We start from the raw sequence: 60,948 nt of genomic DNA on the forward strand, positions 1-60,948 counted from the left end.
ATTCAAAAGCAAACAGTTATTGGGCTTTCTTAGCCAATAGTACACAGAAGAATGCATCCTTTAAGTCTAAAACTGAAAACCAACCATATTCTCCAGGTATATTTGTCAATATAATATAAGGGCTAGGTACCACAGGGTGTAAGTCCTGAACCACTTCATTTATGACATGTAGGTCCTGGACAAAGCGGTACTCATTGGCGTTAGGTTTTTTCACTGGGAGAATAGGTGTATTATATGGAGACTGATGGGGCCTAATCAGTCTTGTCTCCAGGAATTTCTAAAAATGGGTCGTATGCCTCTTTGGGCTTCTTGTTTCAGCAGGTACTGTTTTAAATTAGGCTTGGCTGTCTTTTCCTTTAATGGTATTTGTATTGGCTGGGCATTCTTTGCCTTGCCTGGGGTCCCACTTACCTTAGGCCTTACCTCCTTGAAGATTTCAGGTGGTAATAGTTCTGGCTCCGATTCAGAGATTCCCATCAAGGCCATCTGTAATCTTAGAGATTGTTCCAGAGGGACTTGCATGTCTAGCCGTCCTGGAGCAAAAGTCACCTGTGTGTTTAGTTTGCAAAAAGGAGCCGGCCCAAAAGTGGGATGCGGAATTCTGGGCATGTACAGGAAACTATGTTTCAGAATCTGGTCTCCCACTTGGCATTCTAATGGCTATAAAAACGACCAATCTGGGGCCAGCGTGGCGGCGTAGTGGTTAAGTTTGTGTGCTCTGCTTAGGTGTCCTGGGGTTCGCAGCTTCAGATCCTGGGCGCAGACCTAGCACCACTCATCAAGCCACACTGTGGCAGTGTCCCATATAAAATAGTGGAAGACTGACACAGATGTTAGTTCAGCAACAATCTTCCTTAAGCAAAAAGAGGGAGACTGGCAACAGATGTTAGCTCAGAGCCAATCTTCCTCACCAAAACATACAAAACAAAACCAAAAAAATGACGGGTCTTGGACTTCGCCAGAAACCCCAGTTACTGGAGTTGACCTGGTTGATTTTTTTTATCAGTTTTCTGTTTAAAAAAGACTAGGTGGTGCCAGCACCCACTAGAAAATCAGTCTGCTTGTTCCCCACTGTCAATTGTACCTGGAGTTCCTGTGGGGAAACATGACTAGGTTGTTTTAGGTTCAAAGGAGCCCCAGGCCCCTTCAATCTTCGTCAGAACAAACACCCCTTTCCGCCATCTGGGGCTGAGTGCAGGAGGGGGCGGCAGCGGGAGCTTGTGCTCGTCCTGCTGGGGGAGGGTTGAGGGTTTGAATGATTGTCGTATCTTCCTGAGTTTCCTGTAAAACTGGTCCCTTCTCTCCTTTTGTTCTTTGTACCATAAGGAAATCTTTCCCTGCCTTTTCTTATCTTGATATAACAGCATAAAGGCCGGGACATATGGGACCTCATCATCTTTACCAGCTTGCTTACAGGACAATTCCAGCTGTAAGATGGTGTAACAGCTCAGTGAGCCATCAATTGGCCAGTTCTCTCCTGACCCTAGGGAATACTGTGTCCGGGTAGTATTGCAATAAAAAAATCATCTTTTTCTTAGTCATTGGCTCATAGCTATAACCAGACCATTTGTTCAAAATTTGCACCAAGGGGCTTTCTCGGGGAACCAATGGTGAACTTCCCATTGTTATTACACAAAATCGGACGTATCCCACACCTACACAGTAAGCACCAGGTAAACCAGACAAAAGTGAACTAGTTCCCAGATTTCAGGTAAAGTCCTACAACTGTTTCTACTTCAAATGCCTGCCCAGATGGCCCTACCATAAACAGCAAGGCCCCAGATGGAGGGGAAGGGAGTCCTGGAGCATCCCCGAGTGACTTACCTTATTCCTGATTGAGCCTCTGGACTTGCCAGACACAGCTGTTTCTCTCTTTACCACAGTCAGCATAGGAGGCAGCAGGCATCGGTATTGGAAAGCAGGAAAGCCAAATCTCTGAGACAAAAGGGCCTCGGCAGCTGCTAGAGACTTACCCATCAGACTGCCTGTTTGAGGTTGACTGGCCCACGAGCAGGACTTATAGTGCCATCTGAGCTGCCAAATTTGTTACCACCAAAAGGGGTCTTCTACTCACTGCAAAGACAAGCCAACAGTCAAGAGGCAAGGTGGTAGGAGAGAAAGGGTTTTCTATTACAGCTTGCCAGCAAGGGGGAAGATAGCGGACTAGTGTCTTAAAGAACCATCTTAAAACTACAAAATTTTGAAGCAATTATATAGGGTAAATGGGCTGAAAAAGGAGGTCTTGGAATACTGACCAGCTGGTATAGTAGACCTTGAGACACCAGATCATCTCTTTCTCCTGTCACCAGTGATGGATCTCAGCATAGGGCTCTTTCCCGGAGGTGGTTAAATTCCTGAGAAAACTTCAAGAACAAAGTTATCGCCTTGTCACAATAGGGAGGTTAATGTGTAAGCCAGGGCTATGGACATAGCAGAGCATGCATATTTCTCACAAGCAGGTGTTTACTCATCTAGGCTATGTGCAAACTAGAGCATTACTGACAAGTCAGGGAGGTGTCTGGTGGATCAGGGTCATTTACACTTCCAACATAGCCTCTTTCTACAAGATGGCTTCCCTTATGCTAACCTATGTTAACCATGGGCTGTATTTATCTCAGCTACTTAGGTGGTAGTAACGCCCACACAGTAAGAGATTTGGCATCTGGCTCACACACACTCAGAAAGAGCTCCAAAGCATTTCTTGGTGCAGGATAGATAGCTTGGTGCCGGGTTTTCCAGAAGCAGGGCTGCTCCCACACCATGGGTGGATATGAGAAAGTGATTGGCCTTCCTACTCTTTCTTCCAGTGTGAAAGGCTCGCTGGAATGCTGGCATGTCATCCACACCTCTCCAACCACTGGGGCCCTTCTCGCCAGGCACCTCAAGCAGGCAACATTGCTAGCCAGAGTCCAGCAACGTGCTTCTGTTGTTTCCACTCTGACTTTAGGAAAAGTCTTTTGCCTCTGTGAAGGGGCTTATCCAAACATCATTGTCCAGATGAGGATAGAACATCGCCCACCTCCAGGCATCAGTGTGGGGTGAAATGGGTCAATAGAAGCCAAGGGTGCTTAAGTGCTCATTAAGTTTGATTAGAGCCATCGTTATCATCACTATAGTCGTGAGGTCACCTCCTGCTTATGGGAAGTGATGTTGTTTCTCACTTTTGGTAGTGTTATACCATTTCTTGCTAGAAATAGAAAATCAAATGTATTTAAGTTTTCAAACATGATTCCATTTGCCAAAACGCATGTTGAGTAAATAGTAATCCCAGGGGTTGGCAGACATTGCAAAACGCTAAGGCAGACGTGGCAGGTGAAGGTGGGACAAAAACACATCTGGGAGACGATGGCTGAAAGACGAAGAGCGCAAGTTTCAGAGCGAGAGGGACCAGAGTTCATATCCTGTGTGACCTTGGGCAGGTCACCCTGCCCTTCTGCACCTCCCTTTCCTTATCTGGATAATGTTCGTGACAGCAGTGAACTCGCAGGCTGAAGGCTTGGTCTGGCAGGTGGTGAGACTCGGAAACGGTAGAGCCATTCCTAGACTGTACTTGAGGCAGCTCCTCCTTCACACATCATTAACCCCCAACACTGCGTTCCAAAGTCAAACAGGTGAAATATAAAAGTCAAATGAAGAGAGATTTACGTGGGGAAGGGTGGGGGAGTACATGTGTGTTGCGTATGTGTGTGGGGGGTGGTGTTGGATGTGGCGGATGAGTATGTATGGGCATGTGAGGAGTGTGTGTGTGTTGGGGGTGTGTGTGTTGGGTGGGAGGGTGTTGGGGGTATGTGTGTTGGGTGTGGGGTGTGTGAGTGTAGGTGTGTGTGTTGGGTGTGGGGAGATGGGCGTGTGTGTGTCTTGGGTGAGGGTGTGTGTTGGATGTGCATGTGGGGGAATGTGTGGGTGTGTGGGGTGTGTGTGTGTATTGTGTGTGAGGTAGGGGATATTGGGTGTTGGGGGGGCATCTAGTTCCCTTCAGGCAGCCCCTCCTTTAACACATAAATCCACTTAACCACTCTCATGAAACCATTTAAACCCTCCTGATGCTCTGGCGGCATAGTTCTGGCATTCCATACATGTTGTTTATTTTTATTCTCTGCCCTCACAACTGAGGCCATGAAGCCCTGTGTTTTTATATTTGTTTGTCTATTTCTGGCTCATTCTCTGTCTCCCAGGAGAATGGGAGCCCCAGGAGGGCAAGGGGCAATCTGTTTGCTCCTTGCTACGTCTCAATCACCCAGAACTGTGTGCACACACAGAGGCTATGTAATACAATCAGCTGACTGACCAACGGACCTGCTGGCTGACTGTGTCTGTCTGTCCCACCAGTCCTGGGTTACTAAAGACAATGAGGGAGTCAGGGAGAAATACTGGGGACAGACCCCTAAAACTGCGCAAGCCCCCACAAAGCCATCTCAGCTCAGATGTAGGCACCTCTTCACCCTGCCCTGGGCTGCTGGTGAGGACGTCCCCACCCTCCTGACCTGGAGACAGCCGAGCTTGGCTGGGCTGCGGTGGGCGCTGCCCCTGAGAGTCTGTCTCCGCAGATGGCCCTTTGCGGGGAGACAAGGCTGAACCTCTGAGCCCCCCAAACTGAGGCTCCCCATTTGGGGACTCAGCTACTCCCAAAGACCCGATTCAGGGACCCCCATCTCCTAGGGGACCTCCCCATGTTTCAGCTCACACACACACACAGCCAGACCCTGTTTCTAAGGACAGGCAGAAACTCCTAAAGGACAGTTATCATCACATCCCCTGGGTTGTAAAACCTCTTAATTCTCCTTCACCCAGTCACAGCTACACACTATCAATAATAACACCTGCGATAATCATAATAGAAATCCTAACATTAGGAGCTCCCTTACTTGGTCCCAGGCCCTGTTTTAATAAGCACTTTTCGAGCACCGTCCCAGCTCACCTCCCAGCAGCACGACTGTGTTGAGGGTGAAATGAGTTAAGGGGTGCTTAGAACAGGGCCTGGGAAAGGAGTAAGTGCTCAGATGGTTGGGTGGTTCTCTTCCAACATCCACAGCTGAGCCAAAGTCAGCCGCTGTTCAGTGACGGGGTCTGAGCCCCTTCTGGCAGGACGTTGTTTGCCCAAGGTCACACAGGAGGGGGGTCACCTCTCAAAGTGCCAACACCTATGGTCTCCATAGGGCTCCCCAGCTCCCTCCTGGGCCTCTGAGGGGGCACCCAAGAGATGGACAGAGATGGGGACACAGAGAGACACAGAGGGAAGGGGACAGGAAGAAAGAGACAAAGACATGGAGAAACCAGCTTGTGTGAGAGAGAGAGAGGCCCCCAAGAGAGCTGAGGCGAGAGTGTTGAGACAAGCAGGGTCCTGGAGGCCTAGTTTTGGGGCTCAGACTTGCTGGTCCCCTGCCCGAGGGAGGCTCCACTGCAGCCTGTGGCATTCTGGGGCATGCAAGGGGCCACGAGGACCCCAGCCCTGTAGGCGCTCAGTTCCCATCCCCTGCCCCCATCTCACCTCCAACCCTGGGTCTGACTTCTGCTGGAAATGGCCCCAGCAAACTTCACTGCCACCAGCTCTGTTCCATCACAGGCTCAGATGAGCCCCCAGACTCACTCTTTCCCACCCTCCTTCCTTTGCCCCTCCACCTGGAAAGCCCCCCTCTCCTAACCCTCCCTGTCTGCCTCTTATCATCACCCCCGAAACCCAGCGCAAATGTCTCCTCTGCCATGAGGCCTGCTCTGAACTATCCCCCTCCCCAGTCAGGTGCTGCAGGGCCTCTGGGCTGTTGGCAACTGTCACACACTAGGCGGGTGTGACCTCCATCACAGCATGGTCACACCACCTGCTCTATCATTTCACACCTTTTCCCATGTCCCACGCTCCTCCAGCATTTGTCTCACTGATCCAGCCCTGGTAAAAAATCCCTGTGCGACCTCCATCAAGCACTTCCCACGTGGGGCAGGTACGGCGCCAGCACTTGGGCTGAGTCTCCCATTCCTAGAGCACTTACTGATGCCAACTGACCGCCAGCTGACCTCCACCTGATCACGCGCTGCCCAAGTCGATGGGAATCACAGCACTTAGCCCTCTGCCTGTGTTGACCCTGATCGTGACCCAAGTCTGTTCTTTCTGTCCCTGTAGAGCCCCATACACTTCACTGAGCATATCTGGTCTTTGTCTCCTGGCAGAGCCATGAGTCTGGCTTAGCCAAGGTTGGTTGGCACTGAATCTTATCTGTTCCTGTTCCACTTGAGGGATTACGCCCATGAGCTTCCAGCACGCATTTCTTTCTCTCTTTCCCGGTGGTTCTGGGTGGTTCTGGGACTGCATGACTGGGCTTTTGTTGCGGCTGTCAGCTGTCATCACAGCGACTCCCTGGAATCCTGAGCTGGTGGGGGCTGTGGTCCAGCTCTGTGAGAGGAATGAGGCTTCCTCCACCCCCTTGTCTCCAGCCCAACCTTTATTTACTCATTCTCAAGCCATTTCATGGGGTTGTTTGCTGATCAAAAGATTGTATTCAGGGCAAAATTTTTCTATTCTGAAAATACAAAGAAAATGGCAAAAGTCATCTGTGATGACGTCACCAAGAAATAAGCATTGTTACCATTCTGCTACATTTTCTTGCAATGTTTTTTCTAGATTTAAAAAATTAATGAAAAATAGAAGAATCTGTTTGTTTCACTGCTAAGAACCTTCCATTGGCTTCTCTATGTTGTTTTGTGATGTCTACCTGGTGGCCCACAATTTATTTAATAAATCCCCTGTTACTGGACATTTGAGCTGGTCCCTCTTCAGGGCTGTTACAGATAAGGCTGCAGTGGGGATCCTAACAGTTCATTTTGCCTGCACCTCTGGGCAATCCCCTTGGACAGAATCTATGCACACCCCAGGTCAATGGGTATGAGCATCCCCAAGAGCAAATCTGTCCTCAGGAACAGGGCAGTCCTCGCTGCATATTTACCAAGCTCCCTCTGCTAGAAGCAGAGGTTATCAGACTCAGCCTGACCCACAGCATCACGGAGCCCAACATGCTTATCTTACAGCTGGGGAAACTGAGGCCCAGAGAGAAGAACTGACTTATCCAAAGGCATTGGCAAATTCCACGTGGTCTAGAGATTTCCTCCCCACTCTGTTATCTCTTTGATATTTTGCAAGGGAATCCAAATCTTCAACAAGGATGCGGGGGTGGGTGCAGCCAGAAGGCAGCATCTATACTGCTCACGACAGACATTGCTAATAGATCATCACATGCTCTTCTGCTGAGTCCAGACGCTTGAGCACTTCTCCAACAGCCATTACCAAGCAACTGGAATTGGCACAAGAGGTGAAATGTTTCTGCCATTCTGGTGGCATCTTTGATACCAACAAAGAGCCTTTTTAAATTGAAGACTTGAGCCCACCCAAGAGTGGCTTCCTTCTTGCCGTCTGAAACAGTAACAGTTGGCGAGTCCTCCTGATTTCTATCTGTCTGACCCTGCCGTGTCCTCAGAGACCCTTCCTGGTTTTCCGCAGGATCACAGACTTCCCAGGAGAGGATGTCCCTCTTCCCAGCTGGAGGCGATGGGACAGAGGGGACAGAGTGTGGGCTCCAGACTCAGACAGATCCGAGTCCACATCCTTGCTCCACATTTTACAGCTAATGGGACCTTGGACAAGTCACTTCCCTTCTTCAGGAACCATTTTCATCTGGAAAATGGGGGTGATGACACCCTATTTTCTCCTCTCTGAGCCTCATTTTAGTGATCTGTAAAATGAAGATGGTCTTTTCCACTCTGCCACTTTGCGGTGTTGGAGCGCCCAGCTTTGATTTAACATCAGACTCTCTCCCCACCCCTAACCGAGGCTTCTACAGACCAGCTTAAGAGGAACAGAGGAGAGGAGGCGCTCTCTCTCTCTCCCACACACACACACCCCTTTTCCCTCTCTCTGACTCCATCCAGGGATGGAGCACAGGCAGGAAGGAGAGGAAAGCGGCCAGCGAGGTTTCCCTTGACTGATACTATTGCAAGACGGCTCCCTACTCCCTGGGGAGCCAAAAAGTATTTAGAGCTGAGTCTTGTGGGCACCTTCATGGGGGTATTTTCAAACCTCCTGCCTGGCCTCTCAAGCTGCAACCCCAGACGCCGGCAGAGCTTCTCCAGCGGCTGAGCGCCCTGCATGCCACCCCTCGTTCTCGGGCACCCTTTCCTCATCCGCCCATCTGCCCAGGGGATGGTACTAGGAAGGACTTACACTAGCCCCAGACCGATCTCTCTCCTGCAAGGTCCACACTAGGCCCTTGGAAAACACACACACACGAGCTTCGACCCCGTCCAAAGGGAGCAGAGAGCAATGATTTTCCACGCACAGAGCCACTCTGCCCACCGTGACTTCAGCTCGTCAGCCTGCTTCTCTCAGGCAGGAGACAGAATCCAGTCCATTACGCATCCCAACTCCAGGGGACACACCTGTGAAGCCTCTAAATTGTCCCTGGAAAGCCCCCTCCGTCTGGGCCTGCACTGGGTGCGGACGCTCACTGCTCTCCTCACCGGGAGAGTGGAGAGGGGACCGCAGCTGCCTCCTGTCTTCACAGGTCTTCTTCCTTTGCCCCCTTGACCCTTTCATTGCCTGGATCTGGGTCAGGAGCCCCCACATGAGGGACCCACGAGCTCTGCAATCAGTTCTTGACCACCTGCTCGCACCGTGTCTGGCCCCTCTTCTTGGTGTACAGCATCTGTGGAATTGTGGTGCCTCGGACGACACTTGAGTATTCAGATTCGAGTAAGTGCTGGTGAGCACAGCACCAGGGGGCAGTGAGAGAAGAGCAAGAAGAGCCCTGCTTTAGACAGAGCGGCCAGGGAAGGCCTCTCCAGAGAAGGGACACGGAGCTGAGACTTGGTGAATGTGGAGCCAGCCGGGGGAAGAGCAGGGAGAAGAGCAATCCTGGGGGAAGGCTCAGCACATGCAAAGGCCCCGAGGTAGGAATGAGAAGAGAGTGGGGCACAATGGTGAGAGATGAGGGCTGAGAGGTGGACAGCAGCCAACAACGCAGGGCCTCTTAGGGCCTGGATTTTCATGCAAGAGCTGCAGAGGCCTTTGGAGGGTTTTAATAAGCAGAAGAATGACAAGATCTGAGCAACGTTTTTAAAAGTTGACTCAGGCTATTGGGTGGAAATTGGATTTTGGTAGAAGGGACTCAGCATGGAAGGGAGACTAGAATGAGTAATGAATGAATGAACAATAATTGCATGCATGCATGGATGGATGGATGGAGAAAATGGATATCTCTCAAGACAGAGGGGATCTGAGCCCCAAAAGAGTAAGTGGTTAGCACTTTGGGGGCTCCCAGGAGGGCAAGAAGATAGGAGGGCCGGGGGTCAGCGATCAGGCAGCTTTCTGCAGATGCTCCTCCGAACTGGGCCTTGAAGGTCAGGGATGCTACTATTCCAATAATAATAGTAGCATTTATCATTTACTAAATTGTCTGATGCTCCAAGCATTTCATATCATCTTATGTGATGCTCAAAACAGCCCCGTTTTACCACTGAGGACAGAGAAGCTTCCAGAGAGAAGGCGGTGTCCCACAGCCGCAGACCTGACAAGATGAGAGCAGGGACTGTGCCACGTCTGCTGGACTCCAGCCGCCTCCCCACTCCTGCTGCCCTCACAGGAAGATGGAGTTTGCAGGGGGCAGATGAGGTGCTCCAGGAGGAGGACAGAGCGAAGGCAAAGGCCTGGGAGCCGGAGCGGTGAGGCCAGGACACAGAGGCCCTGAGCAGCCTGAGGGGCCGAGCGGCATTGAGGGCAGGGCTCCTGTGAGACACGGCTCCACGGCCTGCTGGGCCACAGAGGCGCAGTCACGCTTGCTGCCCTGGCGAGTGTGCCGGGGCCGAGAGGGAGGAAGCAGGAGCTGATGCGGGTCCAGGCCCTGGCGCTGGGTGGAGGCATCGTACAGAGAGACATTGTCCACGGGTGGCAGGCGCGGCCAGCTGGAGAGCCCAGGAGGGGACGTTCGTCTCTCTGGAGAGGTGCCCAGAGGACCGGCAGGGTCCCTCCTGGAGGCCTCCCTGGCCCCCGAAGCATCGGTGTTTCGGTGTTCCGGGCCTTTGGCGCATTCACAAACGCGGCAGAGTGGCAGATGCTCTTGCCTTAGTCCCTTGACAACTCCAGGAAGGAGAGACCAGCCAGGGCCCCGCCACACACTGTGCGGCCTCGTGGCACTCACCGCCCCCACTTGTCCCCCTGCACATGGAGACAGGATTCAGCAGTGGCCCTCCCAGGTCTGAACCACAGTCCCGGCTTCTAGACTGAGTGGGGCTACAAGGACGATTCCCCAGACTGTGCCGAAAGGCCACATTTGGATCCCACCGTCAACAGTAACCCAGAGTCGCAGGGGAAGGACAGCGTGGTGGTAAAGAGCACGTGGTCAGGACTAGGCAGTTGGGCTCAAGTCCAGCTCTGGCACCTCTGGCTGCAGGACCTGGAGCGAGTCACTCACCTCTCTGAGCCTCAGGTGCCCTCAGTAAATCCAGGGCTGCAGACCAGCCTCTGGGGAGGGTGCGGATTAAGTGAGCCCAGTCCTGCACCAGGTAGTGGGTGACAGGGACCCTGTGGGGCTGTTCATTTGTCCCCTTGATCACGGTCCTGCCTCCTTATTCATCCACTCCACAAATCGTCACCGGGATTCCTGAAGATGCAGGAAAGACAAAGCAGGTGCTAGTCGCTGCCGAAAGAATGGAGAAAAGCTCGTGCTAAGTGCTGTGAGCACCTCTTCAGCCTGCGGGGGTCACTATTATCCCCATTTTACAGATGAGGACACTGACGGCCCAGAGAGGTGAAGTACCTTGGCCACAGTTACACAGCAAAGTGGCAAAAATGAGATTCAAACCTATTCTCTTCAGTGAATTAATTCCTGGAAATGTGCATTCCTAAGTCCTTGGATGTATTTAGGAATAAGGGGTGAGCAGGCAATTCCTGCCTTCCTCCAAGTTAATCATTTGGACTAACCTATGATGATAACCTCTCAACAAAGGCTTGTCCTATTATATGCAGTAACAGCAACAACTACTCACGTTTTCCAGTACTTACTTTGTGCCAAGACCCATGCTCTAAGCCATATCCACTATGTTCCTCTCAGCACCATAGGAGGTAGGTGCAACCATCATTCCCATTTCACAGATGAAAAACTGAGACTCAGAGAGGTTAGGGAACGTGCCCCAGGTCACACAACATGGACATGGTGGAGCAAGGACTTGAACCCAGTCTGTCCCCAGAAGCCCCCTGTGTCCAGCAAGCTGTGGAGTCACCCCTAGATGGGTTTTGAAGTCAGAGGTCTTGTTTGAATCCTGGCTCTGCCGCTGGCTGACTGTGTGAGGCTAGTTCCTCCCGCAAAGCTGGGATAACAGCGCTGACCCTGGTGAGAACGAGGCTCCACCGACAGGACTGATGTAAAGCCTGGGGTAGCACCTGCCACATCCTAGGCGTTAACGCATCGTCACTGCTACTGTTCTCATCGTTGACCCCTTGGGAGTGACTGTCCAGAAGGCAGGGAGCCCCTTGTACAGGCCTCACCGTGTCTGGTCCAGCTCCCCTGACACATGCCCTGCACCCCGCCCACCTCTCAAGTCAGCCAGACCCTCCTTTCTCCAACCTCAGGAAGCTGGAGCCCCAAGGCTGCCTCCGGACAGGGCTGTGGTTCACTGGAAGCCACAAATATTTACCTTGGAGACCTCGGCCCAAGTGCAGAGGGTGGCTGCCCGGTCAGTGTGTGCAGGACATAAGACGACTTCCAGACCCGCTGTCCAGGTGGGAGAGGAGCGGCCGAGGACTCCAGCGTGTCCAGGTGAAAGCGCGGGGAAGGGGCTAAGGCCTAGTCTCCAGGGAGGTTCTGGGCTGGAGACACCAACTGGGGTCCCGTCAGGAGCAGGAGGGAGGCTTGGCCCCAGGGTGAGGTCCCTGGGTCCAGTAGGACCCTCTTGAGGGTCAGAGCCGGCGGGTAGAGAGGTGCCCAGCTCCCTCGCCCACAAGACCAAAGGGTGGTAACGAAGGACTCGGACCAGTTGAGTCTTTCTCTGACCTCATCTCGATGAGAAGATCCCACTCTGCACTCGCCAACTGCCCTGCGCCAGCCCTGTGCTCAGGTGACTCTGGGGACAAGCATCAGACAGTCGTGGCCCTGGAGGAGCTCCCCATGTGGACGAATGTGGCACATGCTGTGCTCAAGGAAAGCCCAGGGTCATGGTGGTGGAGGGCAGTCAGAGGAGGCTTCCTGGAGGAAGCGACATATCTTTTGAGAAGCTGAGTAAGAGTTGGCTGGACAAAGGAAGAGAGAAAGGCATCCCATGCATAGGGAACAGCATAAGCAAAGGCCAGGAGGTGAGATCCCATGTGGTGGGTGTGTGCACGGTGCTTGGACTCGGGGAGGAGACGCCTTCCCACAGGAGGGGACGCCACCGTCCTCCTGGTTCCCTGAGCACCTCTGAGCAGAGGACAGAGTGGTGGGTGAAGATGACGGAGGGAAAACAGAGTCAAGGTGTTTGAAAGAAAAAGACTATGGAGTGGGGGCGGGGGCTCCCTGGACAAAAGAGCCAAGTGCCCGGCGTCAGCTCTGTCTCCGGCTTTGACTGCAAGGTAGTTCCTTCTGGCCCAGCATCAGCAGTAAGAGCTGCCATAATTGTAATAACAGCTGATAGTCATTGAGCGCCTGTGGCTCGCGGGGCCACAAACGGACTGTCTCACTTAATCCTCCCAAGAGCCCTGTGATTAAGTATTGTTACTACTCCTTATTTTAAAGCTGAGAAACTGAGACTCAGAGAGAGTAAGTCACTTGTCTGAGATCACACAGCAAGTGGTAGAGGACAGAGCAGCCAGGGGCCAGAACAGCCCAGCTCCCCTCCCAGCAGATGCCCAGGCCTCTCCCTCTCTCTGCCTTTCTCTCCCTGCCTCCAGACAGCCGCCTGCTCCCTCTTCAGGCCTCTTAGGATTGCAGATTAAGCAAACAGCCGTCCTACACCTGAATTCTCATATCCCTCCTGCCACCAAACTTCCTGTCCTGGGCACACCCCCGGCCCAGGGCAACATCTCTCCAAGTGCCGTCCAGGGTCTCAGGCGGAAGGAGAGGGAGAGCTTTCAGACAAGGGACATGTGGGCAGAGTCCTGAGGGCGAATAGGAGTTCAGCAGGCAGATAAGGAAGGGGAAAAGCATTACAGGAAGCAGGAAGAGCAGGCACAAAGGCACAGACACAGGAGGGAACAGGTGGGTTCTGGAAACCTCAGGCAGGTCGGAATGACGGGGACTTCAGAGAGCAAGAGGGGAATAAGCAGGAGGTGAGGTTGGCCGAGGTTGGGCCAGGGAGGGTTTACGTCCAAACGCCATGACGAAGGGCACTACTTCATTATGCCCACTTGCCAGATGAGAAAACTGAGGCACAGAGAGGTTAAGCTGATTGTCTAAGGCCACACAAAGAGCACCTGGCAGGAGAGGCAGGACACAGACCCAAAGAGTTGGGCTCCAGAGCCCATTCTCCTAACCACTTCAACAGACAGCCTCTCCTGGACTCCGTGCCCCACGTCACCAGGCGTGGTGGGCCTGCCCTTGGCCTCTGTGCTGTCCAACAGGGCCCTCTGTGCTCACCCCAGGTTCCGATGCCTGCCACCTGCTACTACTGACCCCAGGAAGATGGCCGGTCCGTGGACCTTCGCCCTCTGTGGTTTGCTGGCAGCCACCTTGGTCCGAGCCACCCTCAGCCCCGCTGCGGTTCTCAGCCTCAGCCCAGAAGTCATTGAAGGAAGTAAGTCTTGGTCACCCAGTCCTCAGCACCATAAGGCAAGAGGCAGGTGGAGCAGCCCTCCAAAGGAAGGAGGGAGTTCCCCATCGCTGGGGGTATGCAAGGCACAGCTGGGTTCCCAGGTCCACAGTGAGACTCGAGTGGAGGAGTTATAAAGGTTGGGGGTGTCTATGGTCTCAAGAGTCCACAATTCCAAGATCCCTTCTTAAATTCCATGATTCCAAACCCAGCCACTGTGAGCTTCCGTGGCCTGCAGAAGGGATGTGTGGCGCTGCGTGCGACGGTGCAGCTGTCCCTCTACTGCTGTTGTCTAAGCCCACCGCCAGCACACCCCCTCAGAGGGGGACCCAGTGTGCAAGCAGTCCCGGAGCGCAGACCCTCAGCTAGGACTCTGGTGGTCTGCAGCCCAGGCGCAGCTCTGCCGCCCTCCAGCTCTGTGGCCCTGGACAACTCCCCGAACCTCGGTTTCCTCCTCTGGAAACAAATAAGAGGGGCTGCATCACCAGTTGTTGGGATCATCCAATAGGATAGGAAGTGACAAAAGCTTTTGTGAACTCTAAGGCTGGGCTTCTCTACCCCAGCGGTTCTGACCCTGTGGGTCAAATAGCTCTGCAGTGGGCAGGGGCTGTCCTGTGCCTTCTAGGATGTTTAGCACCATCCTTTTGCCCAGTCTTGAGAACCAGAAATGTCTCCAGACGTTGTCAAATGTCTCCTAGGGCATGGAATCGCCTCAGTTGAGAACCTCTGCTCCAGAACGTTGTCCCCCGGGAGGATGACAATCAGTCGGCCCTGGAGGTCCATGTAAAGCACTCAGAGACCAGTCCTCTGCATGCAGTGGGCCAGGCCTGGGCTGGATGGGCAGGGGCAGGGCCCGGTCCTGTAGGGCCACACAGGCGCTGCCCCCAGAGGAGGGATCCCTGAGCAGGGACGGGGAGCAAAGAGGCAGGGGTGCCCTGGGCCCATGCTGCGAATCACAAGCACAGGGAACTTCAGGCAGAAGCAGCCTGGAGATGAGCAGCCGTGGGTTAGGTTTCCCCAGCAGCAGAATCTGCGTTGAGGAGCTGTGGACAAGGGGGTGGCTTAGGAAGTGACTCCAGGAAACCCTGCAGGAGAGTGGGAAGCAAGGCAGGTGAGAGCAAGCCACGTGCCACCGGGAGCTGGAAGTCTGGGCGATGAGTGAGTTGGGGTCGTCAGGAGGCAGGACCCACACAGTAAGCCCAACAGATAAGTTTGTACAAAGAATTATGAGCAGGAGATGGAGTAATGGGGAATTGGCTGAGAAGGGAAAAAGGGTCCAAAGGATACCCTAGGGATGGGGGATGGGGTCTAATCCAAGGACAGAAGAAAGCTGGAGGGCAGAACCCTCCCCAGCCTCAGGGGGAGAGTGTGGTTGAAGCCCACTGATGGTGGAGAAACGCCCTGAGCCGTCCCAGGTCAGAGCTGGCCCACAGGGGGCGGGCTGAGGCTAGCGGGAGAACTGCCTGCCAGGGCGCTGACCGGCTTCTCTGGGAAGCTGCCCCGAGGAAAGGGGCTGCCGTCGGCTCCCTGGGAAGCTCTCTGTGAAGCTGCCTGGGGGAGCTGGGTGCCCGCAGGAGTCACAAGCTGCCCTCAGGAGAGCTGCAGAGCACGCAGCCCTGGGCAGTGACACCACAGCAGCCTGGGGACAGGAGCACCCCAGGGCCAGGAGGGCAAGCTCCTTCCTCCTTCCTGTCCTTCCAGAGCCTCTAGTGACACAGCTTAACACTGTGCCAGCTGGCCAAGGAGGACTATTGACAGGGCCCAGTGTCATTGTCAAGAGGCAGGCAAAAAGTGTGGCTTTGTTGCTGAGAAGTAAAAACACACAGGGACTCTGGGCACAGCGGGGCACACACATCTGAGTCATCCTGCCCGAGAGCTCGGAGAGCTGGGTGTTTATGACCAGTTCCCATCAGTCAGTGGCTGAAGGCTGTTTCGGAGCATCACCTCTCCAGGCTTCTGACCTGCTTTGCACACAAGCCAAATGGGGTCTGGCTGCCAGGAGAAAAGCCCCGAAGGGATCAGACCCCAGGGCTCCTATTTCGACCTCTCTCTGCTCAGCACCTGAGGCTCTTTGGCCAACGGGCCCATAGGATGTGGATGCAGAATATTGTTAGCAAGCGTGTTTTGGTGGCAAAACGGTCCCCAAAAGGGCTTCATGGATCCTCCACCTCTTGACTCCGGAAGTGTTTGCCGCTGGCAGGTGGGAGGGATGCAGGTCCGTGTCCTGGGTGTACTGGCCAATGAGCCAGCCCGATGCTCGCAATGCTCAGGGGCATGAACGGTCCCCCCAGTGCCCCAGCCTCAGTCCTCACGTGAAAATGACCCATCTGGGCCATCATCCTAGAGGCCACAGGTACACAGTGGGGATGGTCAGGATGGAGCCATCCATACCCTCGCCTTCTGCCCAAGTCTGAGTAGCCCTGAGTGATGCCCCCTCCCAGCCTGAGCCCCTGCCAAGCCATCCTTCCTGCCCCACCTGCTGGGCCCTAATCCCTGGGCTCTGCCTCCAGAGCTGACACAGAAGCTGAAGGACCACGATGCTGTCGACATCCTCTGGCGGCTGCCGCTGCTCAGCACCATGCGGGAGAAGCCGGCCGGGGGCAACCCCATTCTAGGCAGCCTGGTGACCTTCCTCATGAAGTATATCATCTGGTAGGTGGAGCGGAACCACGTTGGGAGCTGGCTCCTTCCCCACACCCCTGCCCAGGACACGCTTTGCCTGCTCAATCAATCAGTCCACAAGCATCAACTAGTGTCAGCCCTGCGCCTGACCGGGAGGAACGGAGCAACGAAGTCCCTCCCTGAGAAGCTCCCAGAGGAGTTAACAAACCATTAGAGACTGACACAGGAACCCTAACGGGGGACCCCAGATGAGGGTCGCCTGGGGTGGGAGGGTGAAGAGATAAGGTGACACTTCCTAGTGGATGGAGGTCACAGGTGAGCCAATGACTCCATGCTCACCAGGAGACAACAAGACAATGGCGCTCCAGGCAGAGGGACCAGCCTGGGCAAAGGGAGAGGGGGAGAGTTGGTCAGATGGCTGGAGCTCCAACCCCAAGGTGAGGACTGAGAGGTCAGCAGGGCCAGATCCCAGAGGGTCTTACAGGTCAACCCAAGGAGCAGGGATTCCTCTCCTAAGTAGGGTGGAGGGAGCCAAGGGGTGCTGTGAGCAGGAGTGGAGGGGAGGGATGGAAAGACCATGCTGGGGAGGAGTCAGTGGACAGGACTTGGGTCCAGCTGCTGACTGGGCACCAGGGAGACAGGAAAGATGGAGGAGAGCAGGTTTGGGGGTGATAATTGAGCATGAGGCGTGAATCTCATCTCTCTGCATCCCATCCAGGCTGAAAGTCACCTCAGCCAACATCCTCCAGCTGCAGATACAACCTTCAGCCGACGGCCAGGAGCTGGTGGTCAAGGTCCCCCTAGACATGGCAGCTGGATTCAACATGTGAGTGTCCCCTTGGTCAGGCACAGTGGGCCTGGTAGGTTCATCCACTCATTCCTCCCTTTCCTCCATGGAGGTATCTGGAAAAGAGAGTTCCAAGCAGAGGGAATAGCAAGTGCAAAGGCCCTGAGGCATGAGTCAGCTTGCCTTGTTCAAAGAATGGCAAAGCAGGGGGGAGGGGGAGAGAAGTGGGAGGTGAAGCCAGCAGGCAGCCAGGGCCAGATCTTACAGGGCCTTGTGGGCCAAGGTGAGGAGTGGTTTTACCAAGTAGGGTGGGAGCCATGGAGGGTTTTCAGTAGAGGAAGGACATGACATGATGTAACATTTTTAAAGAATCCATCTGGCTGCTGTGTACGGGGCAAGAGTGGAGGCAGGGAGGCCATCCAGAGACCACCGCAATAATTCAGGGGGAGACAGTGACAGGTCGGCCCAGGGTTTAGGGGCAGGAAGGCGGTGAGAAGTGGTCAGATTCTGGTTTGGAGGTAGGTAAAGACAACAGGATTCAAGATGATTGAATGAGGGGGGAGAGAGAGAAAGACTGGGGAGCCAAGGCTGACGCCAAGGCTTTTGCCTGTGCAGCTGGCAGGACGGAGTGGCCAGCTACCGAGATGGGGAAGGCCGTGAGAGGAGCCGTTTGGGAAGGATCGCGGTTCCGTTTTGTACACGTTAAATTTGAGACGCCTGAGTAAGGAGTAGGGTATAAGTTTGGAATCTGTTGGAAAATGCAGAGGATTTAAACCAGGAGAAGAGTGAAAAACAGCCTGGGATAAAAAAAATTGGGGAGATGAGGAGAACCCAGCAAAGGAGCTTGAGAAGGACGGTGAGAGAGCTGGAAGACAGAGATGGACACCAGCTTTGCTCCAGCCTGGCGCTGGGATGGTGCTCACGGCATCGGGCACCTCCACCCCCAGGCCCCTGGTCAAGAGTATTGTGGAGATGCACATGGAGACGGAGGCCCAGGCCATCATCCGAGTGGAGACCAGCGAGAGGGGCGGCACTCTCGTCCTCCGCAACTGCTCCAACAGTCCGGGGAGCCTGCGCCTCAGCCTGCTCCGTCGGTGAGTGCCGGCACCTCCTGCCGGGCTCCCTCCACACCTGGGAGGGAAGCCAGGTGGTGGTCATACCCATTTTACAGATGGAGAACACTGAGGCCTAGAGAAAGAAAGGGCCTCTCGACTCTTGATCTGGGGCTCCTTCCAGGGAATGTGTGATGCCAAAGAAAGTTCAAGACATCAAGGATGAAAGTCATAATGGTGGGACTTCAGGCATCATGCGGGGAAGTGGGGCAAACATTTAAACGTGGAGAGGACGTGGAGAGGGGCTTCCTAGGGCCCCTCAAAGCACCGCAGGCCAGCTTGGGTGGGGCCACGGGAAAAAACATGCCTAGGGGTCAGGCAGACGCATCTCCTTCATGTCCTGTCTGGTTGACGCTGGGCAAGCCGCCTCCCTGTGCCTCCCCGTCCAGAGCAGAGGCAGAGGATCAGATCAGGCCACAGCCGTGAAGCACTCAGCACAGGCGGGTCACACGGCAGGTGCTTTCCCCTCCTCCTTAGCAGGAGCATGGGGAGAACACCGCTGCCAGCATCCCAGTGTGCGGCACAAACTTCTAGAGACAACGCCCAGCCCCTGCTCCCTGAGAACGCTGCCACCGTCTACACCTGGCCCAGGGTGTAGACTCTACTCCCAGCCCGTCTCTGACAGGTTGTGTGACCTTGGGCAGGTTCCTTCCTGCCCTGGACTCTGTCTCCCCTTCCGTGAAACGGGGGAGAGGTGACCATCTCTGACCCTTCCTAATCTCTCTCCCCTTCTCCCCTCCGGAAGCTTCTCCTTCCTGGTCAACTCCTTAGCCGACAAGGTCATGAGCTTCCTGCTGCCAACCCTGCCCACGCTGGTGAAAAGCCAGGTGAGTGGAGTCAGGGCCCCTCTGGCCCGCAAAGATTGCTCCCCCCGCGGGCCTGGGGTGGAACTGCAAGCTGGTGCTTAGGGACCTGTGTCTCCTGGAGGGGGGACTTCTGCGCCTGGATCATTCTTTCAGCAATGGATCATTGAGGTCCAGGTAACGGAGCTGCCAGAAGTCCACCAGGAGACCTTGATCAGCGATGTGCTGACAAATTGTTAACAGCTGACTCTGGAGGGCAGGGAGCCCTGCTGGTAGCATTTGAGGATTTCTCTGGTATAAACCTCCACGGCCAGTTCAAGCTACTAGCATGATGCCATTGAGCAGAGTTGGGAAGAAGTGCGTAGCAGCACGCTACTTTATGGTATTTCCACCATACAGATGCGATAGACATAAATATCCTCAAGAGCAATAGATAATAGGAAAATGTAACAAAAATTAGGAACGAATAAGTTTTGAGTTTTCATTAACTCTACTTTTAGCATAATTAATTTAGTTGTAAGTTTACATAATTTAATTTTTAGTAATGTCTGGATTTAGCACCCAGCTCAGAAATTCCCCAAAAGGTAGCCATTGGCCCTTGCAAACTGGTACAAGCTGGTTTGAGCATACCAGTCAGTGTCTCGCACCAATCTGTGGTCTTCAGGGGTCTGTCGCCCACCAAGTCCTGCTGGGTTTATTTTTCTGAGTCAGTAAACACAAGTCAGTCTCACTTCACAAGGCCCTTCTATGTCACAGGTGAACTAAAACTCTTTAAGTTGGATTCACCCACTTTGACCATTGATTCCCACTGTAAATTCCAAGATGCAGTCACAGCAGTGGGCCTCCTGGGGTTCAAAACACCTTCTCAGATAATTGATAAGTTTATTACACTAAGACTATTTTGAATTGAAAAGACAATGTGATAACTAAAACAACTTTGGGGGGAAAGTACGTGGAATTCGTCCACTGTAACTTGGCTGCTATTTTCCCTTTTGCATTTTGCCTTCCAATCCTCATCCACAAGCACGCAAACTTTTACGTGGCTGCACTTGGGATCAATACTATTGGGTATTCCTTAAGTCATATCTAGTTTCTATGCCATTGTACGACAGTCATAATATTGTCATAACTGTAGCATGTTTAATACGTTACTAAGCCATTCTAGAGAGCCTTTATAATAGCATCTGAAAGTAAGTAACTTTGTAAAATTGGACTTCTGTTATGTGAGGTATTTTTCCTTTTAACAAATCACTTTTTCTATTTAATGGTGGGAGATTCTTAAAGTAGGGCCCAGCAGGAAATTTTTTCCCAGCCTCCAGCAAAATTATAGTTTAACTGGCATCATACTTTAATAGCTAAAAATGTATTTCCTACTAGAAAAGATGGCAAGAACTTGGGATTATAAAATGTTCTTTGCCTAATATCTGTTTTCAAGGGTGAAAAGCCGAATATATTGAACAACATGAGAAAACTGGCATTCCGTTAATGATCATGGTTTCCCAGCATGATTCACTGGATTTGATATGACGGTCATATGAATATTTCATCTGGCATGAAGGGAACAGGCGCCCCATGTTTAAATCTGGCAGGAGCCCATCTAGAAAATGCTGAAGCCCCTTTCAGTGCAATTATGTGGGTCCCAACTCCAGCTGCGCATCAGAACCTCCTGGGAAGTCTTTTAAAAACGCAGATATCTGGGCTACACCCCAGAGACGCCTATGTAAGTGGTCTGGGTGAGGCCCTAGTGTCCCGCAGGGTTCTAGCTCCCTGGAGATCCTGATGTGCAGGAGAGCTGAGACCCGCTGGTGCAAGTGAGGGACGGGGAATTGTGGGAGAAGGTGCTGAGGTGGCCAGGGACGACTTGCCCCCGGGGAGCAGGCGGTCCCTCAGCAGTGGATGCGGGGAGCCTCTGAGCCCAACTCCTCCACCCTCCCTGGGTTCTGGGTGGCAGAGCAGCCTGGAGCAGGGAACGGGTTTTCAGAGAAAAAGTTAACATTTCTCAAAGGGCATTGTCCTTTCCTGAGAGTAAGTTCTTCCACTAGGGAAATTGTACCCAAGACAAAATGACAAAGTCTCAGAGCACTGCCCTGGAAAATGGGCTGCCTAGACCAGAGGACGAGGCCCTTGGGCCCCAAGGGCAAGTGAGTCAAATGCGCAAGCCCCTCCTTAAGCAGAACAGGTGCGACCAGAGTTAGGTTAGGCCAGCGTTTCTCACCCTCGGCACTGCTGACATTTGGGCGGGATAATTCTTTGTTGAGGGGTGCTGTCCTGTGCGTTGTGGGATGTTTAGCAGCATCCCTGGCCTCTCCCCACCAGATGCCAGTAACACACCCTCTCCCTCCAGTTGTGACAACTTTTAGTTCTGTCTCCAGAAACTTCCAACTGTCTCCTGGGGAGCAAAACCCTCCCCTGCTGAGAACTGCTGGCAGTTTTGAGGGGAGAAGAGTTCAGTGGGCAAAGGGACGTGTTGGGGCTCGAAACCCTCAATGGGCACAAAGAGGTAGTCCGTGAGTCTGGCCGGGTGTGTCTTGCTGGCTTCTGTGCTAGAGTCTAACATGCAGAAAGAACTCAGCAACGATTTGTTGAATGAGTAAGTGAATGAAGGAATGAATTCTCCATTTTCCTCTCACGGAAAACACGGGATCTCATGAACAAGACAAGGAGTCTGATGTCAAGGGCAGCTGGCAAGCCGGGCACACCCTGGACATAGGGCAAGGGACAAACCATTGCAAAAAGTCCCAGGTGACACTGGGGGCCAGGGTGGGCTCTGAGCAGTAGGGATGGCTCTGGGGGATGAACCACTGACTCCTCAACCCCAAGGATGAAAACTTGGCTGGCCATGGGCACAATGGCGGGACTCAGGCCTGGTGGGCTGGGCACGGGTCACTGTGGGGCTGTGTTCTGGCCCCTCGCTGATGGAGGCCCTGCGTTTGTGCTGTTGCAGCTGTGTCCCGTGATCGAGGCAGCCTTTGAGGACATGCGTGAGGACCTCCTGCACCTGGTGAGGGGTGAGTGCACCACTCTCTCCCGTCTCTTTTACGTTGCTGCTGAGCCGGCCCCCCGGCCCTGCCTCTGCCCAGGGCGGGCCTCCCCAGGCAGTCCTGAGCAGCAGGTTGGAGGAGCAGACGGGAATTCACGACTGTGGCTTCATGAGCGCCTACTATGTGCAGGTTTCTATGTGAGCCAGCGGGGGCAGCAGCTGAACCCAAGCTCAAATGCAAACTCTGCCATGGACGCGCTCCGTGACTTTGGGAAAGCCAGCTCCACTTCCTTATCCTCAGTTCCCTCATCCGTAAAATGGGCCTAAACTCCCTACCTCACAAGATTGTTAGCGAGGATGAAAAGATTACGGGAAAGTTCCAGGCACACAGCAGGTGCTCTGCCGGGCATGGAGAAGTGCTTACAAGTGTGTGCTGAGTGGATGAATGAATGAATGAATGAATGAGTGAATGATACAGCCAGCACTGTAGAAGGAACCAGGGAGGAGACAAGATGTGTGCTCAGGAAGGAGGTCACTTCTCCCTCCCCAAGAGTAGCAGAGATGGGACGACGCAGGCTTCTGCCCCCACCTCGGAATTCTGCCGCGCTCGGACTCCTCAGAGAGAATTGGTGGGAAGAAGACAATTCTACTGTCTCCTCTTGGGATCTGAAGAAGCTCATGTAAAGGGCGACGGAGAGGAGGGGCAGAGGAGACGGAATCGATATGCATGGAGCCCCCGCGGAGCCCCGCTGGGCTGGGTATCTCATGGACACTGGCTGACTCTGCAGACAGCTCCAAGAGCTCGTGATCACGACCCACTTCACAGAGAAGGAAATGGAGGCTCAGGGAAATTAAGTCATTTGTCCAGGTTCACAGAGGAAATTAGTGACAGGAGAAAGCTTAAACTCAACTCTTCAAGTTCCAAGTCTGGTGTCATTCCGATCTGAGCCGCTTTACTGGGCACCAGTCCTGCACAACCTGAGGCGGGTTTTATTATTTTACCCCCATTGTAAGATGAGGAAACAGTTTCAGGGGCGAGAAGAGACTAGCCAAGGCCACTGGGGTCAAACGGAAGGCTATCTGGCTCCTCTGTCCCCCAGGGGCAGGGCTGGAGTTCTGGGGAGGGAGAGGAGGTGTTGGGGGCCATGGGCCCCTCAGTGGACTTCTGGGTTCCCCGCAGAACAGCCGGGCAGATGAGATGCTGCCGCCACCTGGAGCCTGAGGAGGGAATGCCAAGGCCACCGCAAGGGATGTGATGGACAGACCCAGACCCCGCCCAGGTGGGGCTGCAAATCAGTCTGATGGGGGAGGCGGAGAGTTATAAGCAACAGGTCAGTTTGTTCCAAACCATGACTTCGGCGTAGGACCGACGAGGTTAAGATCCTTTCACAGTGTGACGTGGAGCAAGTCATTTCACTTTCCTGAGCCTCGGTTTCCGCATCTGTGAAATTGGGGTAATGATGAGACCCACCTCCTGAGGTTACTGTGAGGGTTACGAGCTAACACATGTAGAGCTTCAGCCCGGTACCTGGCACTCCACGTCTGCTCCATGAATGTCATCGTGATCATCATCAGTGTCATCATTCCCCCTGCGTCTCCCTACTTATCCCCCACCCCCCGGGGCAATGATGCAGCCCAGTCGAAAGCAGCCCCCAAACAGCCCTGTCTGATACTGCCCTCCGCCCTAACAGAACTTTCTCCTGTCCCAAGCAGTGCCCGTTTCCCTCAGCTCTGACCACCTGCAGTTTGACCTTCTGTCTCCTGCCATCAAGCATGATGTCATCCAGCTCCACCTGCAGGTGAGTGTCATGGGACCTCGAGGGTAAAGTGGGGACCTCACTGCCCTTCTCTGAGCGCCAAGGGTCAGACGCCATGGGTCTGTTTCAGGGGCGAAAACGCCACTCACAGTAAGGACACACAGGCTGATTTAGAAAATCTCACAGGCTGAACGTGTGCCGTGTAAACCATTCTGACAGAGGAAGCGGCAGGTGGAATCCAAGGGCCACACACAGATCTCAACCCCGATGATCTGTCCGCCACCCTGATTTTCCCAGGCAGGGGCCGGAGTGTGTGCTCTGGGCTCTTGGTCTTTCTCCTGGGCGAGCCCCTTGCCAATCCCCAAATATCTGGTCACCTTGAACCAAGAGCCCAGGATCGAGACAGATCACTCAAGACATTGTGGATCACGCAGACCTAAGTTCTCTCCCAGCTCCACAGCTCCCTGGCTGTGTGGCTTTGGGCAACCTTTCTGAGCCTCAGTTTCCTCATCTGTAGAATGTAGATAATAATAGTGACCAAGGAGAGGATGAAATGAGACTGCACGGGAGCCTGGTAACTCAGCTCCCTGCAAACTGTGGGGCTGCACCCTCACTGGAGCTGGCCTCCCTGAGGGACCAGGCCAACCTGGGCAGCGAGAATCCCAGACCAGCTTCCGTGGACCCCTTGGAAAACTGCAGCATCAAACACTTCCATCCATTTTGTTGCAAGTTTGAGTTTTCCCTTCATCCAAAGGGTTTGTGTGGTATCTAAGTTGAAATCTAAATGCCAAATAAGACATCTAGGCTTAAAAAAGTCAGAGGTTATCTCAGGGGTCAGGTGGAGTAGATGTTGCTTGGCACCTGAGATAACTCATCACCTATGGCAAGGCGTTGAATTCCAGGCTAAGCTTCCTGGCAGCAAACGCAAAAAGGGAAACAGACTGAATGGTGTCTTTTCCTTCTAGGTTGTTACTGGGTAAGTTGTGGAGTTAAAGTTCCCAGCCAACTCTCTGCTCTGTGTCTCCTTAGGCCAAGTTGTCGGACTCACAGGGAAAAGTGACCAAGTGGTTCAATGAGTCTGCAGTCTCCCTGACGATGCCCACCCTGGAAGGCGAACCTTTCAGCCTCACCATAAGGCAGGATGTGGTGAATGCTGCAGTCGCTGCCTTGGTCCCTCCGGAAGAACTCATGGTCCTGTTGGACTATGTGGTAAGCCTCAGCGTGGACAGAGGATGGGGCCACCTCTGCTGTATCATGGGAATATCCTGAATCAGTCAGGGCACAGGAACCCCCTAAGCCCCTGAGCAGGAATCCCCTGTCAGGCTCAGTTTAAATACCTCCAGTAATGGAGAGCTCACCCCCTCCTCTAACAGACCTTGCCTCTGACATAGACATCTAAAGCTGAAAATTTCCCTGGGGACATCCATCCCCAGTCCCAGTTCTGCCCCCTGGAACCTGATACACCTGCTTTCTCTATCAAGTACAGTCCTGTCAAGCCAAAGGCGTCAGATACTGAGTGGTCCAGGCATGGCAGTTGTGCCCCTGCCCTTCACTATGGGGCCCACGGCAGACATCGCTAATTGATCAGGGCCCTCCTTTCCACGGAGCCTAGATGCCAGCACAGCCTTAGAATCCTTATCAACACAGCACAGCAAGCAGTACCTCATGTCAACCAGAGTGTGCCACTCCTCCAGGGTGACTGATGAGGAAACTGAGGCACAGAGAGGGAAGGGTTGGCCCAAAGTTATGTGAGGGCATCAGGACTTCAGGTCAACTGATAGACAACAGGTGACCAAGCTCTTGAGGATTAGAACTCAGGGTAGGGGGCCGGGGTGATGAGAAAGGAGGAGTGGTCACCAGCAACCACCTTCATGAGCACAGTAAGATCTGGGTCACTTCTCTATGTCCTCTGTGAGCAGAGAGCTGCCCACAGACCCCAACCACCACCAACCCACAGTGAAAGTCCAGGCCAGCGGGGACCCCATGCCCCACAGCAGCTGACACAGGGCTGTTTTCCACCAGTGACAGACAGGTGGCCTGGACCACCAGGCCCACCCAGCTTTTCCAGGGCTCCCAGCAGTGGGGCTGCTGGAGGTGTGTCTCGCCTCTCTGCCCGCTGACCTGCTCTGGCCTCCTCTCATCCGCAGCTTCCTGAGCTGGCCCTCCGGCTAAAGTCGAGCATTAAGGTGATCAATGAAAAGGTAGGTCTGTTCCCATCTGCAGCTTGATGGGCGTTTGCTGGGGTCTCTCCACTGGCCTCTAGGGAATAAAATACATGTAGGCCCACTCTCCTTCCTTCCAGTACTGGTGACTTTGACAGACCAGGTCCCTGTCCTCACAGAGATTTCAGTCCAACAGAACAGTTTGACCCGTATCAAATAATCACACAGATAATAGTTCGGTTGCAAGTGTAGTGAAAACAGGGCAGCTTCTAGGGGTTATGAGAGTGTTACTGGGGCGCCGGACACAGTCTGGAAGACTAGAGAGGGCCTCCCTGGAGGGAAGGGTATTCCAGACAGAGAGGGCAGCAACAATCCCTTCCAGGATCTGAGAGAAGGACAGTCTGGCTGGAGAGCAGAGAAGTAGCAGGAAGCCCAGGAAGGTGGGCGCAGGTCGGGCCCCCCGGGGCCTGTGAACCATGGTGAGGCATGTGGGAGGCCACAGATGGGTGTGATGTCCTTCCAGGCTGCAGATCAGCTTGGACCCACACAGATCGTGAAGATCGTAACTCAGGAGACCCCAGAGCTCCTTCTGGACCAGGGCAGAGCCAAGGTGGCCCAGTTGATTGTGCTGGAAGTGTTTGCCACCAGTGAAGTCCGCCGCCCCTTCTTCACCCTGGGCATCGTGAGTTCAGTTGTCTGAGATGCCAGGAGCATCCTGGGGAGCCTCCTGTCCACTACTCCTCTCCAGCCCTCTTGCTTTGCTAAACGTTTCCAGCACTCTTGTCACCCAGCAGAGAGGGAGTGGGGGAGCTCTCAACCAAGAATCAGGAGCTTTGGGGGCCCGACTCTGACCCTGTGACTTATTAGCTGGGCCTTGTGTACCCACCTTCTGAGTCAGTCATTGGCCACCAACAGCCCCGGGGTAGGAGGAACTTGACCTCCCAGCAGGGCAGCTCCATGTAGTGAGGGCCGCTCTCCAGGGAAGGGACAGCAGTGAGCTGTTAGCAGCAGCACTCAGCAGCTGAGCAATGGATGCCCCATCCTATGGAGGGGGTCTGAGCGGGGCACCCACTGTATCCACTACTGAGAGCGAAGGGGAGAGAGAGACGAGGCAGGGTTCATGGCTGGGTGCCAGAACTGTGCCTAACCAAGGAGTCTGGGTGGCACCTGGTGGGCAGAAGGAGGCTCATGTTGACACTCTCCTTACAGCAGGGTTACCGTGTACAGCTGTGCGGGTTGTCCACACACAATTTCAGGGGTGTCACTCCCAAGACTACAGGATGCTCGATGCCCTGGCTTCCTGCTTTGAAGGATACTCCTATCGCCGGACCAGCAGTGGGAGTGGACTGCTAGGCCAGCCCCACTCCCTGGTGACCTGGCCCTTCTGTGGCCACTGGCAGGCTCTTTTCAAAAGGCCACCCAGGGCAGCCTGCACAACAATTTTGTTCTCTGCGTGCAGCTGGCCTGGAGCTGGAGCCTGGCCCTCTGCCCTCAGGCTCACTGCAGCCCCAGGCCAAGTTGATGTCTATCTTTGGCACCCGCATTTGAGACCTGGCTTAGCTTCTGACCTTTCCCATGATAATAATGGTTAACATTTACTAGAGGCTTACTGATCTTTGTCCCTCAGTTTCCCCACCTCTACAATGGGGTAATAATAGGAGCCACTGCATAGGTTGTGAGGATCAAAGGAGATGACCATATAAAGCTCTTAAAACCCTGCCCGACACACAGTGAGGGCTCCATGCATATTGCCTGCTGTCGTCATCATCTTCATCCTCGTTCCTCACAACAGTCCTATGCGGTCATCTGTCAATGGGGAGAGGGTGGAGGTACTGTCCCATTTAACAGATGAGGAGAGTGAGGCCCAGAGAGGTCCAGCCCTTTCCCAAGGGCACAGAGCCAGTAGCTGAGATTCAGACGTGTCAACTTGACCCCAGAGCCTCCTTGCAGAACCCTGCACCCCACTCTTGCAGCATATTCTTAAAAGAAAGGGGCCTGGGCTTCTCTTGTTGCAGGAAGCCAGCTCGGAAGCGCAGTTTTACACCAAAGGTGACCAACTTGTGCTCAACCTTAATGAAATCAGGTAAACATGTGAATCATTATGAAGATTCTGGGGATGAAAACGAGTCTCACCTCACGACCGTTGCTTTTCTTTAAACGCCCGGTGCTTCGAGCCTCTGGGCTGTGGGCCTCCAGTGAAGGCTGCTCCAGGACGGGCAGGGAGGCGGCCCCTCCTGGACTGTCCCGCTGTCGGGCACTGAATGAGAGAAAGGGAAGGAAAGGGAGGCGGCCTTGCAGCAGCCATGGGGCAGGCTGACCCCGACCATGGGAACGGCCTGCCCAGCACCATCTTCTTGGACTTGGGCGCCCATTCTGGATGCCTCCAAGATAGAGGCAGCTACAGTCATGCCCGGACACTGAGGCCCCATGGAGCCCAGGCCAGCAGCGCAGGGCTCCAGCTGCCTGCCCACCTTCTCCCCTGCCCCACTCTCCCCCTGCCGCCCCAGAGGGAGTTCAGGGGCTGCAAACTGGAGCCTCCTGGGACCAATCGAGCCTGCAGATATGTTTTGATCAGCCCGCATAGGGTTAGGTTTTTTTAATATAAGCTAGTAGACAACTTATGAAAATCAGAATATCTAGCCACCGTGGGCCTGCATTCCTACCTGGCAGCAAATAGTTGAGCTGGGAACAAGGTGCCCCCTTAGAAGGAGCCTGAGCTCCCCAGTTCACCTTGGTCCTCACTCCTGGGGGTGATTTTTCTGCTCTTTTAGCCACTATTTGTTTCCTCTCTCTGCCCTGCCACCCCACTACATTGTAACCTCCATGAGGCAAAGATTTTATTTGGTCCACGGCCATATTTCCAGAGCCTGCACCGTGCCTGGGGCAGTAGGTGCCCAAATCATAGTTGTGGACTGAATAAACAAATGGGCTCTGAGGGGCCATTCTCATGGGCGTCTTCTGTTGCAGCGCCAATCGAATCCACCTAATGAACTCCGGCATTGGCCTGTTCGACGTGAGTATAAACAGATGGTCCCTGGAGACACGGAGGATAGCCCAGGATGGGCCATTTCGAAAAGATATATTGCTCAGGACCTGCTTTGAACGAGGCCCCCACAGGCAGCCCCGTGGTGGGTTTGCTGGCTTCCCCATTATCAGCCAAAAAGTCCAGCCTCCTGGCTCAGGCGTTCACTGAGCGCCTAACAGAGCACTGGAACAGAACAGAGCAGAGCAGTGGAGCCACTGAGTGTGGGGCAGTGGGGGCAACCCTGTAATGCACCCCAAGCTCCCACCCCCAGGCGCAGGGCCCGCTGAATTTGTGCCGCCCTCAGCCTGTCCAGTCCCCTGGAAGCCCTCGCAGCTCTGACCAGCAGGGGACCTGGGACCCAGCATCTTCCCCCAAGTGCCCTCGAGATGGAATGGCTGGGAGGACGCCAGATTCAGTCAGGGTGATGGTGCTCTTTCTCTCACAGCCTGAACTTCTGAAAGACATCACCGCTGAGATGCTCACCTCCGCCCTGCTGCCGAATGAAAACGGTGCGTCCTTTACCGTCCGACCCCATGCTCCCCAGGGCTTCGCGGGCAATGCTTTCCTTCTGCTGCCCTCCTCTCCATGTGGGGCCCCTTGCATTAATTTCTATCCAGCCTCAGAGCCTAGTTCAAATCCCATCTCGTCCAGGAAGCCTTCCCAGTCACCCAACTGGAAATGACCTCTCCCATCTCCAACACCCCAGCCCCACTCCTTTACTCATGGTGGAGCCCAGGCATGCCACGATCATCAGGCAATGCCTGGCCTCACAGGCCAACAGTAGGAGAAGACAGAGTATCAAGAGCCAACCACGGCACACTCTGTGTGCCTCAGGTAGGCCTGGGTTCAAGTCCTGACGCCCCTCCTGCTGGCTGCCTGGCCTTGGACAAGTGGCCCTGTCATCCTGAGCCTTGCTTGCTCCATCTGTAAAATGGGAAATAAGAGTATCTTCCTCAGAGGCATAAAGAAGATGACTTTTCAGGGAGCAGAAAGGGGTGCCAGGCAGTCGGTGCTAAACGTTTCTTAGCCACAGCTGATGTTGGCATTGTTATCTGTGTCACTAGGGTGGAAGCCAAGAGAAAAGGTGGGATTACTCTCATTAAGCCCCCGGTCATGGGGGTGGGGAGAACTGGGAACCTAGGCCAACCCTGCCTTTTTCATTTCTTTATTTGATTTGAGTGGGAAATGTCAAACATAGATCCCTCTGCTGTGGATAATGGGAGCTCCTGACGGCTCTGGAGCAGAAGTGTGAGAGGATGTGAGGAGTCAGCCAGAAGCCGTGCTGGAGGCAAAGGGTGGGGAGATGAGGCTGGGGGATGCTGGGGCCAGAGAATGTGTGAGCAGAGGCAGAAGGCATGGTCTGAATCAGGCGTGCCAGGTCCCAAACCTCCTCTCGGAACTGTGAGCCTGCCCGTGGCTGCCCAATGCCACCGCCGGCCACCAGTGTCTGACCACATTTGTTATTTCAGGCAAATTAAGTTCTGGGATCCCAGTGTCAATGGTGAAGGCCTTGGGATTCGAGGCAGCCTCATGTTCTCTGACCAATGTGAGTAGAGCCATGTCCTGCCCCAGGAAGGGCACAGTCGCTGGGAGAGCCCTGGGCTGGGAGGTGGGGCCTGCGTTGCAATCCTGGCCCTGCAAGTCACTCCTGGGGGACCTTGGGCAAGTCCCTTTCTCCTCTCAGGGCCTCACTTCCTCATCTGGAAGTGTAAGGGTGCGACTGTCCTGGCCTGGGGTCAATATACCTCCAGCTTTTTCCACCCTACCTGTCATTCATTCATTCATTCATTCAGTAAGGCCTGGCATGCAGTAGATGCTCAATAAATGCTTACTGAGCAAATGACTCTCCGTGGCAGCTGCTGAGAGGGGAGCTGTAGCTGCATCACCCCTACCCCCAAGTATTATCATGAATAATATTAACAGCCCGTAACTTTGTACCAGGCACTGGGGTATAGGCAGCATCTCGCACAGTCTTCACACCCACCCTATGCGGTAGATCCCGTTACAATCCCCATTTTACAGATGGGCAAACTGGGGCTCAAGGATGGCAAGTCCATCTCCAAGGTCACACTCCCAGTAGGTGGCAGAGTGGGACAGGCACCCAGCACCTGTCCTGAGAACCCCCTGCTTTGAGCCCCAACCTCTGCAAGAGCCAATGACGGTGAGATAGGCCATCTCAGTCAGCCAGCCAGCAGACATTTACTAAGCACCTACTGTGTGCCAGGCAGTGATCACAGCAGCGAACAAAACAGACGAAACCCCGGCCCTCTTGGAGTTTGTATTCGTCAACAATTACGAAAATCCACAGGTGACTGCCCACCCTTCCATGGTCAAGGTGTCCAACCCAAGGCCAAGGAGGACTTGGGACCAAACCTTTGACTCTTATTACTCCTGATTTCCCCAAAGCTGTGGATTGGTACCACTGAATCCCTGAGCTGTTTAGTTCTGGAGAAATCCACAGAGGAAAGGAAGTCTCAAAAATGCCCCCAATGGGGTCACATTTGGGGGGAGGGTAGGAAGTTTTGTTAACTAACTTCAAAGGCAACTTGACATTTGACTTATTATCAGCTGCCCACCCTCAAAAACTGTGTCCACCATTCAGCTGGGTGTGATGGAGAATAATGAGAACGGTACTGTGGATGGTACACAGGCTGAGAGTCTAGACTCAGGGACCAGAGGGCTGGTTCAAATCCCAGCCTTGCCTCTCTCTAGCCATGGACCTCAGGCTGGTCCTTTGGCCTCTCTGAGCCCAGTTTCCTCATCCATAAGACCCAGCAGATGTCCGAAAACACAGTCATGCACTAATGGACGACATTACAATAGTCCCATTATAACGTAAGCAGTTTATCTCAGACTCGTACTGCACTGGATTCCTGTTGGATGGACAAGTGGCGTCCACAAAACTGGATGGCTGGAGCTTGGTTCATTTCTTGTAGCTCTCCTTGGGGGGCATTTCGCAACTTTCCTCTTTTTAAAATCAACTTGCGTAACAAAATCCATCACGTGCAGTTTGTGTTGGGAAGGTATCATTTCACTCTTTGGATCTGTTTCCAAATTTCCTGTTTTGCTCTCTTCATTTGTTTTGGGCTATCAGCATATTGATTTCCTTTCTATAGTTTTATAATATGATATTTTAAAATTGAGTCAAAGGGCTGAATAAATGGATAGACAGGAGATAAGGCAAGCGTGGTTTAAAAAGTTAACGGAATCTAGGCGGTGGGTATGCAAGTGTTCACTGTAAATTCTTTCAGCTGTACTGTATGTTTGGAAATTATAATAAAACTTTGGGGGAAATCTAATAGATTAAGTTCCTTGTATAACACTCAGTTTCAAAAAAAAAAGGCAGACCGTTGTCAACATTTTAGCTGCTGGGTCCCAGGGGACCCCCAGGAGTCTGCATTCTACACAACTTCTCGAGGAGTTTGGGGGTCAGCCGGGCTTGGGGACAACAGCCCTGCACAATCCCGCTCTCTGCGTGCAGGCGCTCTGCCTGTGCCCCTACCCAGGCAGAGCGTCACTGCTCACACGCAGACCCTGCTCCTCTGACCCTTCCCAGAGTTCTGTGTGCGGGAGTTCAGGATCATGACCCCCAGTGCCGGCGGTCACCTTGTGGAAGACCAACGGGCATAAACCACAAGGCAGGAGGGAAAATCCCCAAATGACTTCTCTCCTCCGATTCCAGGATGCCCTCGTGGTCACCCCGGCCTCCTCGTAGAACCCCGGACCACTCTCCTCTCTCCCAGTGAAGACTTGGACGGTGGCCATCCAGGGCGGGCTGGGTCCCAGTGGGAGCGTGGGAGCCAACTCTGTAGACTGCCCCTCTGCGGAAAATAAACACTTGCCTGTGACTCCTGTAGTCTGGAGTGCATACTTGTCCCAGCTCAGGAGTCTTTTTGCCCCAGCAGCCTTGGGGGCTGGACATCCAAGCCACATCTGTGTCATTCAGGCCCCTCTGAGCCAGTCGGGGCCATGTCTGAGCTCTGTGTGGGCCACATCAGACCACATGTGGATAATGTCCAGGGTCTCGGCCACCTCCCTGGGCTTCAGGAATAAGAAAGCCTGTAGTGCCCTCCCTGTTGGCCTCAAGACCATGTATGGTGGGACAACCTCGTTGGCGGGGATGCACGTTGTGTTCATCTTGGCGGTGTCGGGGGTCGAGGGCTCTGAACAGCGTGACTCTGGAGGCAGGCTTGGAGTTCTGGCCTGGCCCCTCAATGGCTGGTTGACCCTGAGATGTGGCTTCCCCTCTGTGGGCCTCAGTTTCCTTCTCTATAAATGGAGAGAATCATGTCCCCACCTTGGACAGCTGCAGTGAAGATGAAATGAGAGAGAAGGGCTCCCGGCACATGGAAGGTGCTCAAACAACGTCCTCTGTGGGTGACGTCATCATCACTGCTGTTACCTGGCCTCCGGGATGCTGGGCCTTATCACTGAAGGCCCTTCCCACTTGGACAGTGCGTGACTGCCATTGTCTCCCTGGCCTCTCTGATGCCAGCAGGTTCAGGACAGACAACAGGGCCCCTGTTCTCCAGCCTCTGGGCCGGCCCCAGCACACAGAGCCCTTCAGTTACACGAGGGGCCCTGCAGGAAGGGGCGGGTGGGCATTTCAGGAAAAGGCATTCCCCAACTTCAGGGCAAAAACAGGCATCAGAACGGCTGGCGGCCTGGGAAGGCAGTGGGATGAGCTTCTCCAATCTACAGGACACGGGCTGGGCCAAGAGGGACGCGGAGGGTCCAGGACAGGAGCCTGTGCGAGGCACCTACACCAGGGCCTGCGAACACTTGCTGGGCAGTTGCTCAGTGCAGGCCACGTATCCTCGACTCCCAGCCGCACTCTGTGGGCTGCGTCCCACACATCGCAGTCCTTTTCTTTTCTAAATCATATTAAACCTGGGTTTGACCCCCACTCACAAGGGAGATGAGAACGTCGAGCTCCATCTTGTCTGGGGAGGTCTCTTCTGGCTCCCTAGTGTCATATAGGGTCTGCTGGGGGCTGGGGGTCTTCCGAGGAGCCTGGAGGATGGGGCAGGGGCTCTGGTCTTGGGTCCCACCTGCCCCAGTGAAGGGATCTCTGTCCCAGCCCACACAATGCTGTCAGAGGCAAGTGGCTCCGACACCAGCCAAGCTGGGCTCTTCTCCAAAACAGCTACGGTCATGGCTTCCAAGTCCTGGGGCTTCCTGGAGGTTGCTGAATAAACAACCCCGCCTCCTCCCCCCTCGGGGGCAGGGAACAGCACCACACTGGCTCCCACAGCGCCCCAGCGGGCCTGAGCCCAAGATGCCCGCGGGACCACTTGCTTGATGACACACCTTTATGGGTTCCTCCTTCACCGCCTCACTTTCCCTCCCTTACCAGCATCTCCCAGGTTCAGTGCCCAAATCAGCTCCCTGATCTCAAATCCTGGTCTCAGGGTCTGCTTCTGGGGACCCAAACCAAGACAAGCATTTGCTCTGTGCAGGTGCCGGGCTGAGAGTTCACTCACCCATCCTTCCCCACAGCCCCTGGACCCCCACTGCGCAAATGAAGAAACCGAGGCTCTGACAACTCAACACGACTACCAAGCAGCCCCTAACCACTACCCTACACTGCCTCCCTCTACTCTGCTCCTTCATCACTCCCCCTTGGGTCTCCATGTCCCATAAAGGAAAGGGGTTGTCTTCTGTGCTGGCCTCCTTCCATTTGGGCCTTGAAACACAACTGCCACCCATGCACCCCTAAGGCAGGAGCCCCGGGGGGGAACTCCAAGACTCCACCACCTTCCTGGTCCCTGGTCACTAGGCCCCTCCCAGCCGTGCCTCTCCCCCTCAACTGCTCTCCTCCCCCCTGCCCCCATACACACCTTTATCCCTTGGGTTCTGTGACTGCCACATCCTGTATTAGGAGCCTTCTCAGGCCCCTCCCGAGAGCTGGAGCCCTGCCCCAGGCCCTGCAGCTTTGCTGTTCCCAAGGGAAAGGGCCCACCCCAAAACCGCAGGGCCCTCACCCACTTCCTCTGTGGGTTCTGTTGGCCCGGTCCCAGAGCCTAGCCCTCAGGCCTTAGTGATGGGCCCGATCAGTTTTGGCCAGAAGCTCCTTGCCACCCAGGGCCAAGAGGACCTCCCCTCTCCTGAAGAGCTCCCCTGAGCACAAGCCCCAGCCACGGGGCTGGGCTTCCTGCCCACATGTCCACCCACACAGGCTTCAAGCTCAGGTTATAAAAGTCGTGTCTTTCTGGGAAGCTGGAGACAGAGGCCAGAGAGCAATCAGGACAGCCCTATTCTTGGAGAGGTGAGAGCAGGAGGCTGGCATGGGCACCTCCCAAATGTCTCTTGAGCACCCATGATAACGTGGTGAAGTGGTGCCTAGATTCTTAGCACCAGGCTCACCTGGGTTCCAATCAAGGCTCTGCCACCTACTACCTGTGTGACCGTGGGCAATTCATTTCTCCTCTCTGAGCTTCAGTTTTGTCATCCGTAAAACGGGCCTGCTGTCAATGATCCCAGACCGTTGTTGTGAGGACTCGATGACGTGACGAAGCTTGTACAGCTCTCAGCGTGGTGCCTGAGACTCACACAGCGAGGACTCAAGTAGCAGTGGGGCTGGTGTGGATGATTCAAGGCAAGAGATGGAGCGGGCTGGAGGGCAGAGTGAGGGCCCAGGGCAGGAAGGGAGGAGAGGCCTGACTTTGGTGAAGGATTGACAACAGACCCTGGTCCAGGGCTGACGACACGCTGGTGAGACGAACAGCGGGTGAATTTAAGAATAGCCTGGAAGCAAGATATGAACCGCTAAGGCCCTGAGTCCAGATTTCCCAGTCCAAAATTCATATCGGCAAACAAACAAAAACTTTCCTTTTTCTATGACCTAGTGAATCGCTGTTCTGAGCTCCTGCGCCACCAAGCGGCAAAACACCAGATGTCGCCGATTCGAGGCAATGCCAGGATCGGCTCAGGCGCTCCAGGGTGGGCTCAGCCACCTCAGGGGTCTTCTCGCTCAGGGGCAGCATTTGCCCTTGGGGGCTTCTTCATGGATGTGGCATTGAGGGGACGGGGTGCCGTGGTGGCTCCTTGATGGCCCTGCTTATGCTGGTGTCTGCCTGGAGAGGTCTGCATCCCGGCTGGTCCCCGCCTTGCAGTTCCGGAGGCCACGTGTCCTGGTGGCACACCCTTGCCCACCCGGAGAGCCCCCTGCTTGCAGGCTCTGGGGTCCCAACTATGCCCTTTTGGCCAGCTGGGCAGGGCTGAAGTTCAGCTAGTAGGAGTCAGTACAAATGTACTGGTTGAAATACTATGGCACCTCCCCAAGGACCCCTGTCTCCTGTCTTCCTCAAGATCCAGAAACCCCCACGGTTAAAAAGGAGTGCTCCATCTTTTAACAGCTCACAGCATTACTAGCCACAGTAGCAGCTGTTGGGCACACTGCTTGCTAAGTGCTTTGTGCCTATTGTTGAATGTATTCCTCACAACAACCTATGTTTACTCCCATTTTAAGCTGAGAAAATTGAGGCACAGAGAGGTCAAGGAACTTGCTCAGGATCGCGCAGTCAGGAAGTGGCAGATCCCGGATTTGAAGCCAGCCCACATAAGGGGGAGGGCACTCCAGGCAGAGGGAATTGAAAGCACTCATGTGAGGTGGTGGGAAGTGGAGGCTGTGTTTAAGGATGAGCGACCTGGAGCCAGGGGGAGAAGAGAGGGAAGGAGGGCTGGGGAGACGGTTCTAGGAGAGGCAGAACTGGAGATGCTGGGCAGTGGGTCCCCCCTGGGGACACGGAGGTGGCCACCAAGATTCCCAGCTCTGTGTTTGCAGGTCCTGGCAGGGAGGATGCTGCTGTTCTGGGGGTCACTGCTATGCTGGGGGCTGCTGCCCCAGGCTCAAGGGCAGGCCCGGCACCTGCTCTTCCTGCGGGTCAGCAAGGATCAGCTGGAGACAGGTAAAATTTAAGGAGTGGAATGCGAGAGGCAGGAACTCAGGGAGGGGCAGGGGTGGGAGACGGCACCACCTCCCCAAGACTGCTCCTCTTCTGGCCTCCCCCTCACCAGAGGCAGAATTTGCTAGTGCTGACTCCCCTTCCCCTGCTCTAACACTTGCTGTGGCTCCCCACTACCATAAGTGCCTCATCCTGGCATTCCAGACCCTGCACCTCCAGCCTCTTCCACCACCACCTGCCCTGACTTCGCCCATGGACTTCCCAGCCTCCTTCCTTTCCGCCTACAATTCTCCCTCCCTCCCTCCTTCCCAGCATGGTGAATTCTGACTCACCCTTTCAGGTAAAGCTCTAACAGTCCCTGTGGTGGGAATCCCTCCCAACTTCCCCAGCCAGAAGGAGTCTCCTTCCTCCAGGCTCCCATAGCCCTTTGGTGAAGCCTCATCTATGGCGTTATCCAAGTGCATTGTTCTTCTCCTGTCTATCCCTCTGTCTGTCTGTTTGTCTCTCTCCCTCTTGACCACAAGTTTCTTGTTGTCCATCCACCTCCCACCCCATTCACCACAGCCCAACCTCACTGATCTTTCAGTTTCCTAAACTCACCAGGTTCATTACCACCTCAGGGATTTTGCACATGCTGTTCCCACTGCCTCTCCTCCCAGACCTTGTAATAGTGGATTCCTTCACTTTGTTCAGGTCTCTGCTCAAATGCCTCCTCCTCAGAAAGGCTCTCTCTGACCACCCTATCTAAAGTAGACCCCCCCCCCCAGTCATGCTCCAACTCAACCCCATTTTACTTTCTTTGTAGCCCTTATCACTTTGAATATTGCCTTGTTTGCTTTTGCTTATCTGAGTGTTCGGTTGTTGCCCATCTCCCTTTCTAGAAGTGCCCTCCATGGGGGCGGAGCCACACTGCTCCTGTTCCCTGGGCCAGGAAGAGAGTAAGCACGTAATAAGTACTTGCTGCTAAATGACCATGTAGATTGCTGACTCAGAGCCACTCAAATGCTATTGGGTGTGTATTGAGTGACTGAATGAAGGGCGAGCCCCTCACTGAGGAGGGGCTTGTGTCCTCAGATATTTCAGACCTGTTCTCGGAACAGCGCATCCTGGACCACGTGACCAGGATTCCTGTGACGGAGGCCGCAGGCGAAGGCGTCCCCATCCTGGACCACCTGCCCTTCGTGCGAGAAGGCCTCTCCAGGAAGAGCAGCAGGCTTGACCTGTCGCTGGTCGGGGACCTGCTCTCCGGAAAGAGCCTCCCACTGCTGGAGGAGCTGTTCCAGGCGGGCGGGTGAGCTGCGGGTGCCGCCTCCGGCCTTTCCTCCCCCAGGCCCGGCTGTGTCCCTGAGCCATGGGGTTCCCTGGCAGGTGAACCCCTGTGGGTGGGAGCCCTGGGTGTCCCTGGAGGTTCTCTACAGCCCAGAAAGTGCTCAGCAAGGGCATTTGCATTGTCCTCAGCCTCTCTAAGCCACTTGGAATCTTCCAAGGAACAAAGCAGAGTCTAAAAAGGCCCTCGGCGTGGCAGCCCTCCAGCCACCACATTCAGCCTGCACCTGGCACTGCAAACTGGCACAGTGTTTTAAACGAACTGACGACATTTTAAAGTTAAGAAGGTTTCCATCAAAATCTAGGTTTTCTGACTGCATTGGTTTGCTAGAACTGCCATAACAAAGTGCCACAAACTGACGGCCCAAACCATAGAAACGCCTTGTGTCGCAGTTCCGGAGGCTGGAAGTCCAAGGTGGAGGTGTCGGCAGGCTTGTTTCCTTCTAAGCACTGTGAGAAAGCATCTTCTCGATGCCTCTCCCCTAGCTCTGGGTGGTCTGCTGCCCCTTCCGGTGGGTACCAGATGAGTCACCAGCTCGTAGCTAACGTTCAAAAGTACAGAAAACTCTGGGCTCCTCCCAGCTCAGGGAGACACTGGACCTGAGGCCCCCAGAGGGAGCAGAAGGCTCACGTCCTCCTTCCGGATGCTCAGCAGGGCAGGCGGCCCTGAGCAGATGACTATGGGATCACCAACCTTCTTGCCTTCTCTGGCTCTCGCCTGCTTGCTTCTCTTTTGCAAAGCACTTGTACTTGAATTCAGACTGGTTAAATGGCCTTAGACAGCTCCTCCCGTGTTTTCTCCCCATTCTGTAGAAGGTGACCCGGAGGCCTAGAGAAGGGAGGAGACCCACACAGATCTTCAAGGCTTGGGGGCTGGAACTGGAGCCCAGCGTTCTGCAGCTGGGCCAGGAGTCAGGGAAGGCGTTGTTCCAACGCTGCCCCCCACCCATCCTGGGGTCACCTCCATTCTCATTAACCCAGACACACACACTCCACAGAGTCATAGCGGCCTCATCAGGCCACACCAGCACCTCCTGTACCTCTCACAGGTTGATCATAGAAGATGCCAAAGGACCTGAGGTCACCCTGCAAATCCTAAGCGACAGCCTGTTCCAGGTCACACTGCAGACTAAACTGTACCTGTCCCTCCAGAGGTGGGTACACTGGGCACCTCCTCCCCACCCCCTCAGTGCCAGGCAGCCCAGCCTTCATTGCCGTAACTCAAGAACAGCCATGCAGGGCTGGCAAAGCCTCCTGCCCAGGTCACCATACGGGTCGCAAAAGTCCTTTCTACTTGGGCATGTTTCAAAGCCAATTTTACTGACAGGGAAGGAAAACTGAGGCACAGAGTGAGAGAGGGACCTGCCCAGGATCACACAGTGAGTCAGTGGCAGAGGCTGAGATAAACCCCCCTGACCTCCCTGTTGGGGACGTGTGCCCCATCTGAGTAAAAGGCAGACGTGTTAACAGGAATATCTCTGGAGGGTCTGGTCCAGGCTCACCTTGGAGTGCAGCGCACCTGGACTCCAATCCCACTGACCATCCAGGCGACTTGAGCAAGGGCCTCTCTTCCCTGGGCCTCAGTTTCCTCATCTATAAAATGGGTGTGATCGAGTCCCCAAGTACACGCGGCTGCTGTGAGAGGAGCTCACTGCCTGTCTGAGAGTTCAGACGGGACACTAGACAAAGCACGAGGACACCGACCCGGGGTTGCAAACTCGACAGCCAACAGAGGGAGCGATTCAGGTGGTGTTTGCATGTGAAACGGGAATATTCTTTTTTTTTTTTTTGAAGATTTTATTTTTCCTTTTTCTCCCCAGAGCCCCTCGGTACATAGTTGTATATTTTTAGTTGTGGGTCCTTCTAGTTGTGGCATGTGGGACACCGCCTCAGCGTGGCCTGACGAGTGCTGCCATGTCCGCGCCCAGGATCCGAACCGCTGAAACCCTGGGCCGCCACAGCAGAGCGCGTGAACTTAACCACTCGGCCACAGAGCCGGCCCCTGAAACAGAAATATTCTTAAATGCCCTTTAGGAATGTGTCCACTCCTGTTTTTCTTGTAAAGTATGGCTTTCTTCGTTTAGCTTCCCTTTTTAACAGAGAAGTGAGTGCAGGAAAATGTCTCTGGGATAGAGACGTGGGCCCAGAGAACTATTTCTCTGCTGGATGGTAAACACACCATCGCCCTTGTAATGGTGTGCAGTAAAAACACAACTTGACTCCTGGCCTGTTGAGGACGGTGGCAAACTGAGGAGCCTGTGGCCCATCTCGAGGTCACCGTCAGCGCCAGGTGACGGCCACCTGCGAGGACACTGGCCCGGTGCTGTCAGATTTTTCAGGTTTTCCACAGTGTGAACTCTACTTTTAATGAACTCCCCTAGTTTCTCACTTGAGCCCTCTGTGCCACCGCAGGCCACCAGCCTGTGGCTTCTGGCCTCGACCTTGGGCTGTGGCTTGGAGCGGCCTAGACACGCTGCCCCTGCAGGATCCTGCGGTTCAGCATCATCAAGAACATTCGCATCGGGGTACGGCTGGAACAGACAGGGAACAAGACCCGCGTGGCCCTCGACGACTGCCACACCCCACCAGGGAACCTGAGCATCGAGGTCCTGGAGCAGTGAGTACCTGCCCACTCCTGCGCACCCACCGGGCAGAGGAAGGTGCCCAGCCTTCCTGCCCCACAGCGGCTGCTCAGCCCCTCGCTGAGATGCAGGGCTGGGGCTACCTCTCCCAGCCTCGCTGTCTACAGTCACCAAGGGCATCAGGGACAGGCTCAGGCCACAGCTGCACACACCACGCACCAGCATCTCCTTCCTCCATGCTGAATGTCATGGCCAAGAGCATGATGCGTCCACCCAGGTCAAATCTCAGTTTGACTGCTTCCCAACACTGGGGCCCTGGCCAAGCTATTTGACGTCTAGGAGCCTCCGTTTCCTTACCAGTAAAATGGGATTGTTCACAGAACCCAGCCAACATGGGGTGGTTGTGGGGAAGACATGAGCCAACCCATGTGACCCACTTAGCACAGAACCTGCTGCACAAGGTGGCCACTATCTATGATGCTTATATTTACCCAGCACAAAAGCTACCTCCTCCAGGAAGCCTGCCATGACTTCCACTGCCAGGTGTGATCTCTCCTTCCTTGAAAATCCCAGAGATCTTTATCAGAGAGAGAAATAAAGGGAGAGAGGCAGAGATGGAGAATCAAGAAGGAATAAAGAATTGTAGGAGAAAGTCAGGGAGAGAGAAAGCAAGGAGGAGGGAAAAACAGAAAAGGAAAGTGAGGAGAGAGAAGAGAGAGACACCAGGTGAGAAGGAAGCAGGCCCTCTGAGCTTCCAAGTTACACAGGCCTGTCTGGGCCTTCCTCAGCCCTGCCCGAGACCCCCTCCTCTGGCCTCAGTCTCCCCTTCGGTGGCATCTCAGACTCCACGGCTCCCCTGCCCTAGGATGAACCCCTTCCTGGTGAACGAAGCTCTAAAGGTGATAACTGGCGTCCTGGACAAGACGCTGCCTTTCTTCCTGCAGAAGATGGTGAGTAGCTCATGCTCCCCCGCCCCCTGGGAGAGGGGTGTGATCCTGAGGGAGAGCCCCTCGACCTCACCCCGACCCCAACGAGGACCCCCATGCCTTCCCTCCAGGTGTGCCCCCTGGCCACGACCCTGCTCAACTCGCTGCTGGAGGACGTGTTGCGCATAACTCTGGGTACGTAGCTCCTGGCTGAGGAGGGAGCTTAGCTGCTGTCCCCCGACTGTGAGCCAGGAACTCTCCTAGGCTCTGGGAGACCAACGGGAAACAACACCGACAGGGCCTGCCCACAGGGAGCCTGCCTTCTAGTGGGGGAGAAAAGGGCATATGCCCTCTGACCTTGGTGAGTCATTTCCGCCCCCCTCGGCCTGGGTTTCCCAGTCTGTAGAATGGGATTCGCCGTCGGCCTGCACGTGGGCTGCGGTGATAATACATAGAACCCGGCAAAAAGTTATTATCAATAAATGTTCATCATTACAAGAAGCACAGGCCCAGCCCACGAGGAGCTTAAAGCTAAGCAGAGAGGGAGAACGACTTTCTCCCGCTTTTGCTGCCTCCCCATCCGCCCCCCAGAAAGGCTGAGCCCCAGTTTCATTTCCTCACTGTAGCCCCGACCATCTCGGGCCCAGAAGACTTCCAGTACCATGTCACCACCACAGAGCTCACGGAGGAGGCCATCCTGATGCAGGTCCAGGTGAGCCGGCCCCCTGCCGGGACAGACCCTCCCGGGACATCCACTGGTCTGGGGGAGGACGGGCAAAGAGGAGACTGAGAGGGGACTGAGAGGGGAGCTCCTCGGGATAGGAGGCCAAAAGGGGAGGAGGAGGAGCAGGCAGAGGAGGTGTTAGGGGAGAGAGAAGGAGGGAGAAGAAAGGGGAGACCCGGCAGGCCCCGCCCTCGGGAGCTCCTGCTGAGCCGAGGAGTCCTGCCTCCGCCCTGGAGAGCAGGAGAGGCCACAGGGCTGTGTGTCCCGTGAGCAAAGATGGGGCTCCAACAAAAGGGCAGGGACCCCTCAGATGGGGAAACCGAGGCCCAGAGAAGGGACGAGGCTGGCTGCCCGACTCCCGTCCCCATGGAATGGTGGACAGGAAGCCTCTGAGCGGGTAGGAAGGAGGCGCAATTAACAAGGGCGCAGAGAGGGGAATGGGGTCAAAGGAGGGAGAAGCAAGAAGACGGGGCTCTGGATTCCACAGCAGCTCCAGCTCTGCCACGGGCAGGGTCCTGAGTAAGTCGCTTCACCCCTCAGGCTTCAGTTGCCTCAGCGACAGTTCCCATCTCCTGGTGCTGCTGTGAGGTCGACAGGAGACTGTGCACGTAATCGGGCAGCACTGTGCTAGCACACAGTGGACCCTCGGGGTACCAGCCGTAAGCAGCTGCTGGCCAGGGAGGCTGGCCACACTGCCTTTCTCCTTTCTCCTTCATTCCTCTGAAGCTCGTGACCCGCTGCGGCCCAGGCCAGAGAGCTCCAAGGCCTGACCACCTGGCCCCCCAGCCCCTCCCAAAATTAGCCCAGGGCAGCATGGCGGACCTGGCCTTTTGGCTGGAAGCGTACAATGACATCCTGTCCTGCCTCTACACCAGCAAGGAGCTCCTCGTGGACCTCCAGGACTCCACAGTGAGTGCTCAAGGAAGGGGAGCGATGCCGGGAGGGGACACATAACATTATTGTTCTATTTTCCACATGAAGAAACCAAGGCCTAGCTGGCAGACATGCTTTCTGAGTGGGCCTAGGTAAGTCACTTCCCCTCCCCTGGAGCACTCCTAGTCAGCCTTCAGAACCCAGTGTAGAAGTTCCCTTCTCTGGGAGGACTTCCCTGAACACCCAGTCTCCTCAGTTATTCCTGTCTTCCTTCATTCATTCTGGCATTCATTTATGCTGCAAGTATTTACTGAAGGCCCACTGTGTGCCAGGCCCTGTGCACACAGGGTCCCTGCCCTTGCAGAGCTCAGAGTCTAGTGGGGGAATAGAAACTGAACAAGAAAACAGTCAGATAAATAAGGTAATTCATCTTATAATAAGCAGAGCAATGGATCAGTAAGTGGCTGGCAGAGATGAGAGGGCTACCCTGGACGCTGCAGTCAGTCAAGACATCTCTGAGGAGGTGGCCTGACTGGTGACAAGGAGGCACACACTGAGGTCTGCAAGAAGAGGAAGTCCCAGGGTGGACGAGGGGATCAGATGAGGGAGGGACCCAGACCCATCACTGCTCAGAAGCCCCCAGCAGCTCCTCACCGCACTCGGAACAAAGTCCAGTCTCCTCTGCAGCTCCCAGGGCCCTGTGTGATCTGGCCCTGGCCGCCTCTCCAGCCGCACGTCCTCACCCACTACACGCCAGCCTCACAGGCGGGGCTGGTCCCCACCACAGGGCCTTTGCACACGCAGGTCTCTCTGCCTGAAACGCTGTCCCTCCTCTGTTGGTCTCAGTGCAAATGTCGCCTCCTGAGAGAGCCCCTCCTTGACCACCGCATCTAAATGTCTAAAGAAAGCTCTCCCCCAACCCCCGCCTTCCCTCTCTCTCTGTTCTTTTCCTTCTGAACACTGAGCACACTGTGCGTATGTGTGTGAGTAAAGTTATATATACACATACACACACCTGTATGTATACTGTGTGTGTTTATTTATTTAACTTTGCGTGTTCCCCATCCCCCCATTTCAAGGGCAGGGACTAAGGATGGTATACTCTGTGAAGGGCACACAGTGGTGCTCAGTAAATGGTGAAGTGTGAAACCCTAAGATCCATACCTGGAAGAGATCTAATGTAGTTGTTCCATTTTTTACATGAGGAAACCAAGGCCCAGACAGGGAAAGTGACTTTCCCAAGGTCCCCCAGCAGGCGGGATCAGGACTGGAGCCAGGTCTCCTGCCTCCCCCTGCCCTTCCCTCCATCCCACACAGGTTGGCAGCTCTGAGACAGCTGGAAGTAAACCCTGCAATTCTACGTCTGTGGAGATTCTTACAGCAGTGGGCAAGGATGTACGTGCAAGGGGTCTTTGCAGCCTCACTTGTTATAGAGTGAAAAATAAAAATCTAGGTGTCATCGATAAGGAAAAATAAGTCAGCTTATGTTCATACAATGCACAATACTATGCAGCTGTTAAAAAGAATGGGGTTGTTCTCTGCCTGCTGACGTTGAGAGGAGCAAACAAGGTGCGGGACCGTGTGTTTAGAATGTTCCCATCTATCCATGTTTATACGTGTGTAGAAAAAGCCTGTCAGAGTATGCTCCAAAATGGCAACTGTGGTTACCCTGAGAATAGGATTTAGGGGAAAAGGGGAAGAGCTGTTGGGGTGGACTTTTACATTTACTTTTGCTTTATATATTTTTGCTTTGCTTTCTATAATGATTTTCGGTTTTCAAATATCAATGGAGCACAGATAGGTGGATAGAAATGTGATAAAGCAAGGATGGGAAAAGGTTAACAGAAGAATCTAGGTGATAAGTATACAAATGTTCTCTATAAAAGTCTTTCAACTTTGCTGTAAGTGTGGAAGCTTTCACAATAAAATGTTGGGGGAAAATCAGTGAAACAAAGAAAAAGAACTTTCCAGAGAGGTCATGATGGGAAGTCTGGCGAATGGTCCTCCCACACTGAGACTGGCAGGTGTGCAGGTGGTGTCTCCAGCTGGGGACAATTACATCTCGTTGAACCCATTGACGCCCCCCTGGACCTGCTCAGGACGGACCTGCAGGATTCTAAAGGCCAACACGCACTTTGCCCTTTGTCCAGGCGGCCGCCCTCATTCAGCTGCTGTCACCGAGAGAGCTGGAGCCCGGGCCCGAGGTGGGTGTGTTGCAGCTGCTCCCCCAGCACCCTGGCCAGGATCTCGGGAGGGACTCTGGGAGCGGGGCAGGGTGGGGTGGGCCACAGCGCATGCTCAGTCGGCCAGGGTTTCCTGCTGGATCCAAAGATCCCTGCTCGTGCTTCGCATGATGTGAGGTTGAAGGAGGCGATTCGAGTAAGGCGCTCAGCCCACGGCCCCGCCCGGGCGACCACAGCGCTGGCTGTCGTTATTGTCCACGGCTGAACGAGACCCCGAGCCTGCCGAGGCAGACGGATGTGCACACGGTGGATAACAGCGAGCAGTGGCTGTGCCAGGCCCCTCCCCTGGGTCGATCCAATCCTGGGCGCTCCCCGCTTCTCACACAGGAGCAAGCCAAGGCTCCGCAGGCTGACTCCACTGGCCCACACTCACACTGCTCAGTATGCGGCAGAACCAGGATCTGAACACGGTCCCGGACTCTGAAATCCATGCTCAATGGCCTTTCTGCAAAGGCTCTTAGAATATGGCCCCTGATGGACGAACAACAATAATAACCATAACCACAACAGCTAACAGGCGTACAGCGTCACTAGGTGCCGCGTTCTGTTCTAAGCACTTTACACAAATTAACTCATTTAGTCTCCATAACAACCTTATGGGGTAGGTATGATTATCATCCCTATTTTACAAGATGAAAATTGAGACACAGAGAGATTGGGAAACTTGTCTCAGGCCACACAGCTTGCAAGTGGCAGAGCTGGAACTGTGGCTCCAAAATCTATGCTCTTACCTGGTATGCATGCCCAGAAGGAGGATGTCATCTCACCTCAGTGCAGCCAAGGGAAGGTGAGTGACTTTCCCAAGGTCACACAGCAAGTTGCTGCAGAGCTAGAATGAAACTCAGACAGCCTGACTCCTAAGGTGGTCTTGTTCCCAATCCTCCAAGCTGAGGGCTAAGGAACACCTCTATTGTCCCTGCCTGCACCTTTTCTGCTTTAACCCTATGCAGACTTCTGGCCAGTCCAGAGGGAGCGTGGGACTGACCGTCAGCACCCCTGACCCTCCCACTGTCTGCCTGGATGGCCACACGGCCATGGCCCTCCAGCCGGGCTCATTGGTGCTGCGGGGGCCCAGCAACACCTCCTCTGTCTCCGTTTCCTGGGTGAGTAAAGCTCGCAGTCCTTTGTTCCCAGGGGTCCTGGGTCCACTTGAGGCCCATCCAGGGCAGGCAGACTGAGGGCGGGCTGCACAGGGCAGCAGCAACCCTCCCACCACGCCGCGCTAACACTCCATCAGTCCACACCCAAAGAGGCGCGCCAGGCTTCAAACCGTCTACTCAGACACCCGCTCCCCCAGGTGCAGCCCCAGCCCTCCCCAAGGGTGGCCTCAGCGACTAGGGGGCTTTGCGTCTGAGACCCTCTCTCAGTGGCCCTGCAGGGGGGCTGTTAAGGCTTTCAGCCGTCCCCCTGCACTGGGCTGCATCGAAAGCCCTTGTCCACAAACCCAGGAGAAAAGTCAGAGAAACGAAGCTCACGAGGGGCTGCAGGGGTGTGTGTTCTCTCTTCCCCGAGAGAGGTGACCTGGCTGGACCTGGGAGGAATTCTGGGGACATACAGGCCCCCAAAGTCTCAACTTCTCTGTCCGGAGCCCCTTGGGATTCCTATTTCCCATTCCACGAACCTTGAAATTGGCCCCCTTGAAGGGGCCTCAGTTGAGGAGGCGGGAGGGTCGTCCTAGACTAGGTGAGTCCAAGAGCATCGAGTGTGCACAACAGGATCCTGGGGTCTTCGTTGGCATGAGTCTGCAGCCAAGAAGGCGGTCATCTCTGGCTGCAGGTGAAGGTCCTGTTTCTGGTCTATAAGGTGACAGCGTGAAACATGGAGGCCCATAGACAAATCCCTCAAAACCAAGGGGTCCTCTGGCTTCCACAACAGTGATTCCACAGCCAAGTGACTCGATGCAAAAGGCCTTTCCACCCCCAAGCTGCGCCCCCTCCCCTCGTGCCCAGCCCCGGCCTCCCCTGCCCCCAGGAGCTCCAGCACCCACCGTGCCCTCTCCTGTGGCAACAGCACACTTTCATGGTCTGAGCACCCGTGGACCAGCAGCTGGGGCGGGGAGAGGACCAGTGGGGGTGCCGCGCTGGACAAGGACTCAGGGGGCTGGGGCGAAGGGAGTCCCTCTGCTGGAACGCCAATTCCTCTCCTCTTCTGACCTAATTTCAATTCCTCATAGAAACTCCTTTCAAAGGCCATGTTTTCCTCAAAAAATCAGGAATTAGAACTCCAGTTCACTCCAAACAGGTGATTTCTTTTGGTTTTGGATGTTCAGCAAAACAAGGCGGCTCACAGAGAAAGAGATGGGGGGAGAGAGTGTGGTTCAGGGGCGCAGGTTTCCATGCCTGCTGTCAGCTGCACGGAGTGGTTACAGGAAGGAGGGGGGAGAGGGAAGGAGGGAGGGAAGGAGGGAGGGAAGGGTGTCGTGACTGGCAGCCCCTGAGCACTGCACCCCGCAAGCAGCGTCCACGACCTGAAAGGGTGACCTCTTTTCTCTGGCAGCAGCACGGTCGCCCTGGGTCCCCACCCCGCTGGCCTTGCAGGTCAGGTGAGTCTGTTTCGTTAGCCTCGCCCCCCGGTCCTGAAGGACCCCCAGCAGGCCCTGGGTCATTGCTGTAGGGGTTGAAAGACTCCCTCGCTTTCTATCACGGATCTCATCCTGCCCTGGAGCCCCGTGCCCCCCCACGAGCCCCCAGCACTTAAACACATGCATGTCATTCTTTTGTTCACTTAGCCTCGTCTTAGGTACTGGGATGTGTCAGTGAACAAAACAAAGGTCTCTGCCATTAGGGAACCCACGGTCTAGCTTGGTGAGGCCAGATAATAAACATAAGCACAGAAAGGTTAATCACACAGTAAGCAGGCAGGGGATAAGGCTACGGAAAAAGCAGAGGAGGGGCTGGGGGATGGGGAGGGAGGGAGGGGGAAATATTAATAAAGGAAGGTGGAGGAAGGCCTCAGAGAAACAGGGCAATTGAGCAAAGACTGGAGGGGGCGGGAGGGAGCTGTGGGGTGTGGGGAAGAGGGGACCCAGGGCCCCAAGGCAGGGGAGCGCAGGAGGTTCAGGACCGGGGGCTGGGGCAGAGGGGCCGAGGCAGAGCCTCCTAGAGGGGGCTGGCTTTTCCGAGTGAGACAGAAGTGATGACGGGTTCCGAGCAGAGGAGCAGAGGACCAGAGGCACGGTGTTGGGGGCAGGGAGCCAGTGGGCAGCTGGCAGAGTGATGCAGAGGGTCATGAGGCTTGACAGGTGGTGGCAGGCGGCCAAGGGGGGAGTGGCCCCGGGGGGAGTGGCCGTGAGGATTGGATGTGTTCTGGAAGTGGAGCTGGCAGGATCTCCTAGACATGCAGAGCAGTGAGAGACGTCCAGGAAGATGCCAGGCTTTGGAAGGCGCCTCCCCCTCTGCAGGCTGGAAAGGGCCTCGTCGGCCTCTTCCAGGAGAGCGCCCAGTGTGCACCCCCTGCAGGGCCCTGCATCCCCACTCTGGGTTTCCTCCCCCCTCAGCTTCCCAGCATGGTGTCCTGAGCCACCTGTGGCCCCTGCGCCGCGTGTGGCGGTGCGGGGACTCTGCTGCGGTGTGACTGGTCTGGCCCTCCCTGCTCCCTGTGAACAAGTCACCAGACCAGCACGAGGTCTCTTCCCCAGGGGCTGATCTCACTCCTACCCCGGAAGAGCTTTCACTGTGCCTGCTTGACTGAGGGAGCCCCATAAAGTAACTGCCCTTTGTCCCCACCCTGGGACATCCCACAATCCTCCACATCCACAGGACTGTGAGCCTCATGCCTCAGCCCTAATGGGGGAAGGCTGCAAGATGGAAAAACCACAGAACAAAAGGGTCAGATGAGAACATGTACTGGGAAACGCTTCAAAATTATCCTCCCTGTTACCTCAGGCCTTGCTCCAGCCTTACTTGCATAGAATGTCAGGGTCAAGAGGTCCTAAAGATCATCTTCGCAGGTCAGGGATCCTTTCTGTGACATTCATCAGAGGGCCGTCATCCAGACCAGGGCTATCGTGTATGGTTGGAGAGGTCGTGCACTGTACAAGCCACCCACATCACAGACAATACAGATACGAATGTGCTTATGACAGTCTGCAAACAGATGGGAAAACAGTGTCTTGAAGAAAGGGAGTCCTTTTCCAGTCTGTCCAAATGGGTTGGAGCAGCCCCGATCAAGACCTCTTGAACACCCTCAGTGACAGGAGGCTTGCTATGGCAATGAGAAGATTCCTGCCCCATTAGCAGGCAACTCTCAGCATTGGAAGCTCCTCCCTGGACTGACCCAAAGTTGGTGCTGTGAGGCTCTGGCCCCAGGTTCCTCGTGCCCACCTATTTCCCCTCTGGGCTGCCCTGCAGAGACATGAAGATAGTCAGAGACCCGGGGTGAGGGTGGCTCTTTCTCAGGCCCCTCAACTTTCCCCAGGCCCCTCACTAACTGGTCATCCAGCTCCACTGCCCTTTAAAAGTGGAGTCCCCAGGACACTCCTGACTTCCTGTGGGTACCTATACACTGGAGCCCCCCATTCCCGTGGTCAGAATCTGCCAACCCAGCTGGGGCAACCTTCCTGTTCCTCTTTCATTGTTGTAGGAAGAACGTCTGGAGGCCTTGGTCTTGGAGCTTCTGAAGAGGACGTTTCTGCCCCATCACAACGGTGAGCTGTTTCTCCTCATGCCACTTTCCGTGCAGCTTGGAGCAGCATCGTCCATGTCCGGGGCTTTGCACAGACGGCTGGCTTCTGCCTTGTCCCCCGGGGTTGGTTAGGGATGGCCCACGGGCAAGGCAGGAGGAGGCAGGGTGGAGGCTGAAGTCTGAGGTGTGAGGGGGTGGGGAAGGGGCCACGGGGGCCCTCCTGTCCTTCGCCCAGGCAGCTAGTGGTGATGGGAGCTCGGAGGCGGGGCCAGTGGGCACGCAGGGCTTCTGGGGGGAGGCAGGGAGCAGCGTGGAAAGTGAGGACAGGAAGGGCCCCTGGAGTGGTGGAGCCACCGCTGCAACTCCAGGCTTGCAGGACCGGGCAGGGCACAGCCCAAAGGAAGCGGCCCGGGGGGGCCTGGCCAGCGCGCCCACCTGCAGTGGGTGCCACACTCAGCTCAGTCGATGTCGCCAGCGGGGCAGCTATGTTTCCTCTGTGAGGGATGCAGGACGCTGAACGTTTTGAGGCGCCACCTCCATCTTTAGACATCAGCAACAAATCAAACTTTTCCGGACACCACCGTCCTAGTTGGGCTCCCTCAGAAGCAGACCTGAAACAAGGGGGTGCAGGGGTTTGGGGAGGTGGTCCCAGAAAGCTGGAGGGGCGTCGACGTGAGCTCCACGGGAGTGAGGAGCCTGGACAGGCTCCTCTCCCCCAGAACTCACCGCCTCCTGGCCTCACACCTCCGCTGAGGTGGGCTGAGTGACAACTGCCCACCCACCCACGTGATTACTGGGTCAGCACCTGTCTCCCCAACCAGAAGGTGAACTACCTGAGGACGGGTACCTCTCTCTTTGTTTTCCCTCATGTTCCCTTCACCCAGCAGACACTCAGGAAGTACATGTAGGATAAACAGCTCAGACCTTACTCACCTCTGAGAAATCATCTGGCTCGGCCTCCTTGTCTTTCCGATGGGCCCAGAGAAGTTAAGTGACTTACCCAGAGTCACACAGCAAGTCTCTGGCAGAGCTGAGTCCAGAACTCTGGTTTCTTGCTTCCTCAAAAGGGGCTTTTCTCTGTTCTCCAACTCAAGGACTCACGTTAGGAGTGCAGAGTGAGGCCAGAAGGGCAGGCTGGGATTCAAATGCTGGCCAGGCTGAAGGGTTTGGCTCATGGAAACCAGGGAAGGTTCTGGGCACGAAGTGAGCAGATTTGTGTTCGAGAAGGGGGACCAGTTGGCAGTGGGGGACAGTGGTGATGGAAGGTCCAGCAAGGCAGCCAGATTGAGAGGCCAGGTGGGCAAGGATGCAAAGTGACCTGGCAGGGGGCAAAGAACCAGGGAGAAAGGGCCCCACCCATGCCAGTGCCTCCCATGGGCAGCTCACACAACAAGTGCATCTTAGATCCTGGACCACAGAGAGCCATGGCGAGGGTCAAGAGATGACCCAGGGGCTAGGCCTGACCCGGGAAGCCTATATGGTCCTGCAGGTTGTGAACACAGGCCAGTGGGATGCACAGCACCAGCGGTGCTGTTCACACTAGAGTCCTGTCCAAAGCTCCCCCACAAGGAGAAAAAGAGCAGGGCCGAAGCCACTGAGGAAATGCGGGAGGACTGCCTGCAAGAAGCGGCCTGAGGGTGAGAGAATTGGCAGGGGAGAGACTGACGAAAGCCTGTGCCACACGCAGGGTCATCTGGGTTCAACACAGAGAGAGGAGTGAGACGAGGGGGTGCCGAGGCTGGGAGCTGGCAGGCTGGTGAGGAGGCCTCTGAAGATCAGAGGACAGACAGGACCAGAGACACCTGTCCCTCTTCTCTGTCCACCCCCACCTCACTGGGCGGGACAACGCATCAGACCAGCAGGGGTGGCAGACCTCCCCCTGAGCCCAGAGCGATGACGGGCATGGGGAGAGGGCCGGCCAGTGCGGAGGAGGGAGCAGGAGGGCCCAGGCCAGGCCTCAAGGTCGAATCTCAGAAACTCAGTTTGCCAAAAATCAACTGGTCAAACGGTTAACTCTTTGAAACCTAATTTGCAAAATTACCAATTTTCCAAGTTTAGTACATTTACCAATTTACCAAAAACTTACTTGAAGGACTATTTTTCATATATTTGATAAATGAGTATGTTCATGAATATTTTTTCTTTGATATATTTAATGGATATTTTCTAATGAATATAACCAAATTTCTAGTGTTTTAAGGGTAATTTTCAGTTTATGCTGACTTCTGTCTAATCCTTTGCTGAGACATTTTCTGTTTCTGCCACCATTTTAGTATTTTGAGGAACGCATAGCGTTTTCAGTCATTTCCCTCAATTCAACAAGAAGAATAAAATTCATTAATAGATTCCTAAGAAGCCTTCAACAAATCGAACATTCCTTAAAATGCTGCCAGGAAGAGCATCTCCATGAGAATGTGTCCATGGTTACTGAAATTCCCTTCAGATAGGTTCTTAGTAAATGGGCAGAGCAGCTGTTCAGAGACCCGGCTGTCTGGAGTGGGGCTGCCCAATGCGGGATGGAGATAGCGCCCCCCCAGGAAGGGGAGGTGGGAGGGGGCACCCCCGGTCCCTTCCCTGATGTGGGCAGTGAAGCAGCCGGGGCTCAGCTGGCCTGGCCCTCGCTGCCCCTGCCCTGCACCACAGACGCCTCCGCCCACCCGGACACTGAGCTCCCCGACCTGCCCCTCTCGCAGAGCTGCTCAGAGAGCAAGGCCTCCCGCTGCCCAGCATCAAGGGCATCTCCTTCGACCAGGCCCGAATGGAGCCCTCCGAGGTAAGCGCTGAGAAAGGAGCTTCCTGAGACACACGTGGGAGGGCAGAGCTGGGAGGGCCTTGGGGCCCAAGGTGCCTTGTCCCCACCCTGCAGGGCAGAGGCTGAGGCTCGGGCAGAGGAGGCCCTCCACGTGGCAAGCCCGTTACCACCCCTATCTCACAGCCATCCTGGACGTGATGCCCCTTTACAATGAGAAAACTGAGGCTCTGAGGGGCTCCATGAATCCCTCAGGGCGCCACAGCCGAGGCTCGCCCAGAGCGTGGGTGCCTTACACAGGTGATCTTCACAATTAGCCCCATGAAGTGGATACTATTATTTCTCTCATTTTACACAAGAGAGAACTAAGGCTCAGAGAGGCAGAGAAACTTGCCCAGGGCAGCCGAGCCAGGATTCCAACTGGGGTTCATCTGACTTCCACCCACACTCTAGAACTCTGGTGTCCCAATCCCCAGAACAGGGCTGTTGCCTCTGGTGCCTGCTGTCTGTGAACCGCCAGAGGGTGGGAACCAGGACCAGCCCTAGGCTGGGTAAAGCCAGGGAGGAAAGATGCAGCAGAGACCAGAGAGCAGAGAAGACTCGCAGAGGAACCACAGAGGGGCTGCCGGGGGAGTCTGCCAGCTCTGCATTTGTCCCCGGGGCCGCCCTGCCTCCTCCAGCGCTGTCCCTCCCCTCTGTGAGTGGACCTGAGAAGAGGCTGACGGGAGGGGAGTCGGTGGGAAGGGGCGGAGCTGAGAGAGGCCCTTCATTTCTTCGTGCCCTGCCTTTAAAAGAGCCCCACTCCTAAGCAGCAGCTCAGAAGGGACTTCAGGGGCGAGGCGGGGAGAGAGCATCACACAGAAGCTCCTGGCTGGGTGACCTCGGGCAAGCCACTGCCCCTCTCTCAGCCTGTTGTCTCTGTCTGTAAAATGGACGTAAAAACAGCTCTCCCCCCGAGCTGGAAGTGAGGGTTCCCCTCACCAACACAAGGGACTGTTAGGACCGCTGGTTCCACCAGCCCCACGCCAGCATTTGACAGAATGTGACCCGTCACCCCGGACACAAAGTGTGAACTTCAGGACCCTCAGCCTACGCCCAGCCCTGGACCCAGGACTCCCAGTTCCCAGTTCCCAGTCCTGACATTCAGGAGACACTAGAAATCTGCTTCCAAGAACCGGGAGTTTCTGTGCAGAAGGTCTGGCCTGTGCTCCTCCCCCACCCCCACCCTCAGGCCTCCCCTAGATTCAGCCCAGGGTGACCCCAGCAGGTCAGGGCTGGGAGAGCCACTGTGGGTGGTACAGGGGCTGGGGCTGCTCCAGAAATGATGCCACAGACCCTGGCAAGGAGGGCCCAGGAGGGCAGGGGCCCCCATAGCTCTGAATGCCAAAAAGAGCAAAGTCAGGGCCCAGCCCCAGCAGTGTCTCATAACTAGACCTACAGTGGCAAGGGGAGGGAGGGTGGGTGGGCTCGCCGGCTCACTGGCTGACTCACTTCTAGGTGCCTGACTGCTGTGCCGGTTACATCTTACACCACTCCAGGTGCACCACTATACTGTAGTTTACATGAATGACACCTCCTAGAGTTGGGCAGTGCACAGTCTGCACATCCTTACATGCCTGCCCTGATCACTCACTCACTATCACTCATTCATTCAGTCAGTATATGTCACTGGCTGCTCTGTGCCTGGCCCTGTGCTGGGTGATGCTGAGACAGAGATGAGTTAGACCCAGTCCCTAACCCTCCAGGAGGTCCCATTTTGGTGGGGAAAACAGGTGCAGGAGCAGATGGATTCCAGGGGTGTAGCTGGGTCTGGCAGAGGTTGGGGCATCGTGGGTGGGAGCAACCCCAGCAGGAGGAACCCCAATGCGGCAGAAACATTAGCAGCCCCTTGATACACAGGCTTTGGGGGAGGGCCCTAAAGACTGGTCTGTTCCTTCCCTCACAAACATTCCCGAGGCCCCCCTCCCCCTCCATTCTATTCCCTTGTCCAGTGGGTCCCCCACCCTTCCTTCTTGCCACGGGGAAGGTGTGTCCTCAGGACACACGGTCCCTCTCAGGTGTGGCCAGGCAGCTCAGGGAGAGCCGGTTTGGTGAGCGCGGATGGATGGGGCGCGCTTCTATCCACAGGATTACATGCTGCTGACCGTCCCGGAGGAATAGCTGCTTCTCACCGCGGGCCAGCCCCTCCCCTCAGCCCCAAGCGCTCCAGACCCTCGGGGTCCAGGAATGGCTGCAGCCACAGTGGAAAATCTCAGCTGCGATAAAGATGATTCTTGCTGGAGAGGGAGTCTGGTTCTGAGTCTGCTGGGGGGTTCTGGGGGTGGCGGGGCCGTCTGGGAGTGTCTAAAGGGAGAGTTTTCTCCCCGGGAGTCCCTGTTCTCCCTCGGCCCCTCAGAGAGGAATTCTGAATTCGGTATTGAGTGTCCCAGGGAAGGAGACACCTCAGAAAGTGCAGAAAGGGCTTGAGCTTCAAAAGCCCGGGTCCCAAGAGGACGGGGAGCAGGGAGGATGCGGGGACCCTGCACACGGACGAAAGCCTGGACCCCGTGAGGACGAGGAGCGGGGAAGACGCAGGGACCCCTCGCACGGATGAAAGCCCAGGCCCCGAGAGGACGGGGAGCCGGGAGGACGTGGGGACCCTGCACACCTACGAAAGTTTCCCTGGTCAAGAGGCAGGAAGAGGAAGGAAGCAGGAAAGAGCAGTTTTGGGGTCCCTAAGAAAGGGGGAGCTCAGGACCCCAGAGATATTTGGGAGGACCTGAATGCAGAGGAAAGGGGCCAAGGGAGCAGCCAGACCCCCAAGAGGGGACCCAGGTCCTGGTGGATGATTGTGAGACAGCCACCCTCAGACCTCCCCTGACCCCTAAAGGTGTGGCAAGCAGCAGCGTGATTTTTCTGTGCCCAAGAGCAATGCCATCGAGGCAGAGAGCCAGGAGCCCCCTGCCCAGCAACACCCCAGTCCCATGAGGCCCAGGTGGGGCGGGGCAGTGAGCAGAGAAAGGCTGGGCCCCAGAGGGCTTGGCAGTCAGAGATGTATACAGCTCCGTGGTTGCCAGGGATGGGGAGATGACAAAGCAGGCAGATGCCCCCCCCCACACACACACACACCTGGGCACCTGCCAAAGCCCACAGCAAGTGAGGTCTTGTCCCAGGAAAAGGCACTTGAGGAGACTGTGGCTGGTGATAAAATCCCCACCACGGGCAGGATGGAGGCTCAGAATTGTCTGTCCCGGGAATGAAGGTGAGGTCGGCAGCCTGGTAACCCCATCCAGCTCTGGAAGCTGGAGAAGTTGTCGGGCTGGCCCTCCTGGAGGCCAGCTCTCCACCATGCAGCCCAAACCATGGAGGGAGCCTCATGGGTCTGGTGCAGGGTCCCTGTCCCGTAGAAGGTTGGAGCTCAGAGCTAACTGTGCTGTGAGTTCTTTACTTGCCTCCCCGACCTGTTTCACAAATAAGGACCACATGCCCAGCCTTGAGGGAAGAAAGTTCCCAACAGGCAGCCTCCAAAGAGGTCTTTGGGCAAGAGGGCAGGATGGCCCCGCACTCTGGCCTTGCAAGGTCTCCGACCCTTGGTGTGTGTAAGACACACTGAGATAAGGTGGAGTCTGGGAGGGACTCTCCCGGAGGAGAGTTAAATCCTTACCCCACACCCAGAATTTTCCCACCTTTATGTGAGCACGTTGCCTGGCACATGGTAAATCACAAAATGATCGAATGGAGACTTCCTCAGGACCTTGCAGAAAGCTGGGCAGGAATGACCTGTCCAGGCATGAGAGAGCCTCTCCCACCAGCCACGGAAGCCTCCTTCCCCTCCCATGACTTTAACACATGCATCTCTCTGTACAGTCTGCAGGCACTCACGTCCGATATCCCATGAGATCCTCGCGGTAACGGGGGTGGCGCCTCATAGGGCATCCTTCCCTGATTTCCCCCATTTGCCAGGCAGGGCAGACCACACCACTTCTGAGGCTGGAAGTCAGGACGCCAGCTCCCAAGCCCACCCCCCCCCCTCCACCCCACGTGGCCTCTCCCTGCCCCTACCCTCACCCCTAGCCTCTAAGCCCAGCTGGGGAGCAAACAGCCCCAAATGCCTCTCCTACTTACCCGCTCTGGTGAACTGAAGTCTTCCTCAGTGGCATCACTCCTGAGGTCTTCTTAAGGAAACACACCTTTTAAGAAGTGGTTTTCAACTTTTTCAAGGCTAATGACCCATTTCTTCAAACAAAAACTTTCAAAGAAACCTGATACATAAAACAGATGACAAGAGAGCTGCTCTGGTTAAAATGAGGCTGGAGGCTGGAGCTCTGTCCCCTGTGGTTCCACCTTATAACCCCCAAAGTGGGCATCTCTGAGGAACCTCTATGCTCCTGGGAGTTACAACATTGAGTTACCCAGGGGGGAGGCCCCAGTGCATGAGCCATTGAGAGTCAAGGAGCAGATCCCTGAGGGAAGTGCACACAGGACAGAGGTGTTTTGACAGCTGGGATAATAACCTAAAGAATGGGGGGAAGTTCACTGGAAGAAAGAAAGTGGCCTAGAAGGAAGATGGGAGGCTCTCACTCTTCCCCCCGCCAACAAGGCACCACCATCCTGGAGCTAAGGTCTCTGATTCCTCCATGCCTAGTCCAATACCTGGTCTGATCCTGTTGTCCCACTTTCTAAATCGCTCTCAGATCCACCAGCAATACCACATTGGACAAGGCCTCCATCCTCTCTCCCATGGATTATCCCAACTCCCTTCTCCCTAGTTTTAAGTAGGGGAGGGGGGCCGTGGTCTTCTTGGTCAGCATTTTCCCATTGGCCTGTGTCTGGGGCTGCTTCCAGCAGAGACAAAGGATTTCTCAGATGAGTGTCCTTGGCTGTGTGAAGGTAGACTCTGGCATCAGGAAGCCAAGGAGTGGGGAAGCTTCGGTTTCTTGATATTCTCTGGACATTAGCTTCTCTGTAAAAGAACTTCAAGGTCCTGGGATTAGACACAACTTTAGTGGGAGCCCAGCGTGAGGTCATCTGGACTTTAACAATTTATAACTTCTATTTGGCTCTACAGCTCAGGGAGTCAGAGGTTAAAGAAACAAACATTTACATATGAGTGTCACTAAAGAACCAGGGACCTGGGAATGTGTGCCTTTAGTTTTAACCCATATATACTGGGCTCACTGTAGGGGAACCAATATCAGGGCTGATAATAACTAAAAGCGGGGAACAGTCTCTCTGCTTCCCTCTACCGCCCCCCGTCTGGACTTTACAGAGCAGCCAGAATAGGCTTTTCAAAACATAAACCGAATCATGTCACTTCCTGGTTAAAACCCTCCAACGGCTTCTCATCCAACTCAGAAGAAAATCCATGGTCTTCATCCCAGCCCACAGGCTCTACCTGACCTGGCCCCAGGCCGGCCCTCCAGTCTCCTCTCTCTCTATCCCTCCCAGTCACACTGGCCGCGAGTTGCTCAAACACACCACAATCTACCCTACCGCAGGCTCGCACAAATCATTCCTGCATGGAGTAGTTTCTGCTCATACTTTAAGTCCACTTAGAAATTACCACATCTGAGAGGCCTTCCACCACTCCCATCTAACCTTCATTTCTTTCAAAGCACTTAGCACAACTTGTCGTTACCTTATTGAATGGTCTGTTTGCTTGTTCTGTGTCTGTCTCTCTGACAAGTCATGAAGGGAGAGACCATGGCTCACTGATGCATTCCTGGTGCCTGGTACATGGTAAGTGCTTAATGAATACTTGAGGAATACATGAACGAGTGAGGGGTGAAGAGATGGATGGGTGAACTTATCACCACTAATCCAGGCCCTGCTCACATCTGAAGACACACCATTGCTGGAAACAAGAGGAGAGGCGGGAGCCAAGGACTTCAGATTTCCCATTTGCATAAAGATATACTCTAAGGAGAAATAGGCCTTCTCTGTTTCTAGAGCAAAGAGCTCTTCTAGGTGATGCCTTAAAACAAACAGAACCGAGTTTGAGAGTCACGTGGACTCAAACTTCTTTCCTTTCCAGAGTAAATTTATAAATCAGATATTCCACTGGTTTCACCTTCCCCCAGAAGAAATCCAAATGCTTGAGGTTGGCAAGAGCAAACCAGATTTCACACGGATCAGCAATCCTGAAATTATTCATATTTTTTTGAAATGCATAGGATAAATTCCCACCTTTGGGGGACTTCCTAAAGAAACACTCGGAGAATCGGGGAAAAATTTAAGGGCAAGACTGGTTGCCATAGTATCAGTTTCATGCTGAAAATTTGGCAACAACCCAGAAGCCCAATAGAGGATTTTTTTTAATGACAAATTCTTAATAAGAAATGTTGCAGAGCCATTAAAATCACTTTCAATGCTTTTAAATGTATTAAAATGCTTTTAAAGAGCATTTGCTATCAAAAGAAAATGCTCAACAAGGTCAGGATACAAAATTACTCAGAACAGGAGCCCAGATTTGAATATATATATAAAATTAACTCAAAGTACTGGCTGTGATTGTCAGAAGTCTTTAGTGGTAGGGCTATAGATGATTTTTATTTTCTTCTTAATATTTTTTCCAAACTTTTTATGGTGAACATCGTTGAATTTTATCATTAGGGAGAAAGACATTCTCACTCATTCAATAAATACGTTTCAAGCACCTACTCTGTGCCATGTGAGCAGAACAAAGCGAGAATGCTTCTGCTCTCATGAAGCTTGAGAGGGAGAAGACATTCAACAACTTAGTGAACGAAAAGACGCACGACTACAAATGCCGGTGAGGGTCAAGAAGGAGAACTGCAGGGGGATACTGGGAGAGAGAGTAAGGCAGGGGCAGCCTGATTTAGATGAGGTGCCAGGGAAGGCCCCTCAGAGGAAATGATATTTGAGCTGAGACCAAAGGTCCTGAGGTGGGAGCAAGCTAGGTATATCCACGAAACTAAAAGAAAGCCAGTGCAGCTAAGGAGATTAGCAAGAAATGTTAGGGAATGAGGTCAGAGGCAGGCCAGAGTCAAACCACAGGGCCTCACGGCCAGGGCCAAAAATAAAGGTGTTATTCTGGGTGCAATGGTGAATCATTGATGAGAGTTAAGCAAGGGTTATGGGATCTGAGTTATGTCAAAAATTTTTAAGAGAAAAGAGATTGAGCCAAAGATACAAAGCTACAGACCCCCAGAGCTTTGTGGGAAAATCCAAAGTCCAAACTGACCACCTGAGGGAGCCCATATCTCCGTCCAATGCCATTCTGAAAAGGATGGAGACAGGAGAAAGGAGGGCTGAAGATGGAGGGACTTCCCTGCCTCATGTAGGGCTGTCTCTTTCCGTACTGAGAGCCACTGTCTTATCTGATTCCCATAACCCCCATGAAATTGTTAGCCTATTTGACAGACAGAGAAACTGAGGCTCAGAGAAGTTGGCCCAATTATTCATTTGTGCAACACTAGGTGGAGACAGAGATGTACAAGATAAGCCACGCCCCAGCCTCTGAGAATCTTGCGGACTAGCGGAACAAGAAGACAAACAGCATGTCCTAGGTCAAGGCTTTGTTTTCAGGGACATCTGGGCTTGAATCACAGCCCTGCCACTTCTGTAGAGGAGTAGCTCAACCTCTCTGAGCTACAGTTTCTTCATCTCTAAGTGGGAATGTGGGTGACAATGGTGATGCTGCTGCTGATGACGATGATGACAGGTTGCTGTAAGGGTGGAGAGCATTTTCTGAGCACTCATTAGTAGGGTTTTGGTGGTTGTGGCTGCAGCCTTATGACTCAAGTTTCTGTGTGGTTTCCATGACATGATCCTTCTTTCCGTCTCAGGCAAAGCTAGTTCCCCCACACGTACAACCCAAGCTGGCTGAATCCATAGGCATATGCTACCAGAGTGACACCTACAGCTGTATATGGAGCCACTGCACTTCCAGCATCAGCAATGTGTAGCCAGTGGATGGCAAAGTAGCAGAATGCTCAGAGGGAAAGCAGCAAAAACAAAGTGCGCCCCAGCCACTTGCCGCCCTGAGAC

General features: G+C 54.5%; 2 protein-coding genes and 1 long non-coding RNA gene across 17 annotated transcripts; 2 read left to right on the top strand and 1 right to left on the bottom strand.

Moving 5' to 3' along the window:
- Positions 1-11,452: 11,452 nt before the first annotated feature.
- LOC106782421 (BPI fold-containing family B member 1) lies at positions 11,453-32,854 on the top strand. Of its 2 annotated transcripts, none has more exons than XM_023626363.2 (16): positions 11,453-11,795; positions 13,592-13,743; positions 16,269-16,410; positions 17,099-17,206; positions 18,115-18,261; positions 19,025-19,106; positions 22,027-22,090; positions 23,776-23,861; positions 24,849-25,028; positions 25,967-26,020; positions 26,505-26,663; positions 27,997-28,064; positions 28,949-28,994; positions 29,452-29,515; positions 30,476-30,552; positions 32,689-32,854. In XM_023626363.2, the coding sequence occupies exons 2-16, from the start codon at positions 13,632-13,634 to the stop codon at positions 32,719-32,721; spliced, it is 1,422 nt and encodes a 473-aa protein (XP_023482131.2). In that variant the 5' UTR covers positions 11,453-11,795; positions 13,592-13,631; the 3' UTR covers positions 32,722-32,854. The 2 variants fall into 2 exon arrangements, with proteins under 2 accessions (XP_023482131.2, XP_023482130.2); XM_023626362.2 differs by having other exon boundaries at positions 11,607-11,795; positions 23,773-23,861.
- Positions 32,855-35,130: 2,276 nt separating this feature from the next.
- LOC100069028 (BPI fold-containing family B member 1) lies at positions 35,131-55,240 on the top strand. Of its 13 annotated transcripts, none has more exons than XM_070247294.1 (17): positions 35,147-35,274; positions 35,449-35,604; positions 36,793-36,916; positions 37,988-38,204; positions 39,289-39,393; positions 40,725-40,856; positions 41,687-41,771; positions 41,879-41,942; positions 42,374-42,459; positions 43,198-43,380; positions 45,495-45,548; positions 46,538-46,690; positions 47,761-47,828; positions 48,087-48,129; positions 50,169-50,232; positions 52,854-52,983; positions 53,436-53,581. In XM_070247294.1, the coding sequence occupies exons 3-17, from the start codon at positions 36,808-36,810 to the stop codon at positions 53,503-53,505; spliced, it is 1,563 nt and encodes a 520-aa protein (XP_070103395.1). In that variant the 5' UTR covers positions 35,147-35,274; positions 35,449-35,604; positions 36,793-36,807; the 3' UTR covers positions 53,506-53,581. The 13 variants fall into 13 exon arrangements, with proteins under 13 accessions (XP_001498906.4, XP_070103404.1, XP_070103396.1 ...); XM_070247292.1 differs by having other exon boundaries at positions 48,084-48,129; positions 53,436-53,580; XM_070247296.1 differs by lacking the exon at positions 53,436-53,581 and adding an exon at positions 55,087-55,240 and having other exon boundaries at positions 35,154-35,274; positions 48,084-48,129.
- Positions 44,365-57,200, bottom strand: LOC138920145 (uncharacterized). Of its 2 annotated transcripts, XR_011430852.1 has the most exons (6): positions 57,064-57,200; positions 50,646-50,821; positions 49,490-49,672; positions 47,575-47,740; positions 47,209-47,383; positions 44,365-46,058 (listed from the first exon to the last, which is right to left on the bottom strand). It is a non-coding gene; the product is annotated as an uncharacterized lncRNA (long non-coding RNA). The 2 variants fall into 2 exon arrangements; XR_011430851.1 differs by lacking the exons at positions 44,365-46,058; positions 47,209-47,383; positions 47,575-47,740 and having other exon boundaries at positions 49,416-49,672.
- Positions 57,201-60,948: the final 3,748 nt, after the last annotated feature.

The sequence above is a fragment of the Equus caballus genome, chromosome 22, assembly GCF_041296265.1.
Source record: "Equus caballus isolate H_3958 breed thoroughbred chromosome 22, TB-T2T, whole genome shotgun sequence".
Classification (NCBI taxonomy): domain Eukaryota; kingdom Metazoa; phylum Chordata; class Mammalia; order Perissodactyla; family Equidae; genus Equus; species Equus caballus.

What these genes read in the sequence shown, in the direction of transcription:
- LOC106782421 (XM_023626362.2), top strand. Translation starts at nt 13,632, where the DNA reads ATGGCCGGTCCGTGGACCTTCGCCCTCTGTGGTTTGCTGGCAGCCACC. An exon ending in CCCAGAAGTCATTGAAGGAA is followed by an intron (nt 13,744 to 16,268) that starts GTAAGTCTTGGT and finishes CTCTGCCTCCAG; the next exon opens with AGCTGACACAGAAGCTGAAG. An exon ending in TCATCCAGCTCCACCTGCAG is followed by an intron (nt 23,862 to 24,848) that starts GTGAGTGTCATG and finishes GTGTCTCCTTAG; the next exon opens with GCCAAGTTGTCGGACTCACA.
- LOC100069028 (XM_070247303.1), top strand. Translation starts at nt 36,808, where the DNA reads ATGCTGCTGTTCTGGGGGTCACTGCTATGCTGGGGGCTGCTGCCCCAG. An exon ending in GAGCTGTTCCAGGCGGGCGG is followed by an intron (nt 38,205 to 39,288) that starts GTGAGCTGCGGG and finishes TACCTCTCACAG; the next exon opens with GTTGATCATAGAAGATGCCA. An exon ending in CCCGAATGGAGCCCTCCGAG is followed by an intron (nt 52,984 to 53,435) that starts GTAAGCGCTGAG and finishes CCCAATCCCCAG; the next exon opens with AACAGGGCTGTTGCCTCTGG.